This window comes from Oryza sativa, chromosome 10, assembly GCF_034140825.1.
Source record: "Oryza sativa Japonica Group chromosome 10, ASM3414082v1".
NCBI lineage: Eukaryota > Viridiplantae > Streptophyta > Magnoliopsida > Poales > Poaceae > Oryza > Oryza sativa.
Window position 1 is genome coordinate 5038955 of NC_089044.1, and position 72089 is coordinate 5111043.

General features: G+C 42.3%; 4 protein-coding genes and 1 long non-coding RNA gene across 6 annotated transcripts; 2 read left to right on the plus strand and 3 right to left on the minus strand.

Annotated features, from left to right (window-relative positions):
• Positions 1-15329: 15329 nt before the first annotated feature.
• On the minus strand, positions 15330-16994 carry LOC4348188 (carnosic acid synthase). The gene is made up of 2 exons (XM_015758061.3): positions 16548-16994; positions 15330-16231 (listed from the first exon to the last, which is right to left on the minus strand). The coding sequence occupies exons 1-2, from the start codon at positions 16992-16994 to the stop codon at positions 15758-15760; spliced, it is 921 nt and encodes a 306-aa protein (XP_015613547.1). The 3' UTR covers positions 15330-15757.
• Positions 16995-20852: 3858 nt separating this feature from the next.
• LOC136353715 (ferruginol synthase-like) lies at positions 20853-21299 on the minus strand. The gene has a single exon (XM_066304895.1). It carries the CDS (start codon positions 21297-21299, stop codon positions 20853-20855), a length of 447 nt encoding a protein of 148 aa, XP_066160992.1.
• A 9051-nt stretch (positions 21300-30350) lies between these two features.
• LOC9269224 (geraniol 8-hydroxylase) lies at positions 30351-32221 on the minus strand. The gene is made up of 2 exons (XM_015757840.3): positions 31270-32221; positions 30351-30917 (listed from the first exon to the last, which is right to left on the minus strand). Exons 1-2 carry the CDS (start codon positions 32146-32148, stop codon positions 30732-30734), a joined length of 1065 nt encoding a protein of 354 aa, XP_015613326.1. The 5' UTR covers positions 32149-32221; the 3' UTR covers positions 30351-30731.
• Positions 32222-47712: 15491 nt separating this feature from the next.
• Positions 47713-49566, plus strand: LOC107277284 (premnaspirodiene oxygenase). The gene is made up of 2 exons (XM_015758268.3): positions 47713-48706; positions 48797-49566. Exons 1-2 carry the CDS (start codon positions 47813-47815, stop codon positions 49412-49414), a joined length of 1512 nt encoding a protein of 503 aa, XP_015613754.1. The 5' UTR covers positions 47713-47812; the 3' UTR covers positions 49415-49566.
• A 17657-nt stretch (positions 49567-67223) lies between these two features.
• On the plus strand, positions 67224-70565 carry LOC4348191 (uncharacterized). 2 transcript variants are annotated; one of them, XR_001540795.3, is made up of 5 exons: positions 67224-68162; positions 68240-68327; positions 68917-69015; positions 69312-69392; positions 70164-70565. It is a non-coding gene; the product is annotated as an uncharacterized lncRNA (long non-coding RNA). The 2 variants fall into 2 exon arrangements; XR_001540794.3 differs by having other exon boundaries at positions 67224-68155.
• The last annotated feature ends 1524 nt before the right edge of the window (positions 70566-72089 follow it).

Genomic DNA, 72089 nt, shown 5'->3' on the forward strand with positions numbered 1-72089 from the left:
ATAAAAATTTAGGAATCCAGTACTGAGATACACGACCATTAGATCCAATAGGCATATATCCCTGTCACGCCGGGAATTTCTATCCAAAATTCCAAGCGCTTACATGTGTGTTAAACCCTCGTCCAGGAATCAACCGAGGCACATAATGACAATTTGATAATAGAGTACAAATAAATAACTATCGAATAATCGCAAATAATAAATTATTACAGAGGTGGATAGTTCCTCTCAAAGAAAAACATTCTACGCAGCGGAAAAAAAAAACTATAACAAACTACGGAACAGCTATGGCGACTCCACTCCACAGGCATCTTAACCGAGAACAAGCCTAATCCACCAGATCATCACCTTCACTGAGATACTCCTCTTCTGATGAATGAATATTGCAAGAATGAGCATATGACATACTCAACAAGTCACACAGCAAATATGCAAGTGCACAGGATAACAAAGGATGGCATAATATAGCTCATTTGCAGAAACAGCATTTAATAAATATTTAAGAGAATAGTAAAACGGTTGTATAATTAATCAATATTAAATAAACACCACACAACACACCCATGTTGCATAGGCCCAACCACATTTGAACAACCAACCCCAGTTGAACAAATTAAACCTCCTAACCAGGAATTATCCATTCCAAACTAGGAATTAAATTAATTACCACATTATTACCATTAATGAGTAGTGTGAGACTAATCACGAAAAACATTGCTCAACTCACCCATAACCGCGGGTACGGCTATTCGAATAGTTTAAACTCTGACCAGAGGTGTACCACTGTACCCACAAGACACAACCCCACATCATGTCACCATGTGCCTCAATACCACCACGGTACCTCGGAAAGGAGTTGTGACAATACCCCTTGCACAACATAACCCATTACAGCGCACCTTTCCTGGATCATAATCACCCCCTTATAAACAAGGTATGGACTCCCCAGCGACCCCCATGGACTTCTCGCCACTTCTCAGTCTGGCGCACTATAATGAATCACGCTATACAAAAGATAAAGCCGTTGCCCACGCTGGCTTGTGGTTGGCACGATAAATGTATCACAACAGTAGCTCGCGAACCGGTCCTTAATTGTCATGAGCACAACCATCAAAACCATATGCTCACAACCCACCTTAGCCAGGTTTTAATTATCAATTAATTAACATCACACGATTTACCATCGTGAGCTACCATTGAATATAACCCTAATTAATAATAAAATAATTTAGATTTAACCCCTTTAGTTAGCTAATGTTTCTAAGCATGGCTAAGCAAACATACATATATAGCATTTAGCTGAACCAATCCAATATATAAGGTTCATGCTAATCATATTATAACCCATAGGAAAATAAAGTCATCTTCGGCCATTAATTAACTGGGAAAGGTTCACCACCCGATGACATTCGAAAACAATGCATAGTTGAAATAAAATAATAGCTTTAAACGGGTTCAACATGCTCAAAGGGTTGTTTAGGATCTGTGTGACTTGCCTTGGGCTTCCGCAAACGCTTCGGAACCTTCCTCAACGGAAACGCTCTCCTCCGGAACGTCGGAAACTAAAGCAAATAAACAAAATCAACAAAACAGTACAAAAACAAGCATAAACAGTACATGTGGATATTTTTAACATGTAGATCTTGATTTTAGAAGAATTTAGCAACTTGAACCACCTAAAACGGATCTACGGTTATTTAGTTATGATTTTCCGAAGTTTTAATCTATTAGAAAATTGGAAAAAAGAAAAGAAAAAGGAGATGATGACGTCATGCTGACGTCAGCAATGGCGGCCGGTTAGGGTTTGCGAGCTCGCCGGAGCTAGGGCGGTCGACCGGGGGATTGGAGGACACCTACGCGTAGAGGACATCGAGACGAACCCGATGGTACTCACCACGACGACAAACGATGCACGACGACGGCCGGCGACGAGAGGGCAACGGCGGCGGCTCGGCTTGCGCGGCGACGGCGGGCTACGGCGGTCGGCGGCAAAGAAGGATGGGCGGCCGAGCTTCTCCTCACCACGGCGCTCCTATCAGCGGCGGCGGCAAGCGGCGGCGACGGCGGAGGCGGCGCAGCGACGACGCCGAAGACGGCCGGCGGCGGCGGCGAGCTTGGCGCGCGTGGCGGCGGCGCTATGGGGCACGGGAGAGGACGGGAAAGGGGGCAAACGGGAGAGGACGACGAGGGGATGCTTTATAAAGCATTAGATTGAAGAGATTGGACTCCAAACGAGAGGAATCGACTCGGGAAAAAATTCAAACTCGGTTTTAGGGATAAAATCAAAACGAACTCGATTCGGATCAAATCCTCAACGATTCGCTCCGATTCTTGGGGGAAAAGAAAGAGGAGAACGAGAGGAACAAAACCCCTCAAAAACCCGGAGGAATCGGGGTCGGATTGAGGCGGATTTGGAGGTAGAAGGCGGCGGCAAAGCGGCGGCTCGGGCGGCTCGGCCGGAGGTTGAAGACGAGCCCGACATGTGGGCCCCACATGTCGGTGACTCGAGAGAGAGGAGGGCGGGCGGCGGCTGGGCCGGCGTGGGCCGCGCGGAAGAGAGAGGATGTTGGGCCGAATTCGGCCCAACGGCTTAGGGAGGGGTTTCTTTGAACTTTTTCAAATAAAACAATTTGTGAAATGTTGTTTCAATTAATAAAAATACTTCCCTTGCTCAAATAATTCCCAGAAAAATCTAGAAAATAGAGGAGCAAGTATAGTATTTAATAAAATTTTATCTAGCTCATTTTTATATTGAAAATTTTCCTAGAAAATTAGGGTTTAGCTTGTAGGCTTTTAAAATAATTTCTAAAAATGATTTAAAATATGCATTTTTAATTTAGTTGATTTTTAGGGCGTGACAAACCTACCCCCCTTAAACGGAATCTCGTCCTTGAGATTCAGAAGAACTGGCGAACAGATGAGGATGAGCTGACTTCAATTCATCTTCTCGTTCCCAAGTGGCTTCTTCTTCTGAATGATTACTCCACTGAACCTTGCAGAACCGTATAACGCGATTCCTGGTATTCCTCTCGCTTACTTCCAAAATTCTGACTGGCTTCTCAACATAAGTTAAATCTTCTTGAAGCTCTATACGATCTGGATCTGCTTCCTCCGTAGGTACACATAAACATTTCTTCAACTGTGACACGTGGAACACGTCGTGTATTCCCGCCATTGACGGAGACAACTCTAACTGATAAGCTACTTCACCTCTTCGACTCACAATCTTAAAAGGTCCCACAAAACGCGGTGCCAATTTCCCTCACAATCTTAAAAGGTCCCACAAAACGCGGTGCCAATTTCCCTTTGGTTTGGAAACGATGAACACCTCGTAACGGCGTAACCCGAAGGTATACATAATCTCCTTCTTCAAAAGCCAAATCTCTACGACGATTGTCGGCATAGCTCTTCTGTCGTGACTGAGCAACGTGCAACCTTTATTGGATAATCTTCACTTTTTCTTCTGCCTGTCGCAATATGTCTGTCCCGAAGACTTGACGTTCACCGGTTTGATCCCAAAGGAGCGGCGTACGGCACTTTCGACCATATAATGCTTCATACGGAGCCATTTGCAAACTAGCTTGATAACTATTGTTATATGAGAATTCCGCGTACGGCAAATTCTTATCCCAACTTCCACCAAAATCTAGAACACAGGCTCTCAACATATCTTCTAAAATTTGGTTTACTCTTTCCGTCTGACCATCTGTTTGAGGGTGATAAGCAGTACTGAAATTCAAACGGGTACCCAATTCTAATTGTAATTTCTGCCAGAACTTCGAAGTAAACTGGCTACCTCTATCTGACACTATCTTCTTAGGAACACCATGCAAACATACCACTCTGGCCATGTATAACTCTGCAAGCTTATTCCCCGTATAGGTTGTTTTGACCGGTATGAAGTGAGCGACTTTTGTCAACCGATCAACCACTACCCAAATAGAATCATGTCCTGCCGACGTTCTAGGTAGACCGGTTATAAAATCCATTCCTATTTCTTCCCACTTCCACTCTGGAATCTTCAACGGTTGTAACAGACCAGCTGGTTTCTGATGTTCTGCCTTGACCCGCTGACATACATCACATAGTGCCACATATTCTGCTATCTCACGTCGCATACTGGCCCACCAGAATTGTTGCTTTAAGTCTTGGTACATCTTAGTGCTTCTAGGGTGAATGGAATACAAAGTTTCATGAGCTTCTTTCATGATAGTATCCTTCAACTCCTTATTTTCTGGGACGCAAATTCTTTCTCCTAACCACACAGTTCCTTGCTCATCTTCTACAAAACCGATGGCTTTTCCTCTTCTCATGTTCTTTTTAATTTCTTGTATATCAGGATCATTCACTTGAGCTTCTCTCACTTGATCAAACAGAGTAGGTTGAGCTTCCAAAGCGGCCACAAAACCTTTGCTGACTATTCCCAAATTCAACCTTTCAAATTCTTGGCATAACTCCCAAGGTAAATGTCGACCTTCTGACATATTACAGTAGCTTTTCCTGCTAAGGGCATCGGCTACAACATTTGCTTTCCCCGGGTGATAGTGGATTTCCATATCATAATCTTTAATCAACTCTAACCATCTTCGCTGACGCATGTTCAAATCAGGTTGAGTGAAAATGTACTTCAAACTTTTATGATCCGTATACATCTCTGTACGGTTACCGAAAAGATAATGACGCCAAATCTTCAATGCATGCACCACAGCTGCCAATTCTAGGTCATGCGTTGGGTAGTTATTCTCATGAGGACGTAATTGCCTAGATGCATAGGCAACCACCTTTCCTTCTTGCATCAACACACAACCCAAACCGAGTCGGGATGCATCACAATACACTTGGAAACCTTTCCTCGAATCAGGCAAAATTAACACAGGCGCAGTCACTAGCCTTTTCTTCAGTTCTTGGAAACTTCGTTCACAATCCTCTGTCCACTTGTACTTCACTTCCTTCTGAAGCAGACGAGTCATTGGTCTGGCGATCTTTGAAAAGTTCTCAATAAACCTGCAGTAATACCCAGCAAGTCCAAGGAAACTACGAATTTCTGAAACCGTCTTGGGTTGCTTCCAACTTAATACTGACTCCACATTGCTTGGATCTACTGCCACTCCTCCACACGAGATGACATGACCAAGAAACTTCACTTCGGACAACCAAAATTCACATTTACTGAACTTGGCATAAAGCTAATGCTCACGTAGTTTCTCTAAAGCTAGACGAAGATGCTCTTCATGTTCTTCCTTCGTCTTAGAGTAAATAAGAATGTCATCAATAAACACCACGACAAACTTATCCAGATATTCCATGAACACCTTGTTCATCAGATTCATGAAAAAGGCTGGGGCATTAGTGAGTCCAAACGACATAACGGTACATTCGAACAAACCATACCGAGTTGTGAAGGCGGTCTTTGGTATATCTTCCTCACGGATTCGAAGTTGATGATATCCGGAACGGAGATCTATCTTGGAGAAAACTGTAGCACCTTCCAGTTGATCGAACAGGTCATCAATTCTGGGTAGAGGATACTTATTCTTGATAGTGACCTCATTCAACGCTCGATAATCCACGCACATTCTCTGAGTATGATCTTTCTTCTCCACAAAGATGACTGGTGCTCCCCATGGCGAAGTACTGGGTCTGATGTATCCTTTCTGAAGCAAATCATCCACCTGTCTCTTCACCTCAGCTAACTCATTAGCTGCCATTCTGTATGGTCTCTTATGGATAGGGTTGGTTCCAGGTACCAAGTCTATCCGAAACTCTATGTCCCTCTTAGGTGGCATACCTGGCAAATCCTCGGGAAACACGTCGGGGTAGTCTTGTACTATGGGAATCTCTTGTAGAGCAACTTGGTTTAAGATCACACCATGATATTTAGGAGAGGACACAAAGAAAGAAACGGTTTCCCCATTGCTACTGGTTAAGGTCACCTTACGGTTGGCACAATCTATAACTCCTCTGTGACGAGATAACCAGTCCATCCCTAAGATAACATCTAGATCTTTGGATTCTAGCAAGATAAGCGAGGATGGGAAAGGAACTTCTTCTATTTCTATGGTAGCGGAAGGACAATACTGGGTCGAAAATACTTGGTTGCCTGGGGTATTAACTAGTAAAGGTCTCCCAAGACTAATAACTTCCATCCCATGATTGCTCGCAAAACTTTTAGACAAAAATGAATGTGTAGCACCGGAATCAAAAAGCACAGTTGCGGGTATAGAGTTAACAGGAAACGTACCCAAAACCACATCTGGTGCATTCTGAGCTTCTGCTGCTGCAACATGATTAACACGTGCCTTCGGTGCTGGAACATTAGAGTTGTTCGGGGTTGGGGCATTCTTCACACGCCGAGGCTTAGGACACTTATCAGCATAATGTCCTGGATCACCACAATTGAAGCATATCACTGGCTTGCTTCCCTGTTCCTTCCTAACGGGCTGGTTCTGAGCTGGAGTTGCTGCAGGACGAGCAACCGTGTTACGGTTGTCATTGCCACGATTACCAGTATTGTTGTTGTAGAACTGGCGTTGGGGGCAGACAACTGATGAAGATCCTCCTTGAGGGTACGGTGGAGCTTGAGGTCCAGTAACGAGACGCGGCCTCTGGTTACTGCCCTGTTGTGCCTTGAATTGGGCAGCCCTGTGCTTCTTCTGCTCCATCCGGTTATACTTGTCTTCCTGACGAATCGCCTTGTCCACCAACTGCTGGAAATCCCGGAAATCCGTAGACATCAAGGCATACGACAACTCATCATTCAGTCCCTCCAAGAACTTCTCCTGACGTTCCTCATCGGTACGAACATCCTCTGGAGCATAGCGAGCTAAACGGTTGAAATCATGGAGGTACTCGGTGACCGAACGAGATCCCTGGTTGAGTGCTCTAAATTCTCTCTTCTTTAGAGCTACAACACCCGTTGGTATGTGTGTCTTCTTGAAAGCGGCCATGAATTCCTGCCACGTAATAGGCTCTCCTTCAGCCCTGCCTTGGCGAAAATGATCCCACCATTCAGCAGCAGGTCTATGCAGTTGATGCGAAGCAAAAGAAACTTTCTCCTGCTCAGTACACTGGATCAAATCCAAATTCTTCTCCACCGCATGCAGCCAATCTCCTGCTTCTACTGGATTGGTGGTGCTTGAAAAGGTAGGGGGTCTCACACGTAAGAAATCTGCCAGCTTGTTTTGGGGAGGTGGGGTGGATTCTGATTCTGATTGTTTGCCTGCTGATTCTGTGCCTGCTGCACTAACAGATTGATCAGTTGTGTTTGTTGGGCCAGAATCTGAGCTAGCGTGGGATCTCCTCCATTGTTAGTAGCTCCACTTCCACTTCCGGTGCGCGTGTTCACCATCTGACGATAAGCAGAGACAACAGGAAAGAACGACAGAGAGACACCCTTAGAACGGAGTTATTTAATTAATTTAAATTCTATATTGCTATTAACTGTGTATGATTACATTTAAGTTGCATTAACACTATCTCACCAACTATCTTACACTCTGACAAGCAAAAGAACTAGACTCATGCTGTTACATCCCACCCATGATGTAAGCAACAACTAAAACCCACACACTCACAAGCAAACTTAAACAAGCAATCTAACACAGCGAACTACGGCAACGTTCTAACTAAGCGACTAATCCCGCCTTGCGTCGGAACGAAGCGATGAATCTTCTTCCTCTGGAGTAGCTGGCTCTCTTTCTTCAGGATCTTCCTCCTCTTCCTCATCACTTATGATGTCGATGACAGGTTCAGCACGATCGGGCACAGCTTCACCCATCACATGAATCTTCGAAGCTAACTGGAGACGAGGTGGCGGACAGATTCTCTTTCTTGGAGTGAGGCGAAGCTTGGGTGTTGGCGGCGGCGTTTCTCCTTTAAGTTCAGCTAATTCCTTCTGTAGACGGTACACCTTGCTCTCCAACTTGCAAATCTTGCCTCGATTCCAGTTTTCCCTGTCATGAGCTGCTTTGTCTCGTTCCACACTTACTGCATCCATAGCACTAAGCATATGCACCGCATGCATCAGAGTGGCACTCTCTTCACCATCAGGACAGGTATAGATTCCATAGTCTTGACCATGAGGCTTGTGAGGATGATACTGGAAAGCTGATGAATCCAACTCTTCTTCAAAGTGTTCACGCAACTCTCCAATGGCCACCAACGCTGCTTCTTGACAAGCATGGCAGTATGATCTTCCTCCAGCTTCGAACTTAAAAGACGGAAGGTCTTCACTATCACTAGCCAACGTCACACGAACACGACACTTCTCCTCGTCGGGGTCATGGGAAATTTGGCGATACTCGGGAGCAACTTCATAGCCTACCTCAAAAGCCATCAACCTCAGCTCCCTGACGAATCCTAACACCTTGATCAAATTTCTCAGTGAATGGGGCGGCATCTAAAGAAACATAGAAGAGAAGAATTAATGCATATTTTTCTAAGTTAGCTGCACCAACTAGACTTAACTGATTTTTGACCAAAAAGGAAGAAAAGAAAAGACACATACAAAGCTATTTTATAAATATTTTTAGAATTTAACTTTTTTGGACAGAGACAAAAAAATTTTTTTTTTTGACAAATAACAAAAATAAACTAAAATACTTATGATCTATTATAAGCACGGTACAGTGTCACCATAGGAAAGATGAGTAGTACTAGTGCTATCATGATTGTATCGATACCATAATGGATGTACAGTGCCGACAAATCAATAAGACTTGGTAAAGAGAGAAAGAAACATTTTGAGAAGGACGAATTTTTGCTTTTAAAAGAAAAGAAATTGAATTAAATAAATTTTTGTGCATAACCTTGCATGTGCTGCCAACTTAATTAATTTATAAGAGACTAGAGAAGAGCAGTTCTATTTTTTTCAAAATATTTTGAAGGCTACTTAAGGTTTACCATTTGGCTTATCCTAAGGTCAAGGTGGCTCTGATACCAACTTGTCATGCCGGGAATTTCTATCCAAAATTCCAAGCGCTTACATGTGTGTTAAACCCTCGTCCAGGAATCAACCGAGGCACACAATGACAATTTGATAATAGAGTACAAATAAATAACTATCGAATAATCGCAAATAATAAATTATTACAGAGGTGGATAGTTCCTCTCAAAGAAAAACATTCTACGCATCGGAAAAAAAAAACTATAACAAACTACGGAACAGCTATGGCGACTCCACTCCACAGGCATCTTAACCGAGAACAAGCCTAATCCACCAGATCATCACCTTCACTGAGATACTCCTCTTCTGATGAATGAATATTGCAAGAATGAGCATATGACATACTCAACAAGTCACACAGCAAATATGCAAGTGCACAGGATAACAAAGGATGGCATAATATAGCTCATTTGCAGAAACAGCATTTAATAAATATTTAAGAGAATAGTAAAACGGTTGTATAATTAATCAATATTAAATAAACACCACACAACACACCCATGTTGCATAGGCCCAACCACATTTGAACAACCAACCCCAGTTGAACAAATTAAACCTCCTAACCAGGAATTATCCATTCCAAACCAGGAATTAAATTAATTACCACATTATTACCATTAATGAGTAGTGTGAGACTAATCACGAAAAACATTGCTCAACTCACCCATAACCGCGGGTACGGCTATTCGAATAGTTTAAACTCTGACCAGAGGTGTACCACTGTACCCACAAGACACAACCCCACATCATGTCACCATGTGCCTCAATACCACCACGGTACCTCGGAAAGGAGTTGTGACAATACCCCTTGCACAACATAACCCATTACAGCGCACCTTTCCTGGATCATAATCACCCCCTTATAAACAAGGTATGGACTCCCCAGCGACCCCCATGGACTTCTCGCCACTTCTCAGTCTGGCGCACTATAATGAATCACGCTATACAAAAGATAAAGCCGTTGCCCACGCTGGCTTGTGGTTGGCACGATAAATGTATCACAACAGTAGCTCGCGAACCGGTCCTTAATTGTCATGAGCACAACCATCAAAACCATATGCTCACAACCCACCTTAGCCAGGTTTTAATTATCAATTAATTAACATCACACGATTTACCATCGTGAGCTACCATTGAATATAACCCTAATTAATAATAAAATAATTTAGATTTAACCCCTTTAGTTAGCTAATGTTTCTAAGCATGGCTAAGCAAACATACATATATAGCATTTAGCTGAACCAATCCAATATATAAGGTTCATGCTAATCATATTATAACCCATAGGAAAATAAAGTCATCTTCGGCCATTAATTAACTGGGAAAGGTTCACCACCCGATGACATTCGAAAACAATGCATAGTTGAAATAAAATAATAGCTTTAAACGGGTTCAACATGCTCAAAGGGTTGTTTAGGATCTGTGTGACTTGCCTTGGGCTTCCGCAAACGCTTCGGAACCTTCCTCAACGGAAACGCTCTCCTCCGGAACGTCGGAAACTAAAGCAAATAAACAAAATCAACAAAACAGTACAAAAACAAGCATAAACAGTACATGTGGATATTTTTAACATGTAGATCTTGATTTTAGAAGAATTTAGCAACTTGAACCACCTAAAACGGATCTACGGTTATTTAGTTATGATTTTCCGAAGTTTTAATCTATTAGAAAATTGGAAAAAAGAAAAGAAAAAGGAGATGATGACGTCATGCTGACGTCAGCAATGGCGGCCGGTTAGGGTTTGCGAGCTCGCCGGAGCTAGGGCGGTCGACCGGGGGATTGGAGGACACCTACGCGTAGAGGACATCGAGACGAACCCGATGGTACTCACCACGACGACAAACGATGCACGACGACGGCCGGCGACGAGAGGGCAACGGCGGCGGCTCGGCTTGCGCGGCGACGGCGGGCTACGGCGGTCGGCGGCAAAGAAGGATGGGCGGCCGAGCTTCTCCTCACCACGGCGCTCCTATCAGCGGCGGCGGCAAGCGGCGGCGACGGCGGAGGCGGCGCAGCGACGACGCCGAAGACGGCCGGCGGCGGCGGCGAGCTTGGCGCGCGTGGCGGCGGCGCTATGGGGCACGGGAGAGGACGGGAAAGGGGGCAAACGGGAGAGGACGACGAGGGGATGCTTTATAAAGCATTAGATTGAAGAGATTGGACTCCAAACGAGAGGAATCGACTCGGGAAAAAATTCAAACTCGGTTTTAGGGATAAAATCAAAACGAACTCGATTCGGATCAAATCCTCAACGATTCGCTCCGATTCTTGGGGGAAAAGAAAGAGGAGAACGAGAGGAACAAAACCCCTCAAAAACCCGGAGGAATCGGGGTCGGATTGAGGCGGATTTGGAGGTAGAAGGCGGCGGCAAAGCGGCGGCTCGGGCGGCTCGGCCGGAGGTTGAAGACGAGCCCGACATGTGGGCCCCACATGTCGGTGACTCGAGAGAGAGGAGGGCGGGCGGCGGCTGGGCCGGCGTGGGCCGCGCGGAAGAGAGAGGATGTTGGGCCGAATTCGGCCCAACGGCTTAGGGAGGGGTTTCTTTGAACTTTTTCAAATAAAACAATTTGTGAAATGTTGTTTCAATTAATAAAAATACTTCCCTTGCTCAAATAATTCCCAGAAAAATCTAGAAAATAGAGGAGCAAGTATAGTATTTAATAAAATTTTATCTAGCTCATTTTTATATTGAAAATTTTCCTAGAAAATTAGGGTTTAGCTTGTAGGCTTTTAAAATAATTTCTAAAAATGATTTAAAATATGCATTTTTAATTTAGTTGATTTTTAGGGCGTGACAATCCCCTTACAAAAACAGTTTGAAAATTTTCAGAAAAATTTCTCTGAGGCCGATCTGACCGAAGGTGTACAGCCGGTCTGACCAAGGGTCGGTCTGACCACTGCTGTACCGTTGGTCTGACTGGTGCTCAGTCTGACCGAAGCACAGCCGCCGGATTGACTGGTCGCCGGTCTGACCGCGGGACCCATTGCGGTCTGACCGGTTTCCTCGAGAAAACACCAGATTTTTGCCACTTTGATTTTGCAAAAGCAATTTCTCTCTGCTTTTTCTATCTATGAGCTAATCTAAAACAAAAACCAACAAGATGTCCATCTTTACCACAAAAAGAACAAGCATCCTTTTTCTTTAGAAGAAGATGGTTTTGAAATATTTGTTTTTGTTTATTTTAGTGTTGTAGAAAGAGAGGGCATAACTCCAGCAGACTTGAAAACTGTTTTCTTAGCACTAGGTTTGGTCAAAATTTAGCCATGTTCAGTCACACTCAAAACATTGGGTTGATTTTTTATTGAAAAAGTCATGAACATCAAAACGAACACCCCTATTGTAGCTAGTCACTTTAGATTGATCCAAAATAATGTTAAGTTGTTTCTTACCATCAGAAAATCTTTGCAAAGAACTTTTCAAATAAGAAACCTATTTTTCCAAATTAGCACAATTTTCACAATCTACCATGACACTTTTGCTTTTTCGACATTTGGGGCAAGAAAGCACTTCATTGGTTTTCACAACATCTTCCATGTACTCAACACGACCTAAAGCATGTTTTAGTTTCATCTTGTTTAGTGTGCATATTGAGCAATCAAAAACACTTTGTTGTTGTTGTTTTAACTTTTTAGCACAAACCATGTTAAACATCAAACTAGCATGAAAAGATATTTGATATTTTTTTCAACAACTTTTTAGTTAAAAACAACTCATCCAAAGTACGTGTGTGCAAGACAAAACCAAGAGCAAGACAAGATCTATTTTTCAAATGATGTGCAACGTTGACATCTCTAATTTTTGAAATTTCATGCATTAAAACCTCACAATTTTTGCAACCATCATCATTAGGAATAAGAGATTTTAATCTATAAATTTTAGAATTAAGGGATTCAATAATAAATTCCTGTTTTCTATACATCTTCTCACACTTCTTATTTTTTGTACTTAAAATAAGAATAGCTTCCTCAAAAGAACTCACATCATTGTCTTCACACTCTGAATCTGATTCACCATGTGCCATGAAGCAAACACCGGAGATGTTCTTTCCCTTATCTTCATCTTCACTTTCTCCATCTACATCGCTTAGTGGCTCAAAAGCGGCATAGACTTTCTCAAACATCTTCTTGAGATTCTCCTTGGTCTTCTTCCCCTTGAATGTGCTCTTAGACTTTGTTCTCCTTAGTCTTCTCTCCACCATTGTCTTCCTTTTTGCCTCTCCTAAGCTTAGGACAATGCGAACGATTGAGATCAAGAGCACCACATTCAAAGCAACGATCGATTTGGACCACTTCTTTTCCTGTACCTAACATTATTCATAGCTCGAGAAAACTTATTAATGACCAAAACCATGTCCTCCTCCTCGAACTATTCGAGTTGCTCATTCGACATGGCATTAATTAAAGCAAGAATAGTAGTAATTCGATGAAGAAGCACCAACATCCAAAGAAGTCAAGGAAGAAACCAAATCACTAGACTTAGAGTCAACTTTACAAGAAATAATATTCATCTCATGTGTTTTGAGTTTTGTGTAAAGCGAATCCAAAGTCAAAGTAAACATATCAACAGACTCCTGAATTGATGTAACTTTCATCTCCCAAATAGACATGTCAAGACCATTCAAAAAGTGACGAGAAACCTCAGATTGTGTGTAATTTATATCATAAGAAGAATCAACAGATTTAAGATCACTAAAAATTTTTTGAACCTAGAAAGATAGTCATTCAAAGCTTCTCCAGGTTTCATCTCAAATTTTATATACTCCTTTTTGAAAAGTTATCGATGAAGTTCTTTAATATTTGAAGTTCCTTGATGAAAGTTTTTCAAAGCGTTCCAAATCTCATTTGCAGTTTCAAGATGCGAAATACGATCAAAATCCGAACGAGAAATCCCACCCAAAAGAATATTGTGAGCTTTGCAATTATTTTCAAATTCAGTTTTTAAAGCAATAGTATTAATTTGATCAGGAATCACATAAGGATTAGAAACTTTTCTCAAAATATCAATATACTCAATCATAATGTAAGATTGCATCTTACTACACCAATAAAGAAAATCCGTTCCATCGAAAACATGGAGCTTAGTTGCAAACTTATTAGCCATGGCAAAAAAAACTCTAGATCAGTTAAAATCCAAAAAAAAAACAAGGTTCTAATACTACTTGTAGGATCGAATAGAAGAACTAAGCCAACCAGAGGGGGGGTGAATGGTTGGTATACCCAAAAACCCAAACTTTTTGTGGAATTAAAAGTTACACTCAAATTCGACGGATCGTGGTCTGACCGAAGTTGTCCCGTCGGTCTGACCACACTTGTGCCGTCGGTTTGACCGATGTAGATCGCCCGGTCTGACAGCCCCGAAGTCGCCACTGCCTCCTGATGCCACCGCCGGTCTGACCGCTGCGATGCCGTTGGTCTGACCGCCGGTGTTTCGCCGGGTAGACTGCTGAATCCGCGTAAACACAAATTGAAGAACTCAAGATGTAGATGACAACTTTATTACTTTTCTCTGTGTTTACAAAGTGCAACAACAGCACTCCTCATGAAAATCTCGACTAAACTCGAAATCCTAACTAAACTATCAACTCAATGGTCTCAGAAGCAATACCGGGAAGCCTCACGCTCCCTCTCTATTTATACATAAGGTAGGCAGCCTAAAGCCACGAACCAAACTCATACTAGAAGTCCTAATCCACATAGGAAACCTTCCCGTACAAAAAACAAACATTACAAACTCCAATCATACCAAATTTGGCCTTCCAAATTTAACTCCACATCCCATATGCACACAATACATCCATCGTATGCCATATGGAATCTTCACCAACCACGTGCATTGAATTCTAGCCTAAGTATCCGCATGATATCTAACCATCACGGACGTCGCCTTATCCCCAAGTCGACTCCCGATCTATCACCAGCAATACTCTCTAGAGACATCAAGTCACCTATACATGAATCAAACAAAGAAACCATATTCCGAGACTAAGCTATCTCCAACTTGACTCATTGTTAGCAAACAACAGTATTACATACGAATAGTATCCATCTAGAAGCCATAAACATGAAACAATCATGGATATCCAAACAAACAACCCGAAACCGAAACCGACACAGAGTCGGCCGGTCAGACCGCTCGCATAGCGCCAGTATGACCGGCAGCACCTGCCCGGTCTGACCGTACCCGACAAAACAGCAGCACCTGTTAATCACTTGAAAATCCAATCATCTCCAAAACCACTTCGCCAATAATCTCTAAATATCAAAACCAATAATTACAAATGCCAATTGTTCATCACAAAATAGGACTCAAAAACACTTTGATTTTACATCCAATACCTATTTAGATGTAGGTAATTGGGAGGGAGTTCTTTTCTAAGTACGATGTGATAAATATGAGCCATACATTATCACTTAAAATTCAATTCACATCCATACTTCCCATGATTCTCATCTCTACTATCAAACAAAGGAATAGGAATAAAAATGAAACTCCCATGATCAGTCGTCCTCTAAACTTCCAATCCGCTTTCCATCTCTTGCCAAACAGGCAGTATAAGGCCTACACAAGAACTATTTCAATTCAAAAATTCATACAAATCTCTATCATTTGCAGGGAGACCTAAATAAAAGCGCAATGGCGTCTTACATAACATTATCGAACATTTTGCATTAGCATTCATGTTTCCTTGGCCACAGCACGAAGTGGCTTAGCCATGGACAACACAAGACCAAACTCTTCTGCCATGTCCAAGTCATCACCCTTAACTTCATCAGGGATCGTCCACTCAAACCGATGCAGTAGTGATGCAAGCATCAGATGCAGGCATGCAGCATCCCTTCTGCTAATGGCATCCCAAGGCAGATGCGTCGTCCAGCACCAAACGGTATGAACTCAAAATTGGTTCCTAGAAAATTTATATCTCTACCCAAGAACCTGTATGGCATGAACTTGTCCAGATCATCCCAAATCTTAGCTCTCCTACAAATTGCCCATATATTCACATATACAGTTGTTCCCTGAGGTATCTTGTAGCCCTGGATTTCTACTGTGGCCTCAGCCTTGTTGAATGCTATTGGAACAGTTGGGTGAAGCCGGAGGGTCTCTTTGATGACAGCTTGGAGATAAGGAAGCTGGCTGATGTCTGATTCTGCAACGTGAGTTTTTGTGCCCATAAGGCCTTTGAGCTCCTCTGGAAGTTGTATCATGGACTTTGGATTTTGCAGTAACTCTGCCATTGCCCACTCTATTGTACTTGAGGTTGAGCCGCTTCCAGCGACGAGCAAATCCTGATAAATTGCAAAATATGTTTAAAACTAAACGTGCATTCCGTATGTGTGATGTGTCTTCCATATTAACTCAAACAATTCATACACCTATAACAAAATAAAGCTTAGGTGGACTTACGTATTTTCCTAAATACTGCCATTTTTGGCAAAAATATCATGTACTATCTTTTAGGTATCTAATGAAATAAACATAACAAACTTTTACTCACTGTAAAATTTTGCAAAATTGGCTGTCGAGAGAAAAAAAAACTGTATTAATAAAATGAAATTGAAAACCTGTAAAAATTGAATCACAATGGGACAGTATTAATATTACCATGAACATTCCCCTCATGGTGTCTTGGTTCATCACCCATCCTTCGCTTTCCACTTCTCCTTCCATGTCAAACGCCACATCCAGCAAGTCATTCTTGCGAGGCTCGCAGACGATGCGGCGGCGCCGCCGCCGGTCGATCTGCACATCGATGATGCCGTACACCCATCCGACGAGATTATCCATCCTTCGCCGCACGCCCATGACGTCGGCGGCAGCGATCACCGGGAAATAGTCAGACAGGTTCGGCGCTCCGGCGACCACCACCGCCTCCTCGATGACATCCCTCAGCTGCCGCGTCGTCGCGGCGTCCATGTCCTCAGAGAACATGCTCCACCACAGCACGCCAGCCACCGCTGCGAACGCCTCGCGTGCCACCGACACCGGCATGCCCCCGGCGCTCCCGTCGGACACGCGGTGCGCGAGCTCACGCGCCACCTCCTCCCGCATGGCATGTGTCACACCCTGAAGTTCTTCTCGCAAGTCTAAATTAATTTAATAAATTACCTCAAGAAATTATCTGTGTATTGGCAAGAGAGAAACCCTAATTTAATAAATGCAAATAATAATCGGAATTGGCATATGGAATTTTTGTTCACTTCTACAAGTCAAAATATGCTAACAGGATTTTCAGTAGAATTTTCAGAGGTCAAGAAATAATTTTAACCAATTAAAAATGAACACAAGCAATTATTAAATCCCTTGAAATCCCTTTTTTTTTCCCTTTTTCCTTCGAGTGGGCCATCGGCCCATTCTCCCCTCCCCTCCCCGTGCGCAAGCTGGGCTGGCCCGAGGCCGAGGCCTAGCAAGCGGCCCAGCCGCCGCCTCGCACCCCCCTCTCCCTCCCTCTGGGTCACCGACAGGTGGGGCCCACCTATCAGCCCCGTCCCCTACCTCCGGCCGGCGCCGCCCGCGCCCGCAACCGCCGCTCCCGCCTCTCCCGCACACGCCCGCGCATGTCGCCCACTCCCCGCACTCGCCCCGCACGTCCCGCAACTGCTGCCCCTCACCCGCCCATGCGCCCCACCGAGATGGCCGGGATTCAATTTTTGAATCCCGCCTCTATCTCCTCCCCACCTCCCCACGTCGCCGGCCGATTCCCGCGCCTCTCGGCTTCATCTCGCCCCCTTGTGCCTATAAAAAGCAACCCCGTCCCCTCCTCTACCATTTTCCCGTTCTCGTCGAGCTCTCCCGTGCACTCCACCACCCTAGCGTCGCGCACCACCCGCTGCCGCCGCTTCAGCCACCTCCGGCCGCCACTCGCCGCCACTCGTTGCCGCTAGAGCCCCCGCCGAGCCTCGCCGTCGCTGCCGTCGGGTTCACAAGCCCACGGGCCACGCCGCCCACCCCTTCCCCGTCCAATGCCGCCGCCGGAGTCCGGCTTCCACCGTGCGCCGGTCAGCTCGCCATTGCCACCTCCTTTGGCCGGCGATTTTGCCCATCTCGCTCCCTCTCTCCCTCTCTAATCACACTCATTTGCTTCCCTAGGTTACCCCGGAGCCCGTCCCGCCGTAGCCGTCGCTTCCCGCCGCTCACCGTCGTCGATCGCCGTCGGTGAGGCCCCTCCCCTTCTTCCCCTCTCTCTCCCGCGCCGCCTAGCGCTGCTGCTGCTTAACTGCCAAGCCTCCGCGCCGCCGCCTAGCTGCGTTGCCGTTGCTCGCTGCCGTCGGCTGCGCCGCCGCCTAGCCGTGTCGCCGCCGCTCGCCTCCTCGGGCCGCCGCGCGCCAGGGCCACCGGGCCAGCTTAAGCCGCCCGCGCGTGCGCTCGGCCGTACGCCGCCTTCGCCGTCTGATCTACCCTCGGGTAGATCGGGGCCATCCGTTGCCGCCCGCGTGGCAGCCCACGTGGCCGCCATGTGTGCGCCACGTGGCGCTCCCCATCCCCGATCCCGTGGACTCGGTCCACTGTGGACCAGCGGACTTGAGCCGATGACTTGTGGGGCTCGCATGTCGGCGCCCCCCCCCCTTCGCTGACGTCACCAGGGTTAATTATTGTGCAATGAATCAATTAAGTTTTTTCTTTTTATAGTAAAAAAACACAGTGAATCTTCTAAAATTCATAGATAATTCATCCGTGCTCTATAAGCCATTCAAGTCTCAGTAAATCAAGAAAAATTCAAAGAATCCAATTAAAATGGTTTTGTTCTCTATTTCAGTAGTCTTACAGCCTGTTTGCATTGTTTGCTTTGTATGTCGCATAGATTCCGACTCTCCCGACGCTCCAGTGTACTTCGAAATAGTCGCCGAGGTTCCTCCAGCCACAGAGCAAGGCAAGTCATGATTGTCACTTGAACATGTTGATCCCATATTGGAAATGCTCTATTGCTTTCCTTTAAATATTGCATTGTTTTATAATGTTACCATGGGATGATTACCTACTGTCTCAGCCATGCATGTTATTTGATACCTTTATACTTTGCTAGCTTGGGTTGTAACATGATTAGATGTTGGATTAGGGATTGCTTAGCCATGCCTAGTTCAACTAGTACACAATGGGGGAACTACATTAATACATAGACTTCAGATTCTAGTATTGATGTTGGATTAGTGCCACCGCTTTGGTGTTGGTTAACTAAAATATATTAAATGGTGGGCTGTGGGTGCATGGCTTTGATGGTCGCGCCCATGGCAATTAAGGACCGGTTCGCGGGATGCCCTGGAAGAATTTATCGTACTTACCACAAGCCAGCGTGGACAACGGCTGGGCTTGTAGTGTAGCTTTCCTCTAGCTGACGCATCCAGGCAAGGGTAGGCGTGATGGAGCGGGATGGGCCCTGCGACGGCCTTTGGTACTTCCGGATTCACCTAAACACGAGAGGGGACTGCCCGCTGCCTTGCAAGGAGTGGGGGTGAAACCTGAGGTATGGTGTGTTTGGTTAGAGGGGGTTATGCGAAGGGTCCTATCACGGCCTCTTTCCAGTATGCCGTGGTGGCATGTCGGCGCACGGGAACGTGTCGTGGGGCTGTGTCTTGTGGGTACAGTTGTACACCTCTGATCAGAGTAAAACTATTCGAATAGTCGTACCCGCGGTTATGGGCGTTCAACCAGATTCAACGTAATTAGTCTCACCCTAGTTTAGTCTAATGGAACTGATTAGTTCAGGTGGTGGTTTGGGCCTGTCCCAATGTGGTGTAGCGTTGAGCAGTGGCTGGTTTAATATTGGCTAATTATCACAACTGTTTTACTGCTTTCAACTACTGTTTATAAATGCTAGCTTTATGCAAATGAACTCCTTTAGCCTCCTTTGGTTATATCTTGCATCATACCTCCTCTTCCGGTATGACTTGCTGAGTATAGTGGGTAGTACTCAGTCTTGCTCTCTCTTCTCCACACCAGAGCTGAAGTTCTTCCCAGTTGGAGCCATCCCGAAAAAGTTGGTTTTGTCGCTGCCATCAAGGATGCCTGTGGAATGAAGTCACCTGCTGTAGGAGTCAAGTCTTCAGGCTTAGCTCGCTTTTACCTTCTCTGCTGCATTTGTAATCTTTTATATTTTTTTAAGCCGTGGATATGTATGTCAACAATTGTTGTTTGTGTACCCTAGCTGGTACTGGACAGGGGTTTAATGCACATTTAGCTTAGAAATTATAGTTCATTAATTTCTGGGCATGAAAGTGCGTAGCCCCGTGAGCCGTCTCGGCGTGAGCAGTGTCGACGTTTGATGTCGCGATTCCGGTATTTGCATAGTATGGGGATCGTTGGTATTAGGATATATGCGAGACTTAGGTAAAAGAGACAGAGGCGAGGATTTTTCTACAGGTTCGGGCCCTAGAATTGTCAGGTAATAGCCCTACATCCTGTTGGCCGAAGCCGGTCGTTGCTCTTATTCACCATAATCACACCAGTACAATATTTGGGGTAGCCTATCTATCTGTTGTCGACATAGCGGACTGAAGTATCATCACGTAGTCGACAACAGGGTAGTCTTCCTCCTCGAATCTGTGCCCGGCGAGATCAAATACAGCGCTAGATTCCTCTCTTTGGTTCCCGTAGATACCATATGAGGTTTTCCTAGGCTTATCTCTGATATCGATATCTGGCAGCTTGTCTTGGCGTATGTAGGCTTGTATTGGCTTGTGGTTTTGTGGCGTCTATGTTGTCCGTGTCCCCTCTCCTCCTAGAGGGCGTTGTATTTATACCCATAGGTGTCCTCTTGTCCAAGTAGAACTAGGAAGACCAATATGGATACAATCCGAGTACTCCTTGTCGTTTCCATGTAAAACTCTAGTTGTCTTTCTTTATCCGGAACTCCCTCCATATCCGAGGTCAGTTTCCATATAAAACATGGTATGTGATGGGTCCTGCCGAGATTTAGTCAACTACTATTAGGTATATGGTATCCATAATCCTAACAAGCAGCTCCTCCGTGCAGAGCATTCTCATGGCGCACCACTTCCAGCGCGGCCACAGCGCGATGCTGGAGTTGGCGTGGTGGCCGCAGGCGTGCCACGAGTCCATACCGCCGCGGCCGGTGATGTCGGCGTTGTTCCTCTGCAGGATCTCCCTCGCGGCGTCCGCGGACATGGCGACCACGGCGCGGACGCCGCCGAGCCTTATGGACATGAGCGGGCCATAGCGGTCGGCGAGGCGAGCGAACGCGTGGTGCGGGTTCTTGCCGATGTTGTGGAGGTTGCTGATGACCGGCAGCCGGTGAGGTCCTGGCGGAAAACGGCGGCGAGCATCGAGCAGAGGTTGGAAGATGTAGGAGATGATGAAGACAAGGAGAAGAGACGAGATGCATAGGTGGAAGAACGCCATCATTCTAGCTTGCGAGTTGCGACACTATGCAAAGTGCGCATGCATTGGCATTTGGTTCTATTTTGCTAGTTAGTTCTGTCAATTTTTTTCCGAAATTGCCAAAAAATACTGTCGCAAGTTTTTTTTAAAAAAAAACTTTCCAATGTTACTGTAGTTGCAGTGTAAGTATAATGTACATTACGGTGTAACTGCATTTAGATATAAAGTTGCATGTATTATTTTAATACTTATATACAAATTATATTATATTAGTTATAGTAAAATTATATTATAATTATACTATAGTTAGATTTGAAAGTTTTTGTCTTAAAAAACTCGTGGCAGATTTTCTTTTGATAGTCCTTTTTTTCTTATATATTTTTGAATGTTGGATGCCGTTTATTTTTTACACATGTGTTGAATCATTTCTTTTATAAAGCAAATAATATGATTTTTATTTATTTTGATTTGTTTTGTCACTGATGGTACTTTAAATATGACTAATATTTTTCTACATTTACACAAATTTTTTAACGAGAAATTAGTTAAATGTATGTTCATCCATATCAAACATTAAATACCGAAGGGTACACTTGCACGACATAAAAACAAAAGAGTTTCTAGCTAGGACTACTAATTTTAATGTAACGCCTAACCATTACTATTTCAGATGAGATCCGTAGGGACTTGAAGTACTTCTTCTGTCATGACGCGTACTAGTAATAATCATAACAAAGGTAGAATATATCAGTCTTTCGAAGATAATTGAATACTCCCTCTATTTCAAAATGTTTGACACCATTAATTTTTTATACATGTTTGACCGTTCGTCTTATTAAAAAAATTATAAAATATGTAAAACTATATGTTTACATGAAAGTATATTTAAGAATAAATCAAATGATATGAAAAGAATAAATAATTACTTAAATTTTTTGAATAAAACAAATGGTCAAACACGTACTAAAAGTGTCAAACATTTTGAAACGGAGGGAGTACTTTGGTACTACCGTGTGCTACACTTATTTTTCTGTGCATCAAATGGACATTTCAGTATTAGTACGTGATTGTGCTGTCTCGTATTAGTTGTACATGAAATGGGTGGAAAAAAAAGGAAATAACGAACGATGGAAAGGAAGTCAAGGTATTAAAAAATGATTCAAACTTTCCATGATATGATGATACAGTTGCACGGATCAAACTGAGCTTTCAGATCAGATTTAAATGAGGAACTTCGTTAATGCGACGTGGCCATTTCAACCTTCACTTCCAGATTTTAGCCTCGTGGCATGAATGTCTTTAATGTGATAGGACCATATCTCTGAACTCTATTAAAAACACGCACCAAATGGAATTCTTTTCCAAGATCCAACAATGCATAAGTTAGGGCTACCATGCATTCAAAGTATGACGTTTGATAATTTATCTTATTCAAATAATTCAAAGTAGTTACTCCCTGCATTTTGTTAATATCTTAGTACATGGCTCTGTTGGATTTTAGTATGACGTTTGATAATTCATCTTATTTAAATAAGTTATATATGCTTCATTTATTTTGATAATTGTGACTTATTTTATCACTAAAAGTTATATGATGATACCTACAAGCCAGATTGAATCAGCAGGAGTTACTGACAGATATTTTAGCTAATTTTGTTGAATTTATTTTATAGAGATATATTTTTACTATAATTAAAAACTTGATTGATATGTAAGGCATTTTAATCAGGATTTGAACCCATGTTAATATATGCCAACTAACTATATATAAGTAACATAGGGCACACATTTATCAGTAATGATACGATATTAAGATGGTTAATGCATTGAATATAGAAACGATTTACTGAAGAAATATTGAGTTCAAAAATTGGCAATAGTAGCCAGTGATAATATTTTTATCAATATTTCTCACATTGATTTTCTATGGTTGTGTATAATTTCATGCCTCTGGAAAACATTTTATAAATGCATCTTCGTTTATATTGACAGTATGTTGATCATAAGGTATTTCAGAAATGTCTCTATACTAATTTAAAGGCATTTTAAAAGTGCATGTATAGTATAAGAAAAATATCTTTACAAGGTATGTTTGTTGTAGTGTACACGACAAGAGTAAGGACAATCATATTCACTTATTCATTTTGTTTAAATATATATAAGTATAACATAGTATTTCAAACATTGGCATTGTCTTCAATATATAATTAATTAGACATTCTTAACATTTTAATGTTGAATATATAGCATTTTTTCGACTAAAAAATTAAAGTTACACAAGATTGATAGTATACTCTTTCAGATAATTTAGTGTGTTTCGCAAATCACGATCCAGGTGACATGTTCTTTAAGCGAACACATTTTTCGAGATTATGGAGTACTGAACTTCAGATTGATCTGACTACTGCTGGGATGTCTGAAAACACCGTTTCAAATTAATACTCCTAGGCACTGTTTTGATCCCTTCTCAAAAATTTTTATCCTGTCAGATCAAATAGACTAAAAAAATAACTAATTGTACAGATTGTGACTAATTTACAAGACGAATCTTTTAAACCTAATTACTCCATGTTTTGATAATGTGGTGCTAAGTAAATATTTGCTAATGACGGATTAATTAGGCTTAATAAATTCGTCTCGCAATTTACAGGCGGATTCTGTAATTTGTTTTATTATTAGACTACGTTTAATACTTTAAATATGTGTCCGTATATCTAATGTGGCACGCCAAAACTTTACACCCCTCGATCTAAACACCCCCTATTAACAAACAACGTGTCTTTACCTCCAACTATATATAAATGCATTTTCATCAATATTTCTGACCTATTATTTCCGATTGGGCGATATGATAGCTTGATTCGGATGCACATGTGCGTGTATCACCAGTTTTTATATTAGAGTTAGCTTATACAAGTGAATGTGCTGGACATTTTTCTATAGAAGCATTTATTTTCCTTGTAGCATAAGTTAGAGGAAACGTGTTACTGTACAAGCTTGACAAAAAATTGTCAGATTACCGGTGGACGATCATAATCAAATACTTTCTTTGTCCCATTTCAAGTGCATTTGTATGTTTCTGGGTTCAATATTTAACTGTCCATCTTATTTAAAAAATAAAAAAATAAGTTACAAAAATATTATTCATATTTTATCATCTGATAACAATAAAAATACTAATTGCAAAAATAATTCAAATAAGATGGATGATCAAACGTTGGGCATCGAAACCATAGCTGCACTTAAAATATTAAAATAGTACGGAGGAAGTAGCTTCTATTTGAAAATGTAAAACTTGTAGACACATGTGTTGTACAAAGCTCTTAACGACAAACCCAGAAGCACATAAATTTGATTACATAATATATTTTACTACCTCCATTACAAAATAAGTGTAGCCGTAAAAATCCGTATGCAACATTCGATCGTCCGTCTTATTTGAAAAAATTAAGAAAACAATTAAAAAAATTAGTCACACATAAAGTACTATTCATATTTTATCATCCAGTAACAATAAAAATACTAATCATAAAAAAATTTCAAATAAAACGAATGGTCAACGTTGGATATGAACAGTGTAAAACCACACCTTTTTTGGGACAAAGGGAGTATTATACAAGAATTAGGGTTTTTTTTACTAGATTCACCAAAGAAAGCATATATAGTTTGATCTGAGATTCATAAGATCGTTCTCATCCAATGGACTATATAACCCGATGGATTTTTGGTCTATTGTGAGTTTATAATTCTCAAATTCCTCTTATATACAATTAATCTCTAAATTTATAGGTAGCAGCAAGTTTTGCTAGCCAAATTGCATTTCTTCCTTAATTTCTTATATTCAAATTGCTTGTCAAACCTCCAATATAATTGTCGACAGACTCAAACTGTGGTTTAATTTCCTTTTAGTGACGTGGATTCCACGGACACATTAAATAGTATAGTGTCTTACTATATAAAGTTGATGCCCACTAACTACCAAAACTCAACATATAAGTGAGTTACATCATCACCCACTGGCAATTATTATGATTATTTTAAATCACATACAAGTCTGCCACATGATCATCCACTACCAATGATTATCTTGAGTATTTTAAATACCATACAAATATGACATATCATTTATAATTTTATTGTATTTTTAAGAACTCAATATGCAAGCAATGTCGAATCATTATCTTATTATTTTCACATTATTTAAGCATATACATCTATCATTTCTATAACTAGGAAGGTAGCCCGCGCATTCGCACGGACATGTATTGCACGGGCATTCATGTGGATTTGTATTTTTTAAAAAAAACTTATAGTGATAGAATGTATATCAACTGGATGACACCTACCACACTTTAAAAATACTATTTCTCTATAAATTTGGATAATTGTTTGAACCTATGTGTTAGCTTTAAACTATAAAATATTTAATTCATACCGGTATGAAATTAATTATAATATTTTTTATTATCTTGAAAGGAGGTTGACATAATTAGTTTAAAACAAATGCCAAACAAATTAAGTGTATATTAAAAATAAGGTGCTTAAGTTGAATTTTTTAGGTGCTCTATTTTCAAACAACTCCTACAAAATTATTATTACTGATAAATATGTTTTATTTGTACCATCAAGTTACCCCTCCTTCCAATTGGTTCATGCATGCTCATGCAATTTGCATATATATACGAATGAATAAAGAGGAGAGATCTACATATCTTGTTTCCGTATGATATGTGTGATCTATAGTATTTATTTAAATACGTATTCAACATAAGTCCTAAAATTTAAATGTTGTAGTAACAAATATAACTTTTAAACCATCTACTTGCTTTCACTGTGCAGATTATATATGCAATAATATATGAAAAAACTCCTAATGTCACGGTATATTGTACATAATAGATTGAATTATCATATTAGTATGTAAACGCTTTAAGCTGGTTATGGCAATAGAATAGGCATTTTTTTCCAATTTAAGTGAAAAATACAAAGCATTTTAATTAATTATATATATTTTTATCCAATTATTGGTTCAATCTAGTTAATTTTCTTGACGAAACATACAAATTCTCTCATTGGTAGTATGGGCTTTAAACTATTTATCTACTTATAAATAAATTAAACAACAGTCCAAACAACAGAAAAGTAGATATAACGTAAGAATTATGATCAGTTGTTATTGTTTCTATATTAATATAATAGTTAAAATAAGAGGGGAGGAAGGAATTGAATGAGAGAAGAGAGAAGAGGAGGGGAGAGTATGTGTGCATATAACTACGAAAAGAGAGAATATAAGGCACTGGAAGAAGGACGACCAGATGGGATATGAGGGGCGGGGATTTTTTTTTATAGATTCAAGGGTTTGTTGGAACCATGCCACCCTAATTTTGCAAAATTTGAGATATGTCACCCGTATCTCAATGACATGTAGGACCCACATGAGTCAATGACATGTGGGTCAGGGTGGCATATCACAAATTTTGTGGCATGTTTCAAATTTTCCCTAGATTTGGTTTGTTGGAACTTGGATTATTAAGATCTAATGATACAAAATAATAGGTCCACTGCATTAAATGGATTTTGGTAGAAAAACTATTATAAATATATATTTTTGCCAGTTACAAATTTGATTTGTTTCAGTTACTATTACCTTATTAGCTGAAAATAGAATGATAGTTTTATTAATTAATAAGATCTATATTTACTCATTGTTTCCTATAGTATATTAGTAGTAGATACTAAAACCCTGAATTATAGTAGTTTATGACTAACCTAATAATGTTATTTTGACTTACAATAATTTCATAATGAGGGAAGTATTTTTTTTGGAACAATCACTTACAGTTAGGTCCATTTTACTTTCATTATTATCATAGACCTAATTTAATTGTTGTGAACTTGCATAGGACGATAAAAATCTATATCATTGTTTTTTCATTTTTTTTTCACAATTGGTTGAGTGGCACCGCAACTCAACAAACATAACCAAAAGTAACATATTTCTTTCTTTCGAATGTTAACATATATGGAAAATAAGCTTTAAGTATAAATTTAGTAATAAATAATATGACAAATAAGTGGATAAAAATAGTTGTATATTTTTGTTTTAGAGTTTTCTTAATTTTTTATCACAAAATTTGCTTTCGAAAGTATAGCAAAAAAAAATGGGATAGGTACATGATTTAGAGAGAGCGAGTGAATAACTGGGGAATAACAGGGGAGGGGCGGATGATGGGAGTAAGCATGTCCGCATCCACATATAGGCCAGGGTGGTGTTTGGGATATTGGTTGAAACTAATGGGTTTATCATATTAAATAAAAATTAATAGCTAGATGTTTTATTTTTTTCATAGAATTCGTAGAAATCTCTCATAATTTCTTAAAGCGTCACATGGCGGTGCAGGAATTCTCCACGGATATGAAATCATGTGACTAAAAAACCATATTTTTTTACAAGGTTATTAATGTTTATGCGGTGGCTTAGTCTACTAATTTAAAATTATGTAGCAAATTCTTACAGTATAATAATATCTATTTTAAGTTAAAGTACAAGTCAATATGGGTTTTAAATTATCAGTTTAGTTGTAAATATAATGTTGAGTATATAAAAAAATGTGATGTACTTCCTCCATCTCAGAATATACCAACTTTTAGCTACGGACCTATATATATACAAATCCAGATTCATAGCTAAAAGATGTTATATTCTACTATAATTTTCAAGTTATGACTGTTTAAAATTTATTATGATAAAATTTTATCTGATACTGCTGTACGTAAAAATAAAGAGAGAAAATAGGAGATGGAGTATATTTACTAACCAGCAAGCAAATCAACCAGTGTATTCACTAAGAAACCACAGGTACATGTGTGATGTGTGTGTGAATAACAAAATTAAAGAGCCAAAAGTGAATATTAATCATCAGCCATGGTGGGACATACGAGCAGGAGCAGGATGACTACGACGATGGCGCTGAGCCGTGGTTCCGGCGGCGCTAGGTTATTTTAATCTTAATTAAGTTTGACGGCTAAAAATATTTGAACCACTGATTTAAGTAAAAATTGAAGGATGAATTTTATTAGCTTCATATGACAGTTTGAGAGCGTTTTGAGGATTGGCACGTGGCAGCGTGAGAGCGTTTTAAGAAAGTTTAATAGATTTTTAGTGTTCAACAATTAATATAAAACAAAATATTAAATTCTCTAATATTATTAAATTATTAAATTATGGTCCTTAACGCAATAATTCAATAATATATTCCGGGTTATCAAATTTTGTAATATTTATTAAGAGAAGCGGGCTAATCTAGTAGTCTAACATATTGCGTGTTTTTATAGTAGAAAATCTTAATTTAAAAAGACGATATAATTTTTTCTACTGATGTACATACATATTTTAAGGGTGTTATAGTTTTTTTTACTCGTGCATAAAACAATATCTAAAGGTTTTTTAATAGTTTTTCTTGTCGTACTTATGTACGTTTCTTTGTTTCCATCGTTAGTACGTGCGCTAGTTTCTGATACGCACGTTATACTGAGAGGAAGCAAAAATAGATCTAATATAACAGTCTATTTAGTCCACCAATTTAAATGAAAATCGACGGTGAGATTATAAAATGCCATATGGTGATTTAGGAGCGTTTGTAGGGATGCCAAATGACGGCTTAGGAACGTTTATAAGAAGATTAATGGACTTTAGTATATAATAGATAGATAGATGTATACATGCATCACTCATCCATATATTTGCAACAAAGCGCGGGGTATCAACTAGTTTATATATGAGAAGATATGAGACAGTGGATGTTTAATTTATAGACATAATTATTGGTGTGATTATTTCTGATTTTTAAGAAGTGCTATTACTCGATCTTTATACCATATATTGTTGGAACCAAACACTCATTATGCATTGAGCCACATCATCTAGAAAATAATAGTTTTTTTTCCTATTAATACTTTGATCACAACCATTCATATATCATATTCATTGACAATCCACTTAGCATAGTTATTATCGTAAAGCTCAACATTAATTGAGTTATGCCACCTTAGAAAAATAATACCCACTGCATTTCTCTCATGCTTCATCGTATCCGATCATGTGTCATGCCTAAACTGTTATAGAAGTTTAAATATTATCCTTTAAGCATTATGACTACATATTTTCTAAATTGTTTTCTTTGAACTATTTTATAATTATTTCTAAAATTCCCACGGCAATATGTGGGGTATCCACTAGTGAATATTATAAGTGTGCACAATGAACCCAATTAGCAAAAATTTTCCTTCTGTCGAGCAATCATCGTTAGGAAGTACAATAATATATGTTTGCTTGGATGGGAGAATAAGCTGTATATAACGGATAAACATTAAACAGGTGAAATGAGTTCTTGAAGTTACCTTAGGTACTACTTATTGCTTCATTTCTTATTATTCATCTCTCTTTACTTGTCGTTCTGTAGCTTATTGATGTTTTTCTTTTTCTGATATAAATAAGGACACGGCCCTGATTTACAATTTGTAGAAATCAAGCGTACGTAGTTGTTCATTTCAAGAGTCGTCAAGTCTGCACAGCAACGAGGAGAATAAGATCATGAGCCCGTTTGGTATTACTCCATACTATGAAGTGATACAGAGTATTGGTTTGCAAAAGCAACGGAAATCACCATATATATGGCATCCCCTTTTTTTCACGAAACACGGCAAAGTCGCAGGTGCTTATATAAATGCACACACATTCCTCCTTATAAACACACCATACCTCTGTAATTGCCTCTGAAAACTAGGTTGGCATATCTTGAGATTCATAGAGTCATTATAGGTGTCTCGCTGTCAACAGATATGTCGTGTAACATTGAAAGAATAATTAGCCGTAAATACGAGCACTCATCTCAAGTTGAATAACCGGATAGGTAGGTTTCATCACAAGAAACATTGCCAGTTGAATTACACTCACTTCACATCCTATTTTTGTTTTACAATACTTCGTGTATCAGAAAATATCTTGGGTGATTACATATTTAGAGCAGCTATCATCGCATTACATTTGTAATGTTCTTCTATTCTTCATCATAAAAAAGTCACATGTTTCTTATTGTATTTCTTGAGCTATTACATAGAGGGGAGCAACAAATGATAGTGTTAACCCAAACCTCTCCCTCATATCCACTCCATTTTTCCCAGCCTCAGCTGGCAATGTCCATGTGAATCGGTGTAGCAACGAGCCAAGCATCAAATGGACCATTCTGTGAGCTAGTGGCAATCCAAGGCAAATGCGCTTTCCAGCTCCAAAAGGAATTAGTTGAAAATCCCTCCCCATGAAAGTAATGTCACTATCGTAGAACCTCTCTGGCATGAACTTATCTGGCTCGGTCCATGTGTTGGCGCATCGATTGATCGCCCACAAGTTTATAAGCACTTTCGCTCCCTTAGGAATGGTGTAACCTTGTATTTCTATCGTGGCTTCGGCCTCGTATGGTGGTAGGGCAGTTTGGTAATATCATGTTCATCCATTTGTTGTTTGCTGCCTATCACACTCTTGAGTTCGTGCACCCTTCTCATCGAGTTTGGACACTGCAATAGTTCTGCCATTGCACACTCCATTGTGTGAGAAGTCGTCTCTCCACCAGTGAACAAATCCTACAGCAAATGAAACTTGAGTTTAGAATTATCAATGAAATTTACTTGGTTAAATTACAAAATTTAATCAAAACGAAAAATTGTAATCCAAATTTAAATTAGAAAGCTGGTTCAATAATTTTAGCTAAATTAAATAAATTAGTCATGCATGATAACAAGGGTCTTATCTTTTCGCTTATGCTTATATTTATCAGTCAAAATTTGAATTTCAACCTTAAATTTGGATCTGATTTTGAGGTTTTTAATCGAAGTTTATTTTTCAGCTGATGGTTTTAGATCGCTAAGAACACGTATATAAAAGTTTGTTTTATTCACAAATTAATATCCGTCCGCAAGTTGTACAAGTACTCACTGTAAAAAGTCCACGGATGGCATCACGGTTAATTTCGTTGCTATCTTCTTTACTCTCCCCCTCCTCCAGCATCACGTCGAGCAGGTCGTTCTTGCGTGGCTCGCCGGCGGTGCGGCCATGCATCCTCCGCTCGATCTGCTCGTCAATGATGGCGTACATCCTCTTCACCAGCCTCGCCATCCTCCGGCGAACTCCCTGGAGGTCGGCCGGCGCGATCGCCGGGAAGAAGTCGGAGACGTTCGGCCCGGTGCCCAGCACCGACGCCTCGTCCACGATGTCGCTCACCTCGCGCGCCGCCTCGGGGTCGAGGTCGACGGAGAACATGGTGCGCGACAGGACGCCCAGCGCGGCGACGTGCGCGGCGTGGCCCACGTCCACGGCCTCGCCGCGCGCGGCGTGGCCGGACACGCGGCGGACAAGCTCGGCCACCTTCTCCTCCAGGAGAGCCCTCATGGCGTCGAGCCGGCGCGGCGAGAAGAGCCCGACGGTGCTGAGCCGCCGCAGGGCGCGCCACCTGCGGCGCGGGGGCAGGCAAACCACGGAGTTCTCGCAGTGGCCGCCGGCGCGCATGGAGTCGCCGAAGGACCTGGCGGCGATGTCGGCGTTGTGCCGCTGCAGGACCTCCCGCGCCATCTCCGGCGACGACGCGACGACGGCGCGCACGGTGCCGAGGCGGAGCGACATGAGCGGCCCGTGGCGCGCGGCGAGGCGCGCGAGGGAGCGGTGCGGCAGGTGGTCGAGCTGGTGGAGGTTGCCGATCAGCGGCAGCGGCCACGGGCCTGGCGGCAGCCGGCGGCGAGCGTCGGCGAGGAGCTGGAGGACGTAGGCGGAGATGACGGCGAGGAAGAGGGAGAACGCGAGAGGGAGGAAGAACGCCATGGTCGTAGCAAAACGTGCAACTCACCTCACCTGTCCTTGTGTGTATATACTGCTGCATTGCTTGCTGATGAAGACTGTTTATTGTTTGCCATTTCGGTCGTAACATACTCTATGTTCCCAACCTAGGTGTGTTTAGATCCTAAAAATTTTTGGCCAAAAATATCACATCAAATGTTTGGACATATGTATAGGGCATTAAATATGGACGAAAAAAATTAATTGTATAGTTTACATGTAAATTGTGAGACGAATCTTTTGAGCCTAATTGCGCCATGATTTGACAATGTGATGCTACAGTAAACATTTGCTAATGACAGATTAATTAGGCTTTATAAATTCGTCTCGCAATTTACAGGCGGAATCTGTAATTTGTATTATTATTAGTCTACATCTAATACTTCAAAGGTGTGTACGTATAATTAAAAAAATTTTGGCCCAAAGAACTATACACGGCCCTAATTTCTAATGAAAATTTTGGTTGGAAGTGAAGGAACTCAAGTCATGGATGACAACCAGAAAGGACTATGATAATGCTGAGATTGACTATAATAATTTTTATATAACTAGATCGAAGAAACGTATCAGATCGTGCGGCTACGAACGGAGGGATCACTGTTGCACTGTAGCAAGAGGAATGCGGCCACGTAGCGACGGCAAAAACAATAAGTTTATTATGATATGATATGCATGGTTCATACAGTGCCTGTAGTGGCTATGGTAGTAGCAGTGGCAGTAGTAGTATTTGTAGTAGTAGCAGTAACGTTAATATGGTTAGTAGCAATATCTGTAGCAGTACTTGTGAATTTCTAGTGTACTGCATATTTGCTGAGCTTTTAGGGTTTGTGTATTATTACGCTGTTATCGCTCGAGGCTTGTCTTGAGCTGTATCTATGGTATTGTAATAACTGGAACCAATACGATGTTTCTGCTATGCTACTCTGATGTGCATATCTCTGAGTAAACGATGTTTATGAAGATATATGCTATAGACTTATATTCTACTCTTCTTGTGGAATATGTCGGTCGTTTCAGAGCGGTTGCGGTGAGGAGGTGGCGTCGCCGTTGCCGCTCGCCACACAGCCGCCCCCGCCACCGCCCACCTCCCACCCATGCGCGCCCTGTGAGAGAGATAGTGGAGAGAGAGGGGAAGGAGATGTATGACAGATGGGTCCCATAATTTTTTTAAAAAGAAAATACTATACAGAAACAAGGTGTTGCATCACCTACAATGAGCCTATGGGCTTGTTTGGCGCATTCCATCTTGTTTGGCGCAATCACAGAAACAAGGTGTTACATCACCTACAATGGGTCTATGGGCTTGTAACTAGGGGTGGGCAAAATAAGACCGAACCGAAGAACCGAACCGAAAAGACCGACACCAAGACCGAGAAATTCGGTTAGTAGTCCGGTCTTGGCCATTGAAAGACTGAAATTTATTCGGGTAATTCGGTCATTGCTCTCAGTTAACCGAATTAACCGAGAAAACCGAATTGTGTCCCAATAAGCCTAGGATGCCCAATAAGCCCAGTAAACTACTAAACCCTAGAGGCAACCACACAGCCACTCCCTCCTCCCACGGTCCCACGAGCCTCATGCAGCGCCGCCTCTCCCCAATTCCCCATCGCGTCGCGCACTCGCGCTCGGCTCGGTCACGGCGCCTCCACCGCGCCGCCTCCGGTTCCACGGCGCCGGCACCGCCTCCGCCTTCCGCCTCCACAGTGCCGCCTCGGCCTCCACCGTGCCGGCGCCGCCTCCACCTCCGCGGCTCCGCCTTCAGCCTCTAGCCCTCCACCGCACTGGCACCGGCGCCGCCTCCGCTCTCCGCCCTCCGCCCTCCACCCTCCGTGCTCCGCCAGTCCGCCTCCATCGCGCCGCCTCCCCGGCCCGTCATCCTCGACCTCTATCGCCCCGGCGCTGCATCCGCCGGTCCGTCCTCGGCCTCCGTCGCGCCGACGCCGCCTCTGCCCTTCGCTGTCATGCCCTAAAAATCAACTAAATTAAAAATGCATATTTTAAATCATTTTTAGAAATTATTTTAAAAGCCTACAAGCTAAACCCTAATTTTCTAGGAAAATTTTCAACATAAAAATGAGCTAGATAAAATTTTATTAAATACTATGCTTGCTCTTCTATTTTCTAGAATTTTCTGGGAATTATTTGAGCAAGGGAAGTATTTTTAATAATTGAAACAACATTTCACAAATTGTTTTATTTTAAAAAGTTCAAAAACCCCTCCTTTAGGTTATTGGGCCGATTTTGGCCCAATACTCTCTCTCCCGCGCGGCCCAAGCCGGCCCAGCCGCCGCCCGCCCTCCTCTCTCTCGTGTCACCGACATGTGGGGCCCACATGTCGGGCCTTTCTTCAAGCTCCAGCCGGCCGGCCGACCGAGCCCGAGCCGCCCCGCCGCGCCGCCTTCTCCTCTCAAATCCGCTCCAATCCGACCCCGTTTCTTCCGGATTTTTGAGGGGTTTTGATCCTCTCGTTCTCCTCTATCTTTCCCCTCAAGAATCGGAGCAAATCGTTGGGTATTTTGTCCGAGTTTTTTGTTTCCGGCTTCGATTCCTCTCGTTTGGAGTCCGATCTCTTCAATCCAAGGCTATATATAGGACCACCTCGTCGCCCTCTTTCGTTTGCCCTCTCTCTCGTGGTCTCCCGTGCCTCCTAGCCGCCGCGCCGCCGCCTTTTAGCCCGCCGCCGCCGGCCGTCTTCGGTTGCGCCGCCACGCCGCTCCTGCCGTCGCCGCCGCTTGCCGCCGCCGTCTTTAGGTGCGCCGTGGTGAGGGGAACCTCGGCCGCCCCTTCCCCATCGTTGCCGGTCGCCGTAGCTCGCCGTCGCCGCGCAAGCCGAGCCACCGCCGTCGCCTCCTCGTCGCCGGCCGTCGTCGTGCGTCGTTTGTCGTTGTGGTGAGTACCGTTGGGTTCGTCTTGTCGTCCTCTACGTGTACTTGTCCTCCAAAGCCCCGGCCGACCGTTCTAGCTCCGGCGAGGTGGCCAACCCTAGCCGGCCGGCCATTGATGACGTCATGCTGACGTCATCAGTTTTCCTTTTTCCCAATTTTCTAATAGATTAAAACTTCGGAAAATCATAACTAAATAACCGTAGATCCGTTTCAGGTGGTTCAAGTTGCTAAATTTTTCTAAAATCAAGATCTACATGTAAAAATATCCACATGTACTGTTTATGCTTGTTTTTGTACTGTTTTGTTGATTTTTTGTTTAATTGCTTTAGTTTCCGACGTTCCGGAGGAGAGTGTTTCCGTTGAGGAAGGTTCCGAAGCGTTTGCGGAAGCCCAAGGCAAGTCACACAGATCCCAAACAACCCTTTGAGCATGTTGAACCCGTTTAAAGCTATTATTTTATTTCAACTATGCATTGTTTTCGAATGTCATCGGGTGGTGAACCTTTCCCAATTAAATAATGGCCGAAGATGACTTTATTTTCCTATGGGTTATAATTTGATTAGCATGAACCTTATATATTGGATTGGTTCAGCTAAATGCTATATGTAAGTTTGCTTAGCCATGCTTAGAAACATTAGCTAACTAAAGGGGTTAAATATTAATTGATAATTAAAATCTGGTTAAGGTGGGTTGTGAGCATATGGTTTTGATGGTTGTGCTCATGACAATTAAGGACCGGTTCGCGAGCTACTGTTGTGAAACATTTATCGTGCCAACCACAAGCCAGCGTGGGCAACGGCTTTATCTTTTGTATAGCGTGATTCATTAAAGTGCGCCAGACTGAGAAGTGGCGAGAAGTCCATAGGGGTCGCTGGGGAGTCCATGCCTTGTTTATAAGGGGGTGATTATGATCCAGGAAAGGTGCGCCGTAATGGGTTATGTTGTGCGAGGGGTATTGTCACAACTCCTCTCCGAGGTACCGTGGTGGTATTGAGGCACCTGGTGACATGATGTGGGGTTGTGTCTTGTGGGTACAGTGGTACACCTCTCATCAGAGTTTAAACTATTCGAATAGCCGTACCCGCGGTTATGGGTGAGTTGAGCAATGTTTTTCGTGATTAGTCTCACACTACTCATCAATGTTAATAATGTGGTAATTAATTTGACTCCTGGTTTGGAATGGATAATTCCTGGTTTGGAGGTTTAATTTGTTCAACTGGGGTTGGTTGTTCAAATGTGGTTGGGCCTATGCAACATGGGTGTGTTGTATGGTGTTATTTAATATTGATTAATTATTCAACTGTTTTTACTATTCTCTTAAATATTTATTAAATGCTGTTTCTGCAAATGAGCTATATTATGCCATCCTTTGTTATCTTGTGCACTTGCATATTTGCTGTGTGACTTGTTGAGTATGTTATATGCTCATTCTTGCAATATTCATTCATCAGAGGAGGAGTATCTCAGTGAAGGTGATGATCTGGAGGATTAGGCTTGTTCTTGGTTAAGATGCCTGTGGAGTGGAGTCGCCATAGCTGTTCCGTAGTTTGTTATAGTTTTTTTTTTCCGCTGCGTAGAACGTTATTCTTTGAGAGGAACTATCTACCTCTGTAATAATTAGTTATTTGCGAATATTAAATAGTTATTTATTTGTACTCTATTATTAATTTGTCATTGTGTGCCTCGGTTGATTCCTGGACGAGGGTTTAACACACATGTAAGCGTTCGGAATTTTGGATAGAAATTCCGGGCGTGACATTCGCCTACATCACGCCGCCTCCGTCGGTCCGCCCTCTGCGAGCCCGCCTCTGCCTCAATGCTGCCACCGCGTCGCCTCCGTCTCCAGCCAGACTGCGGTGGGGGATTTGATGCGGTCGCGTTCGATCCGGTCTCTTCTCTGTCAAAATTCGGTTAGACCGAGATCGAGACCGAATTTGTCGGTCCTAAGTTTTTTAGGAAGAAATTCGGTCCTCACTTTTCAAAGACCAAAATGACCGAAAGACCGAAGACCGAGACCGAATTTTGGTCAAACCGAATGCCCACCCCTACTTGTAACTTCATTTGGGACCCAGGCCCAAGTAGGGCCCACGTGGGGTGCACCCCAAACAGGTGGAGCATGACCCTAGGGACTCCTAGGTCATCCTCCCACCTCTTTAAATAGCTAGGTGCCTCTTCAGGGTTTCTCGGGTTTTTTCAGACTAAAGTTTAGCTTCGTTACTTGGCCGTATAATCCCGTGATCGGTTAGATCGCCGGTTTGTTCGTTACAGAACCCTAACTTATCATTTGTATTCAATTGCTATTTGCAATTTAGATTGCTTTTATCTTGTTCTTGATTGTTTCTTCGATTTGCTTATAGGAATAAGGTTGATCTGCACCGACAAGATTAACAACCCACGGAGTTAAGGCGCAACACAACAACGTCTCGTACGATTGTAGTTGGGTCGTCAACGTTTCTCCCAAATCGTAATTATCATCAACTCACCGAAAGATTGGGCCAATCCTAGCCATGAGCATCTCAAGTGGAGCTCAGGGTTCATCAGATAGGGTTGGAAAAGATCCGACTCATTGTGAACCTGTCAGCAGAGAGAAGAATCCCCTCAAGGGACACATCGTCTCACTCATCTAACTTTTCTTTTTGGTATTGCTAGTAGTTATATGCTGTTTGTGCAATCCTTTCCCTAATTTGTTTGTGGTGTGCCAAGGGAGTTTGTGAAGGTCGGATCTCACCTTCGAAGGGAAGAGATACCCTCAGTGGAAGGAGGAGTGCATTTGAGGAACCTTATGGGGATAGGGTTGGAAAAAACCGAGCTCATTGTGAGCTTGTTAACATATAGTAGAATCCCCTCAAGGAGTTGAATTTCGGGAACGCATCATCTTACAAGAACTCCGGTGATATCTCTCTCACTCATCTAGCTCTGCTGCTTGGTACCACTAGTAGTTTAGTTGTTGTTTGTGTAATCCTTTCCCTAATTGTGTTACTGTCACTTTTTTGCTCGACTTGTTAATTTACTTGTAAATCTGAGATTTTTGTAAATATCTGAAAATATTAGGAAATATTCGACAAATTCAGCTTATGCTTTTCCGTAAAGTTTGAAACGCCTATTAACCCCTCTCTAGACAATATCAAGGTCCTTTCAGCACCAAATTGTGCTTACCGCGTTAAGTGTAGCGCGTAGTCATACTAAATTTATCGATTAGTTTACATATTGATTTTCAATCTGTCATCTTCTTGGCAACCAGCTGCTTGAAGTTGAATGGAGTGGTGAAGTGGGACATGCCATCGTAGAAGGTGGCGGCGGTGAGCTGTGCGGACCTCTGGGAGGGATGCACACGGTCCCAGAAGAGAAAACCTTCATGGTCCGTGCAGAGTGTGGAGTTTGGCAAACAATCATCCTCGGCGCCCATTATTCCGCTCCCACAGCATGCGCTATCGGTGTTCGTGAACCCTGTAGCAAAACAGACACAAGGTAAACTCTACGTATATAGATCTTGGATGACATAGTGGAGCCATAAAATATTGTCTGACAAAACAGGGTATGTACTAATATACAACTCAAACAACTCAATAACCATAGGATATAACACAGGATAACACAATGTTTGGTAGAACAACTTAAGTAATATTATGATGAAAAAAGAACACATTGACTAGCCAACAGAGCAAAGCTTATTACATTGTATAGTGGCTACATATTGGTTCTTAACGAAATCAGCATAGCTTATGGTGTATTGGCCCCTGCCTTTGTGTGATTATATAACTCAACAAATTGTTTGTCATTTTACTTGCTTAGAAGGTAGAGGGTTGGAGATATATCACTTCTTGTTTCCAATAAATTATAAGCGAATGTTATTTGACGGAATCCCATCCCCACAATATTAACAAATATTAACAGGTGGCATATAGCTCCCAAGTCCCCACCACCGGTGCCACTATCTGCCGCAACTCCCAAAGTCCCCATCACCATGCTGTTTAGGGTGGAAAATAACATCTGAGATCTCGTTTGTTTAGAGATACATATATGTGCGGGCGTGCCAGTGTACCTAAATACACAATGTAAACAAAACATAGGGAACATGCTCTTTATTAATCTTAAATGATCATAAATACAAATTCCCAATGTAATATATATGTATGCGCGCTCCATAATCTGTCATTGGACAGATCTGACTTGTGCGATATGGTCTCCTGATTCCTGGGGCCTCGAGAAGCTCCCAGTTAATTACCTCCGTAGGTCTAGGCCTGCAAGAGAACCTCCGATTAAGCTGCTTGTGGTCGTCTCGTCGTCTCCGCTTCACGTTCTCCATGCATGGTTGTGATGATGATGTAGATGTGTGTGTGTGTGTGTAAGCGCCGGCAGCGATCCATGGCCTCGTCGGTCCGTGCGCTGGTGTTGGTCGCCCACCCTCCGTCGTCTAGCCTCGTCGGTCTTGAACAACGTGTCGACGTAGATTGTTGGTGAAGACATGCATGGAGTTGCATAGCTTGAACGACTTGACGTCACAGCAGTTGCGTCGAGATTAGATTAGAGAAGAATCAGGGAGGAATTATTGAAGATGGTTGATATAGACGGCGGCCGGATTTAATCAAAGCTCGGCATCTCATTTGGGACAAATAAGAAAAACCAACAGGACTTCTTCAGCCCACGCATTGGTTTGTGCATGGCACTGTAGCAGCGATGACATGTCATCCTCCAATTGGTTGGCCACGTTGCCACAATAATTTACTTAATCAACATGCATTAGCTAGCTTGTTGCCATCCAACAGCACTGGCTCACCGTCCTCCCGTCGTCCTTCCTCTGTACTGCAGCCATACTTGCCTCCATCGTCATCCGCTGGTTTCGACGCTATGCGTGATGCTTGACCTCCGGCATGAGAACTGATAGAAGTCTTGGCAGTCGGCGGCAGCTCCGGCGATCCTCGGCGCGCTCCGGCAGGGCGGCTTCCCGACGACCTCCTCCATGGTTAGCCCGCTCCAGTGCGGTGAAGCTTGCAAATCAAGGATGTCTGGTATCTCGGCGAGGTCGCAGCTTCGGGTAGATGCATCACCAGCGGCTTGAATTAGCAGCGTCGAGTCTAGGGACAAGTAGCACTACGTCGGCTTGAACAGACGCCGGCATCGATGAGGCTTCTGTGACGCGTAGATGAATCGGCCACCGCAAGTTCCCCGGCGACGACGATACGCGCAGATGGATCCCTATGCATGGATTTGTGCGTGCTGTAGATGAAAGAAAACGAAACAATCTTGCTAGCTTTTACCTGGACTAGCCATCAAGCTCCTCTCCTGCGCTTGCTGATGATCGGATCACCGCGCGTGCCCTCTCCTGCCGGACGCCGGGACTCCGGCCGAAGTCGCTCGCCGCCGCCGGTGCGTGTCGTCGATGGATGGATCGCCGATGAGAGTTGATGGATGGATGTGTTGATGCTGGATGGGTAGATGCGTTGATGATGGGTGGCTTGTGGATGCTAGATGCGTTGGTGAATGAATGTGTGGATGAGTTCGTGAATGCCCCTAGCTGCCGAGGGGTCGACGCCTTATATAGGGGTCTGAGGTCTGTGCTCGCCACGTCCGCACGCCGTTTCCTCCGCGTCAAGTTCGTTGTAGATAAGGCTTGATCGATCAATTTGTTATTTGTTCATATCCTTCTTTGATTTTATCTCTTAGCTTCTCCTAGCGTCAAATATCTGATTTGTAATTCGCTTTGTTTCTCTACTGCTGGGCCACAGTCCGGTGATAAGCGCCTCGCCAGCGCTCGCGCGAAGTAACTAACTAGATCAAGTTTGTTATAGAGATAAAATCAATTGGTTTGTTGGTTATCTCTTAATTCATCTGGTTTTATCTCTTCCGCATATTAACTTCTGAAATCTTGGCGCGTAGGCAGCTACCGTCTTCGGCCATGGGCCGAGCCCATGATTAATCACTCGGATATGCATAGGTTGCTTAATCACCCAGGCATGCACACACATACGACCGTCTACTGTAGTACATGCATGCATGCACGTGATTGCCTCACCAGCCAATCTTCACACGGCTAGTTATTGGTTAATTATACATGCACATATACTAATCCAAGTATATATATTCCCAGCTGCCTGTGCATGCATTTATTTGCGTGTATATACATGGCCGAGCATTGTGTAGAAATGATAAGCTAGCCAACTTACAAACTGCTTGTTTGCTTTGTCCATCATGAGTAAGTCTTGTGTACACATATAATCGCCAAAATACCATCAAACACATGCCCCCCACCAAGTAAATTTTGATCGTGGAGCGAGCGAAATTAACTTGGTGTCGTGTCGGCTCATGCGATACATGTCCGGTAGAGTTTAGTCATGCGACGAAAGGACTCCCATGTTGAAGCTTATCTCCGGCCGTGCGTTGAAAGAAAAACAAAGCTAGACCGTCATCGGCCAGGACTCCAAATCCTTGGCAGTTACGAGTAATTTGGATGAAGCCTATATATTGCTGGTCATGCCTGTGCATCGATTATGCAATATGGCGCCTCAGGTGTTTAACTCCATCGCAGGTATATATCCATTGTCGATTCTTTAGCCACCGGAATTAGGATGCTTCTTGATCATCCTGTACTTTTTCATCAGGCAACCATCTTGAGAGGGCCAGGGAAGACGGAGTATCCAGGGTTGCAGGCGAGCGTGGCGCCAGCGACCGGGGCGGCGGAGAGCGTGTCCCACGAGACGGGCGGAGAACGGGGGACAGGCGAGTAACATGAGACAGGCGCTCGGCAGGAGATAGACACACTGTCGAAGATAAGCGCCCGGGAGGATCCGGCGGCAAGCAACAGAAGGAGACCAAGGGTGACGACCCTTCCCAGCATATCACGAAGATCCCGGTCCATAGAGATGATCGAGGAGGATACAAACGCCACGGCGAGTCAATCGAATTCCTGCGTGACTGGCGTCATAAGAAGGAGAGAACTGCTCGTCCTAACAGACTTCCATTGCCGAAATCTTCTAAAAAGGGTCTGCGTATTGAAGATTCTCCACACCCCGAGCTGGACCGCACCATGCGTGAGAAGCGAGGAAAAAACCCCGTAGTTTATGAGAGGGTATCATCCACGGAGTCTTCAAGCGATGATCGTCGCCGCCGCCGCCGCTCTGTGGTTCCCGACACGGAGCTTGATGCTGTCCAGTTGAGTGACTCCTCCTCCTCTTCTTCTTCTTCTGATGGCACTAGCAAGGTATCCGTGTTTCCCCAATTCTTTTTTTTTCTCTTAAAATTCTTTGTCATAGTGGTTTGATAACCTGTCTCTTAGAACATACTTGCAACTCAGGATACTATAGAGCAGGCAACTGCATTGGGTGGACTTAAAGCTACTGCCTCTTCCGATGTTGCTCCGGTACCTATTGACGATGTACCTTCAGTTGTGCCGGCTGCTAATGCTCCTGTCCGCTCTTCTCCGGTGATGCCGGCGGCTGATGCCGCTTCAGCTCCGGGATCCTCGACTCAAAAGCATCAAGAAGGTAAGGATGATTAGACTCCTAATAGAGGTCATATTCTCCTTTGCTTTCTCTTGATGTATTTTCTTCTTTCTTTGCTTTTTCTGAGAAAAGTGTACTATACCCATTGTAGAAACTTCAGGCAATCCATCCGACACAGCTTGCCAGATGAACGAGTTGATGGAGAAGACGTCCCGTTACCTTGCTGAGTTCCGGACGGGCGGTCGCTATCTCCAACTTAACTCTGTGAGTTCGGCGAAACGTGTGCTTTCTCATGAGAAAATGATTTCAAATGCTATTCCAAATTAACCTACCAAAACCAAAGTGTGAAAAATGATTCAGGTGTTTCTTCGGAATATCCCTCCAAAAAAGGGTTTATATCTTTTTGCTGCTTGTAAAAAGAGAACTATTTTCAAAAGTGAGCTTTAGAGACTATAACAAAACCCACCTCAAATAGTTTTACTGGAATTTCGTTATACAGATTACAAACTAAAAGATTTCTTTCAAGTTTTGTTTTCAAAGTTCTTCAAAAACAAATCCCTTCCAAAGTAAGCTGTGATGAGATTCAATTTTAGTTACAGTCTAAAGTTTTTCTTGAGGACTGGATTGCAGAAACTGTGCTTAAAGCGTACCATCCAAAAATAAATTATTTCAAAAGCTTACGAAATCGTTAAACCAATTTTCTATGAAACATTGCTATTTGAATAAAACAGATCTCATTCTACATATTAGCAGGGGTGGGCCCACTAGTGATTCAAGGATATTCAGATGTATACCCAAGATTTTTGGACAAAAAATACGTATATGTACTCTATACTTCATATATGTATTCAAAAAATTAAAGAAGCTTTAAACTACTCATCTTGGGCCTTGTTTCACCATTTATTCTCGGAATAAGTTCACCAGAGATCCCCAACTTAACAACGAGATTTTTTGAGGTCCCTTAACCACAAAACCAGAAATGTGTACCCCTAAACTCTCTCAAACCGTTTACCGGAGGTCCCTCGGCAGTATTTTTGCCCAGTTTTGCTGACGTGGCATCCTAGTCAACAAAAAAAATTTAAAAAGTACGTGGGACCCACAAGTCAGCTCTCTTCTTCAGTGAGGCGGCCGGGCAGATGAGGGCGTGGCGACAGGCGGCGGTGCGGGCACAGCGGCGTGCGGGGAAGAAGCGGGAGAGGGGAGAGGAGGCGGGCGCGGCGTCGGGCGGCATGGAGCGAGCGCGCCAGCGGTGGCGGGAGAGGGGGAGAGAGGCGGCTGGGACGGCGGGAGTGGCGGGCAGGGCAGCGGGCGAGAGTGGCAGCGGAGCGGCGGCGCTCGTCATGCTCCAGCTCTTCACCACCGGCGTTGTCGTCGTGTTGGTTGACCTCCACGAGCGTGGTAGGCGGAGTAGTGGTGGGCGGAGGGCGGCGAGCGATTACGATGGAGCGGGGGGCTTGGTCGGCGAGCGGGGGGGAGGGGGGGCGCAAGTGTGGCGGCGGAGCAGCGGCAAGCGGTCGACGGCGACCTCTTCGCTGATGCGGAGCGCCACCCCTTCTCCCGCCGGCCTCATCTCCGCCCTTGAAGACAAGGTTGATAGGCTCCTCGTCGTCGTCGCCGTCCCCGGGTGGGAGCGGCGGCGTGGGGGGCTCGTAATCGTCGTCGTCGGGCAGGGCGGCATTGGCGCCCTTCTTGGCTTCTTGCCGGAGAGGAGAGAGAGCTGGCCGAGCTTCACTCGCGAGCTTGTCGGCGGCAATGGCGTCCCTCCGCGCACGAGAGAAGAAAGGCCAAAAGCCCGTGAACGCATGCATGCATGCAGTAGAGAGAAAAAGACCAAAGCAAAAGCAGCTTGTGATTGATTTGCAGGCTACACGGGTTGAAAGTGACAAGATCGATCGATCGAATATATATGTATATATTCATGAATGAATGCATACTCTAGGCCTCGCCCACGGCGACGACGATGGGGGAGAGCCGATGACGACGGCGGCCACGGCAAGCGGCTGCTCCGCCCGCAGCCTCCGCTCCGCCGCCGCGCTCCGCTGCCTCCGCTCCGCCGCCGGACGGCCGCGCCGCGTAGCCTCGCCCACAGCGACGACGACGGTGGAGAGCCGACGACGAGGGCGGCCACGGCGCGCGGCTGCTCCGCCCGCAGCCTCCGCTCCGCCGCCGCGCTCCGCTGCCTCCGCTCCGCCGCCGGACGGCCGCGCCGCGTCGCCTCGCCCACGGCGACGACGACGGTGGAGAGCCGACGACGAGGGCGGCCACGGTGCGCGGCTGCTCCGCCCGCAGCCTCCGCTCCGCCGCCGCGCTCCGCTGCCTCCGCTCCGCCGCCGAACGGCCGCGCCGTGTAGCCTCGCTCACGGCAACGACGACGGTGGAGAGCCGAAGACGACGGCGGCTACGGCGCGCGGCTGCTCCGCCCGCAGCCTGAAGGAGGAGAGGAGAGAGAAAAGAAAAGAAAAGAGAAGAGGAGAGAAGGAGATGAAAAGAGAAGAAAAAAAAAAGATGTGCAGCTGACATGTGAGTCCCACGTATTTTTTTAATTTATTTTTGCTGACTAGGATGCCACATCAGCAAAACCGGGCAAAAATACTGCTGAGAGACGTCTGGTGAACGGTTTGAGTGAGTTTAGGGGTAAACATTTCTGGTTTTGTGGTTAAGTAACCTTAAAAAATCTCGCTGTTAAGTTGAGGGACCTCTGGTGAACTTATTCATTTATTCTCTATTAGGCCCAAATTTCCCACTCCCCTCCCCCTTTCATCTCAGCCCGTACTCAGTTTGGGCCGCAACTCAGCCCATTTTTCCTCCCCGGCTAACCCAAATCCCCAAACCGGCCAACCCTAGACCTAGAGGAATGAGGGGGAGAGGGGTTGGAGCGGGGAGGCGGGCGGCGGTGGCCGGCGATTCGCGGCTTTCACACGGCGTGTGGCGGTGGCGACTGCGGCGCGGCTCGTCGGCGCGGGCGTGGCTTGGCGCCAGTGCGGCAGGAGGCGGCACGTCGGCGGCAGCTGCGGCGTGCGCGTCGGCGGCTGGAGGCGGCGCGTCGGCGGCTGCGGCGTGCAGTTGCCGACCTGCCGCCGAGATCAGACACCGACCCCGATCACGACCAGAGGTAGGAGCAGGACCGGTGGGCGCGCTAGTCCACCGACCACTCCTTCAGCATCAATGACCGCGAGGAGCTCCGTTTCGTCCTCCTTCCCCAGCTTTCCCACCTCCTCTCTTCCTTTCTCTCTTGCCAATTGCCAATTGGACATAAGGATCTCTCGGTAGAGCTAAACAGAGGAAACCTGTTGTGTGGTGAAATGGATCTATGACTGGGAAGGAAAACAAATTGTCAGGGGGAAATTAGTGGCCGATTGACACTGGCTAAAATAATAAATCTTCGGTTTAGACCTCTTGGCATCACTGTCACGGTCACCTGTGAATTGCATTCTTATCTTCATACTTGCAATGAAGATTTTAGGAGTGGGAACTACTTTCTCCGTTCCACAATGTAAGTTATTCTAGCATTTTCCACATTTATATTGATGTTAATGAATCTAGTCTGCTAGAATGACTTACATTGTGAAACGGAGGGAGTACAATTCATTGATTTAGTATACTTGCTTGCTTGCTTAGTTTGTAGAATTGTAGTTGCCTAGTTAAGTATCTGAGTAGTGGTCTAGTGGACACTGCACAATAGTTCATAGTTTATACCATATTATCATATTTGTTTAATTTTCATAACTTATGATTAATTTTATGTTATATACGCTATATATTATAATTATTAGTGTGTTATACTACACAAGCTATTTTTTAGGCTTTTAGGCGTATGAACATTTTTTTTACCTCTTCCCAGTTTGAATACACAAGTTCAAAAAGCTGGGCCCGCCACTACATATTAGCTGGTCTACGTTAGAAAAGGACGCACTCACACGAGACAAAGATATTGGAGAAGGAATCTCAAATGTTCCTAGCTATGGACTGCTAACATATCCCCAACAGATACATTGCACACGAAATAATATTATGAAGGGATAACATATCTGACTTTTTTCTTGTATTGTTTAGTCAAATGCATTTATCCTCTCATGAACAATAAGCTCAGATATCTTGCTACCTCGTCATCACCTATTTGTTTCGACATTTATTTTTTTTTTTTTTTGATATAGAGGTACAATGATGAGCATCTAATCTACTGACGTGGAAGATTTTATTTTGTAAGAAATAGGGGTATTTTTTGCTTAATATATCTTCCATACATCAGCCCAATCTGTACAATATAGATTTCACCAAAGGTCAGCACTAGATATATCAAACAAAAGACTCGTATCTCTACAAAATTCTCGTGTCAGAACCAATAGCAATAACCAGACATAAAATAGGAATAACTCAGAGATAAGCAGCCATTTCAGCTGACTTAACACAGTTTTTCCGATACCCTCTGCTAGTGGAAGCTCATGCACAACTTTTGCAAAACCTGTTAGGAGATTTGAACATCTATACTAATATAAAAAAAAGGAGTTGTACCCCTCCAATCCTACTAGCCAAATCACTCGGATTAATCCCTACCGTCCATCCGCGTGCACGAATTCACCACCGCATATACTAATATAAAAAGGAGGGGTTGTACCCCTCCAATCCTACTAGCCAAATCACTCGGATTAATCCCTACCGTCCATCCGCGCGCACGAATTTACCACCGCACGATTCCACACGCAAACTTCGCTCCTCCTCCACACGCGAAGACTTCGCTCCTCCTCCTCCACGCGTGGACTTCGCTTCTCCTCCTGCATGTAGCGCCGCCGCATCCTCGCCGTCGCCGGAGCTCCTCCCCGCGCGTACTGCCACCGCATCCTCGCCGGAGCCGCTGCCCACGCCGACATCTTCTGCTGCCGCCGCCAGATCCGGCTTCTTCCCTACCGTTGCGGCCGGATCCGACCTCGGCCCCATCCGCCGCCGCCGCCGAGGTCGGCCCCTCCCGTCCCTGCCGCCGGAGTACATCCATGTTTCCCTCCTCGCTGTCGTCCACAGGCTCCGCCAATGCAATGGCCTCTACCTTCCCTCGACCACCGTCTTCTGGACAAAAAACATTCTTTAAGACCTGTCAATATGAAAAGTACTTGCCATTGATGTTCTCATTTTTTACAACCACCAAACTATAACAGACAATGAGAACCCAGAAACGACTTAACATAATTTTCTGTTCTCTGCACTACGTCACTAATGTGCACACATAATTAAATAAACAACTTGAAGCAACTTGTTGGAGTCCCAATTAATAAGTGCGGAACTCACTACCGATTTCATATATATGCAGCATTTCCGATCCCTTCCTTGCTCATGGCAAATCTCATATACTACTCATTGCTCATCATTCTTCCTTTCCTACTCCTGATTAATTTCTACAAAGCTATGTTCAGCTCCCGCAAGCAAGCCGGACGGCTTCCACCGTGCCCATGGCAGCTCCCTATCATGGGTAGTATACACCATTTGATCGGTGATCTCCCACACCGCTCCTTACATGATCTATCACGACGGTATGGGCCTGTCATGTTACTCAAGTTTGGACAGGTACCATTCATTATTGTTTCTTCCCCGGAGGCTGCCAAGGATATCATGAAGACTCATGACAGCATATTTGCGATGAGACCGCAAAGCGAGATAATGAAGATCATTACAAAGAGAGGACAGGGGCTTGTGTTCGCGCCCTATGATGATCAATGGAGGCAGCTCCGTAAGATCTGCATCCGTGAGCTCTTGTGTGCCAAGCGTGTCCAGTCCTTCTGCGCCATCCGGGAAGAGGAGGCTGCACGCCTTGTGAAGTCCATATCAAGTGATCAAGCACATCTAGTGAACCTCAGTAAGAAGCTTGCCGACTATGCTACCGACGCAGCTATTCGCATCATCACTGGTACTAGGTTTGAGAATCAAGAGGTTCGCGACAAATTCCAGTACTACCAAGATGAGGGTGTTCATCTTGCGGCAAGCTTCTGCACAGCCAACCTATGCCCATCTCTCCAGCTTGGAAACACTCTGAGCCGAACTGCTCGCAAAGCAGAGATATATCGGGAGGGGATGTTTGCATTCATAGGTGGGATTATTGATGAACACCAGGAGAGGAGAGCACAAGATATGTATCATAAGGAAGACTTGATAGATGTACTCCTAAGGATCCAGCAGGAAGGCTCTCTTGAGTCCCCAGTTAGCATGGAAACAATCAAGTTCTTAATTTTTGTAAGATTTTTGCCATTAGCTACAGCAAAACTACATGAGTTTTCTCCTCATTTTTCTAACCTAATGTTTTTTTTCCAAATTCAATTTTAGGATATTTTGGCTGGGGGAAGTGAGACAGTGACAACAGTATTACAGTGGGCTATGACAGAACTAATGAGGAATCCAACAGTGATGTCCAAGGCGCAAGACGAAGTTAGGGAGGTTTTCAAGTGGAAAAAGATGGTAAGTAATGATGATATAAATAAACTCACTTACCTGCAGTTTGTTATTAAGGAGACTGTACGGTTACATACCCCGGGGCCACTTTTCATGAGGGAGTGCCAGGAGCAATGTCAAGTGATGGGCTATGACGTGCCAAAGGGTACAAAATTTCTACTAAATCTGTGGTCGATCTCAAGAGATCCGAAATATTGGGATGATCCAGAAACATTCAAACCTGAGAGATTCGAGAATGATGCAAGAGATTTCAAAGGAAATGACTTTGAATTCATTCCATTTGGTGCTGGGAGAAGGATGTGCCCTGGTATGTTGTTTGGGCTCGCCAATATTGAGCTGGCTCTTGCAAACCTTTTATTTTATTTTGACTGGAGTCTTCCCGACGGAGTTCTACCCAGTGAATTGGACATGACAGAAAACTTTGGAGTTACTGTCCGGAAGAAGGAAGATCTCTTGTTGCATGCTTCTCTATATGCACAACTTTCTTGCTGATTATTTCCATGGTGAATAATTCAATGGTTGTAATTTTAATGATTTATTATTTTGTCAGTATCCTCATTGTTTGAGGCTTTGATGTTGTGGTTTTCTTTAGCAGAATATACATCTGCTGCATATAGTATGTTTAAAAACTAATATCTGCAACAGTTCCCATCCGTCCAAAATATAAGCATCTTTAGTTTAGTTTTTTTATGGAGATTAAAGTGAAGTGAAAAAATTACAATACATTTAATTAAAATACACACATATCATTATTATAAAGCCCATCTATAACAGGTCAAAAGATAAGGACAAGATTTCCTTATAGCCTCCACAAGGAGTATATTCGACTCGGAGAAACATTCTTAATTAAAATGGTCAGTGTGTTAGGATAAGGACAAGATCTCTTTGTTTGAAGATTGCACTTTGCAACAGCCGACACACCTTGTGGAGTATTTTTCAGATCTTTCTCCCAGTCATTTGTGATGTTCATATGATGACTTTAGACTGAAATTAGAGTGCCCAGATGGTATTATTGAAGCCCCTCAATGAGAAGTGATAAAGGAATGGAAATGCGTTTTTGTTTATAATACTTGACTTGCAGCAACCATGGACGACTGCAGCTCCCATAATGTGTTTTTATTAAAATATTTGATTTGACTTGCAGCAAACATTCACAAAACTGCAGTTTAATTGACTGCAAAAGAGGCAAACCTAAACCAAGTGGGAGTCCATCTAGTTAATTTGGACTACTTAGGTGAAGTCCTTCATGTTTGCCGCAAATTTTATGGGTAGCCTGTTAATGTGTACATGGACAGGATAAACTTCCTGTTTTTCTACCATGTGACCCATTTGTACAAAACAAGCATTATGATGGTTTTCATAGGACTCATTCATTACTAAAGTACATGCATGCGCCATGTCCTCAGGGTATCGCAAGTAGAGTGGAAAATTCACCACAAAAAATGATTTTCGATCACAGTTGATTGGGAGTAGATTTATCTCGTTTTTAGCGCGCAAGCTTCCCGAACTACTAAACGGTACGTTGTTTGTAAAAATTTTCTATATGGAAGTTGTTTTAAAAATCATATATATTATCCACCTTTTACATTTGAAATAATTAATACTCAACTAATCATGAGCTAATGTCTCAGCTCATTTTGCGTAGCTTCTGATCAATCTTCTTGTTTTCCCTTCTCTCAAACAATCTATTAAAACTATACAGGTGGTTTATGAGGAACCCATGCAGTACGCCAGGTGCCGTGTCACCGTTTGCATGTGAAAATAGCCCTACTTTCATCATCTCGGGTGACTGCATCCAAAAATATTTTGGAAGCTGAGAAGCATAAGTCAACTGCCTAGAAAATATTTTGAAAGGTTCTTGTGTTAAGTCAAGTCTGTCGCATGTGCCAACGATTTCCACGAGCAATCGAATTATGTTTCGACCGGCGGCACATTCCCATCCATAGAAATACATCTTCCTTTTGTTAGATCCAGTCGCCCAAAGTGCCCATGCAAATACATTTTAGAAGTCTCTAGAAACTGTTGGACAAAAGTCTATTTTACACACCCAAACTATTTTATTGGATCGCTTAATCCTTCAAACTATTCTCTTGCTCATTTTAACCTGTAAAGTATTAAAATAGTTCACTTTAGTCATTTATTCTTTGTTTCTGTTTGTATGCTTGTATTTAACTTGATTTTTTTTAAGAATATTACTGAAACCATTATCAAATTTATAAGATATTTTAAATTTTTTTATGACTATTTGCTCGAAATTATAAACCTCAGTATTTAAATCAGTCATAGTGCTTTTCGACTTATGTAAATAGTGATTGAAAAATTCTAATAAACATTAATAGGTATGTTGTAATGCATCTATCTATCCTACCAAATTTTGGTGCAAAATACTATTTAGAGAGAATAAATTAAGAGAAATATGCTGGCGGTAAGGTGAACCCTTTTTAATAATTGGAGGTGTACAATGTTTAAGCAATCATGTGTGTTCCAGCAAAATAGTTCGGGGAGTACAATGAAATTTTTTTCTAACCTTTCGATGTGTTGATTTGGTTGTATGCAAACTCATACATTGAAACTTACAAACAAAACTCAATTATTGCTTGCGTAGTGTGTTTCTCCATATTTTTTTCTATACCTGCTCTGCTTCTACAGGTAGCTTACAAGATGGAAACAGGGGGTCCTAGCTAATTAGATTGGATGGAGTACACGCATGCTCACATGCTATTTTATACAGATGTTGTTTTCCCAGACTGCACACTGGAGTTATTTATACATGTGATGAAGTCTTTATTTATCATGATTCATAACTACGATTGTTAATTAGGCATTAGAATACAAAATTTCTACGTCGTCGTAATGGAATATGCTGTTTGTCAAGTTGTTGAGACGTCTTATTTCGTACAAATAGCTCGATAGTAAGCAGGTTGTTACTGGCTTTAATATCCTAATGTTGCAAAACAAAAAAAACAGAGTACACACAAACATCACGAGTGTTTCACTAACCTCATCAATTGTACATGTACGCTAAATAAATTGGCCGTCTATTTCACATGTTAATTTAATAACAATTTCATATTTCACGGACTTCTGTTGTTATTCAGTCACGTAAATAAATTGGCCGTCTATTTCACATCTGATTAAGACTTTGGGTTGAAATTGTTACGCAAGCAATTCGATCAATATCATATACTGGAACCATATGTCACCGGTTCAAACTATGACGGGCGCGCAAATAAATGCTAGTAGCATCTTGCGAGCACACATTGATCCTTATTTTATTTTTATCACAAGTTTAATTAATTAGTAGCGGGCATTAGTTAGAAGAGTGATTGATGCCCAGGTTGAATATATTGGCTCTCAGTACTCTACTCTAAACAACTATTTTAACTCAACATAAAAAAAAAAAACTACATCCACGGATAGAATGATACCTTCCACACGCTAGCTAGGTATTCGCGTTAGTCAATTGGCCGGTAGAAAATTCATTATTCCATAACGATAAGCTGACACTAGTGAGAAAATTATTATCTTAAATATCACTAATAGTAGCCTAATTAAGGCTATTAATACATAGGCTAACGACTACTTTCTCGAGTATATGCACGAGTATCAATTATCAAACTTTACAAAAGAGTAAAATGAATGGTATACACATTCTCAAACTTGGACCTATGTGTCATCTACGTCAACTTGTAAAATACCACTACTACAGAAACCCAGATTGGTGCCGGTTGGAAACAAGCCATAGGTACCGAATTTCCCAACAGGCACCCCGCAGACGGTACGATGACCAAAGTCATCGGTGCCGGTTTAGAACCGACACCTATAACAAATATAGGTGCCGATTGTGGGGTTTCAAACCGGCACCTAAGATGTTTTCACGAGCCAAAAAAACCGGCTCAATGCATCGGCTTGATTCGAGCCAATGCATCGAGCAACTTCCAATCACCCAAATCCGAGAAAACATCCATCAACATTCCTGTACCAAGATTCCATAACACATTTCTCACGATCTCACCGTCCATCCAACAACAACAAAGACGGGCAGTGGTGTATAATTTAATAAAAACAACACCACATTTCTTGCCGCATCCAACAACACATTAAACAACAACAACAAAATCAAAAACCAACAAGGAACACTGTTGTGGAGGCAGCCACTGCATCTTTGTGGAAGCCTCCGGCCACGCCCGGCCTCCACCACAGCCAACGTCCCCTGTGCCCAGCCTCCTCGACCACCACCCCCGGATCTGGCCTCCCCCAAGCGCCAGTGGGGAGGGGCGATGCCGGATTTGGCCGTCCCTGAGCGCCGGTGGCGATGGGGCATGCCGGATCTGGTTGCCCGAGCATCGATAGGAAGGTGGTGGGACGAAGAGGAGGAGGGACGGTGCCGGTGGCCTTCCCACGCCTCTGCCGCCTCCGCCGGGCCGTTGCCCGGCAGCCGCCGAGGTCCGCCGCCTCCCCTCTGGCTACATCAGGCAGACGGGAGGGCGCTATCACCGCTGCTGCCGCCTCCACCGGGCCACTGCCACCGCCACTCTGCCGGCCGCCGCCTAGACCGGTGAGAGAGAACGAGCGAGATAGAGAGGCGAGAGAGAGACGGAAAGAACGAGAGAGAGAGACGGAGAGGATAAGGACGGATCTGATGCGCGCGTTGTATTGTAAGGCCGGCGCTCGATCGGCTCGGCTTGGTAGAGATGCAGGTTCTAGGGTGGGCCCCGTGCCAACTAGTCCGATGGGATGGGTTCTAAAAGATGCCAGTTTTTTTTTTACAACCGGCCTCTATATCTGACAGGAGTAAAAGGTGCTGGTACCTTTTAGGTGACAAAGGTGCCAGTTCTTGCTCGTTTTGGCGTGTGGGCGGGCTGGTGGGCGGGAATGGCACTGTAGGGGCTGGTTTTTACCACTTTCAGTACCTATAGTTCCGACTTATATTAGTGTTTCTGTAGTAGTGTACATATATGGGACTAATCTTGATTTAATGTATCACGTAAGGTCCAAAATGCAATTGACAGCTCAATGCTAATTTGGCCATCCACAATGGAATAAAATCGCATTCAGCGGCGCCCTCTGCTATAGCATGACCAAGATCAGCTCAGTCCGCTAGTGTGCTTGTTCAAGAGGAGACAAAGAAACCGCGTTTACAGCGGTGGATCTCGTCGGTGATATGATGTCCTCGGAGCAAGGATGGATGACCTGATAGCACGAGGGTGATACCACACGTTGTATCGCCCATCTCAGCTCCAAGTAGCTCACAGGTTGCAGTGATTTGAGTAGCACTCTAAGGTCCTGTGTTCAAATCTCCATAGAAGCAAATTTTAGATTGGGTTATTTATGGGCTAAATTCCCTATTTGCTAGTTCCTAGTTTAATAAGGCTGCATATATCCGGTTGGATATAGAGCCGGTAAAAGAAATACCCATCTAAAAAAAGAGATTTTCTAAGGTGCTTGGGATATAGGAGAGCCGTTGATTTCTTATAATCTAAAAAAAATATCGGCTCCAAGTACCTTCTTTTGTTGTCCTCCGGGTACCCCCTTTGCCCCCTCTTTCACGAGCGTGATGGGAGTCGATCTGGAGGCATAATGTAGTGGAGGGGCTTAAATACAAAATTCTCATCAACGTAGATGGCCACATCACCGTCAGAGCTACATCATCTACATTTGAAATCTTGGGTGATAAACCAAGATTAATTATCTATATGTGTAGTTCACAAATTCAAAAACCTAGATGACACCCTAATCTAAATTTATGTCCTGCTCATGTATTTTACTCATAATAGAAAAAGTCCCAGGGTTTTGCAACCCGATTGCATAAAAATTTTGAGCTCCACCGAGATGAACGAATTTCGAAAAATTTGGACAAAGTTGATCAAATAGTAACCATATGAACCAAATCCAGACGAAATGGGAGTTAAATGTTGTCTCGGAGCTCACCGTAGTTGATGAAATTCTCTGAATTTCCACTATTAGGAATACTATTTTTAGTGACATAAATGGTCTTCGCAGGCGAACGGCCGGTCTGCCTTTACACAAAGACCTGTGAAATCTTCCATTTTTGCAGGCGGCCGGCCGGTCCATCTAGGAAGATGAATCTTCGCAGGCGGACAACCTAAGCTGTCCGCCTACGAAAATATTTCTTGCCATGCTGACAGAGTCAGAACATATCACCTACGAAAATATGATTACGCTGCTTGCAAAAATACGTAGTTCGGGTTTCATTTGAGTAGGATGGCCGCCGGAGAAAATATTCGAGCCAAAATATAAATTTTCATGTCAAATTTATTAATATTAATTTTTAATCAATAATGATGCAATTAATTAATTCATCAATACATAAATACATCCAACAGCTAACAAGGATATAATACACATATGTTTGATGCACTAATTACAGTACTATTGGCCATCATGTGTTGGCCATACAATAATATTTACAATACTATCATTTCTAACTATATTGTTAATTACACAAGCACGTAGTTCCACTTCCAAATGGATTTGTATTCTCCGTTCATCGCTAAGCTACCTTCGGGGTCGAAGAAAAATCCATCTTTATGACAACACTCACGGTAGATGAAGTGGTAGAGGTCCCACTGTATGTTTCTAATGCCTTCGTAGTGAAAGCTAGTTCGACGTTCGATTGTAGACAACTGCATACATGAAAGCACGAGAATATAATACAATATCAATTTGATATGCGCATTCCACTATTAGAGTTATACGTTCAGTCAAGAGACTTACATCCTCTTTATTGGTCCTATACCTCCCATTAACCCTATGAAATTCGCATATGTACTATCCGTAAAGGACACTGCCTTTAGGTTGCTTGTAATACTTCATTATAACACACATATAGAAGGAATTAGTTATACATTGCAGGAAAAAGAATTTAAATAGAGAAGTGTGCAGAGTAGTACCGGCCAATATATATGTATGCACTTGCAACTTCTCACTCGTTTGCGGTTGTTCCCTGCACTTTACTTTGTAGTAGTTGTACGCACTGTACGTATAGGATTTATGATTCATATTAATGAACAGAATGTAATAATTATGAACATTGCATTAGTACACATGCATAGATCAGAATCACTTACATTCTTAGGAATTGTTCTGTACGTCATATGATCATAATCGAGGGGGTGAATAACTGTAATGGTCACATACCGTTAGGTGTCACCTAGAAAGAATTATCTTCGGAGGCAGAACTCTTAAGTGGTTCACCTGGAAATATCCTCAATCTTTCCCCTGCTGGACCTCTTAAAGCTCCGTCTATAAAGATGTATCTTTCCAGGTGGCACCTTATATCGTCTGTCTAGGAAGATTAATCTTCGCAGACGGACGGCCATCTCACCCCACATTTTCTTCACCTGGGAAAACTGTAACACCTCGTCGGCAATAGTTTTGCCAGTAGTATCCAGAGTTCAGACATTTCAAAGCGAATCCCAAATCCCTATTCTGTACCATACTTTGGAGTAGGTGTGTTGGCGTTTTGCAGATATCGATGGTACCATTGATTAATTTAACTAACGACCTGTTTGTAGCATAATTTGGCTAATAGTTTGTTTTATTTGGGTAAGCCAGATTATTTAGTTTAGCTGTCATGATTTGGAGTGGTTGGTTTGAGAGCCAATTAATTGTGTGCGCGGCTGGCTAGGGAGGGTTAGCATTTATCATGGAATGGAAATATTATGGATTAGCTGAGCTTAACCATAGTCAAGGAAGGTTTTTGCGTTAATAAGTACTATTTGCATTAGCATGCAGATAGAGATCAGAGAGGTGAAGACTCGTGCAGCTGGTTGCAAGTGGAGATTAATTTGCTATAGTCGACAAGCTTCTGGCCGGGCTGATGATCACATACATGCAGGCGAGCAGAAATTTGCCGTGCTCTCGCTTGGCTGTTTTGTGCGGCTGCGTATTTGCACGAAGGTTGGAGCAGTGGCGTTGGTTTGGAGATGATGAGGCGTGATTAGCGCGTACGGCTGTTAGGAAGATAAGAGATAGATAGATTTTCTATTTTATCAGTTAGTTTCCTTTTCGGTTGGACCATGGTATCTGTATATATACAGGTCTACGGTCGATTGAAGAAACCCCGATCACAATTTATCAATCTACTATTTTTCTCGTTCTTTACTTTTCCTGTTTTTTCTATTTTGCTTTTATGGCTGAGTTCTAGCAACCCTAGAATTTGGTTTATCTTTGCCGTTTTGCGTTGAAAAACGGTCGTGCTTCTCCACGAAAGCGAGGAGGTTATCCTTTGCTAGTTTGCTCGGAAACTAGTCGTTCGTCGTCACGTAAGTACGATATTTATCTTCTTTACTAATTTGCTTGTAAATTAGTCGTGTGATTCCGCGAAAGTGAATTAATCTCGAAATCGGTTTCACTAGCCGATTTTGATATATCGATTTTGGCGACTCTATTGTTTACACCGCAAATCGTTAGGTGATCTTGTGTTGGCCACGAAAAAGCGTCGACATATTTTGGCGACTCCACTGGGGACGAGAATTTCGGGCATATTAATTTGACGGAAATCAATCCTGTACCATCGATCTATTTGGCTGTAGTTCGGCCGAATATTTTGATCTACTATTTGGTTTTTGTCGTAGAATCTTTCGGCCATAATCTATCTGCTATTCTTCTCATGCGCGCGCTGACGGTTATCTGATCAATCTGACGCGGTTGGTCATTGCCGTGCTGGAGCGGTGGAGCCACGCCGATCTGGAATTCTGCTAGCCGCCCAGTCACCGCTTGAGATAAAGTGTACGCTAATCTAGAAACACAACAGCAGCACACTTGCATTAACAGAAGGGAAGAAAGAAGCCATCAGGTCAGTGCTTGTCTGCGTTTTATTTTGATAAAATTTGGTTGATGTACAGATCAATTGCACAAAAAAAAAAGACTTGCTGGAAAATACATGGAGTCATACAGGAGTGCTACACCGCTGCCTCATTACGTCAATTGCGAGGTACAATCTGCAAATACTTTGCCTGTTCCTTCAAATTATTTTGCTAGTACAGTGAATTCTCATATAAATATTGCTAGACCTATTTTTAATGGACATATTGCATTTGGTAGTGATTATTCAAATAATTATTCGAGCTCTTTGAATTACGAAAATAATATGTCACTGCCTATGCAAAGTACTTCACATACTTTAAATTTTAGTAATGCTAGCAATATACAATATGTACACACACCTTTTAATTCATCGGCAATTATTTCACCACCTGTCACTACACCACTAACTATGCCGATGAATGACATGTATAGTTATGGCAATTATCCTACTAATTCTATTAATACATTACATGCCATGTCAAATACTGCTAAATCAGAGATTACTTCTCATGCTCATGTTCATGCTTATGGTTCACCTTATACAGTGTCTAGTAGTTATAATTCGGCTTCATGTGATGTTAATGATTATGGCCGAATTAGTGAAAATTCAGCAAGCAAGCATTTACCTCCATATAATTCCACAACATATAGTTTGTCCCCTGCACAGCCACAGAGTTTCGGCATCGAGCATATTCCATTGCCGAAACCAAGTGTTAATAATTTTCAACAAAATGGGTCATTTGTGCAGTCGACAACGCATAAAGCCGAAGACACGCATAGAACAAATGATACCAAATTAGCAAGTTCGGTTGGGGGGCAATTTGTGGATGATTTTAGTTCCAAGATAGATAACCTTATTGAAGAAATATATAGAGATGTGGAGGAGAAAATGAATGCATATATCTTAAGCAAGGGATCAAAACCAATTTTTAATCAACAATGGAAGCTGATAAATTTAGATTTATCGGCTAATGAAAAGGAGGTAGCTATGCTTGATTTCTCTGGAAACATAGGACCTTTTGTTTTGCCAGCTGAATTTCGTGCTAAGGAAGATGATGAACATCTTGACGATGGAGCACGAAATCATGACGACAAGGTGAAAATATTGGAGAGCCATCAAAGAACGAACCTAGACATCGCTCAGGTGAAAAAATTAGAATGCTTCTCCAACAAATCAGATCAGGTAAAGTCTGCAGGTAATGTAGTTATTTCCCAATTTGATCATTTATCTGAAAATCATACCTGCATCAGTAATATCATCATGAATAACTCCAAGGGATCGATTGGGGAGGTTAATGTTCTTATTGGCAATAGTAAAGTGCTTAGATTTTCCATATCATCTTTGCCAAAGTTTATGTCTACATGGTTTGCTTATAATAAATCTAGAGCTAGAAGCACAAAACTAAAATTGGAAAATATTAATGAGGTTGATGCTAATATAGTGGATAGTTCTAAATCAATGGATAAGGGAAATATAAGCAATTATGTAGCCGAATGGGTTGATGGAAAATCTGAACCATTTGTTTGCTTAGCTTTAAAACCATCTCCGCAGATGTGTCGGTTAAAGGAAAAGAAGTATACTTTTGATTGGACTATGTGCGATCATATTTTTGATGATTTGCTAAAAAATGGTTATATTAAATTGCTTGATCACTATGTCATGCAACCGCTTCCAGATTTAAAAGAATGAATTTATTGTAAGTGGCACAATTCATCCGATCATTGTACTAGTGATTGTAATATTTTTCGTCAGAAAATACAATCGGCTATTAATGAAGGCTGATTGCGTTTTGCAACTCCAAGAAAGTCATATGCCAAGGATGACCGTTTTGATAAAAGAAATCGGTCTAGGTGGTCTAGTAGGAAGTCTTCGGCACAGGCGGAAGGTAGTTCAACAAGGAAGCAAATCTGGGTGCCGAAGTCTAGAGGTCAAGAAAAGAGCTTAGCTGCTGGTGCACATGTGAGTGTACAAAATGCTTCAGTTCAGAAAAAGGCTATTGAACCTGGGGGGCATGCGCGTATACAACAGTTAGGAAATGTACACCATATGAATATGAAGCGAGAGGCATCTTCGGCAGAGTTAGTAACAAGTCAGAATCCGCCGAAGAGCTCGGGGGGCAATGGCAGCCAACTGAGACACTCACATGGCTTGTCAAATTGGCGAAAGAAGCAGCTCCACAAGCTAAGTGCAGAAAAGCTGAGGGAGAGAGGTATGGCATGGGTTCTTAAAGCAAGTGTTCAGGTACAGAATGAAACAGATGTTAAAGTTGGAGTGGGGGCAAAAAATGAGAAGGGAGTTAAGAGGTGTGCGCCAAATCAACGGTTTGCATCTAATCATCAGGTTCTTTCGCCACCATATTATACATATTCTTCACCTATGCCACCGATACCTATGTCATGGAATCAATTCTCAGGTATGCATGTTTATCCCTCATGGTTTTATTCTTATCCTTGGATATCATATGGGTCTTTATATTATGGAGGGATTTTACCGTATAGTTTTACACATTGACTATTAGTTGTAGGTGTTGTTATCACTTTTAGAGACCGAAATATTTAGGTGCTAGAAATAACCGTGATTTTTTATAACTCTTTAGAAATTATTTCGGTCGTATATAGTTTGTGTGAGTTGGCAAGGAGCTGGTGCTGTTTTAATTTTACTAAGTAATATTGCTTATGACACATCGGTCCCTATCAGTCCATTTAGAGCATGCTTGCACTTTAGACCGAGTAGATGCTCTATTATTCGGTTTGGAAAGTTTAGTCGATGTTGGTGTGAGGGATGTAGCTTTTGATGATTTACTTTTAATAGTCCGATAGAGTAATAGGAAGTTTTAGTGTTTCGGTGGACTGTTAAATAGTTATTTCGACCAATGTTTAGATTTAATTAAATTGCTAGATGTCTTAATTGTCCATCATATGGCTGACTTGAGGTGTGTTTTATAGTGGATAAACCGGCTATAATTAGCAGTGTTTGTTCGGATAATAAATCTATGCAAGCCGGTTTGTTTAATGGTGAAGGTACTGTGGTGCATCATGTGTGTGGTGGTAGCAATGTGTTAATGTTATGTTTCACGGCGGCGTTCCTGATGGTCTATATTTTTATTTGGCTGGGGTCACGCATGCTGCAGTTGATGGTAGTAGTGTTCATATACAAACTGCTGGCTGGTCGGTTGAGCACAGAAAAGGCCGAGCAGGGTTTAGAAGATTCGGTACGGAGGTCATCAGGGACAACCGAGTCAATAGGAAAGTTTAAGCCAAGTGATTGGAGGGATCCATTCGTTGATTATGTAAAAACCCGAGTTAAATGAGAGATAGAAAAGTTCGGCGACAAGTTTTAAGATATGCTTTATTGGATGATGAATTATATTGCCGAGCTATAAGATGAGTTATTTTTAACAGTATCGAAGTTTAGATGTGTTATTTTTAAGATATTTTGAATCTAAGAAATGTTAAGAATCAAGCTAATTCGGTTAGGTGGACATTAGGGACAACCGAATTAGTGGTGAAATTTGTACTACATGAGAAATATTTGAAAGGTTATTATCATTATGTACTACAGGAAACTTGATTGTCTCAAAACGAGTACTTATTTGAGTATCGTTTTAAGAGGACGACTGTGGATGGGCTTAGAACTGATACCATGTGTGGAGTATCGTTTTGAGAGGACAACTGTGGATGGGCTCAGGACCGATACCGTGTGTGGAGTATCGTTCTGAGATGACGGTTGTGGTTTAGGTTGGTTAGTTTTATGGTGTTTTCGGTAAAGCAAAAGTTACACGTTCTACTTATACCGAAAACAGGGGGGCATGTGTTTGTAGCATAATTTGGCTAATAGTTTGTTTTATTTGGGTAAGCCAGATTATTTAGTTTAGCTGTCATGATTTGGAGTGGTTGGTTTGAGAGCCGATTAAATGTGTGCGCGCGGCTGGCTAGGGAGGGTTAGCATTTATCATGGAATGGAAATATTATGGATTAGCTGATCTTAACCATAGTCAAGGAAGGTTTTTGCGTTAATAAGTACTATTTGCATTAGCATGCAGATAGAGATCAGAGAGGTGAAGACTCATGCAGCTGGTTGCAAGTGGAGATTAATTTGCTATAGTCGACAAGCTTCTGGCCGGGCTGATGATCACATACATGCAGGCGAGCAGAAATTTGCCGTGCTCTCGCTTGGCTGTTTTGTGCGGCTGCGTATTTGCACGAAGGTTGGAGCAGTGGCGTTGGTTTGGAGATGATGAGGCGTGATTAGCGCGTACGGCTGTTAGGAAGATAAGAGATAGATAGATTTTCTATTTTATCAGTTAGTTTCCTTTTCGGTTGGACCATGGTATCTGTATATATACAGGTCTACGGTCGATTGAAGAAACCCCGATCACAATTTATCAATCTACTATTTTTCTTATTCTTTACTTTTCCTGTTCTTTTCTATTTTGCTTTCATGGCTGAGTTCTAGCAACCCTAGAATTTGGTTTATCTTTGCCGTTTTGCGTTGAAAAACGGTCGTGCTTCTCCACGAATGCGAGGAGGTTATCATTTGCTAGTTTTCTCGGAAACTAGTCGTTCGTCGTCACATAAGTACGATATTTATCCTCTTTGCTAATTTGCTTGTAAATTAGTCGTGTGATTCCACGAAAGTGAATTAATCTCGAAATCGGTTTCACTAGCCGATTTTGATATATCGATTTTGGCGACTCTATTGTTTACACCGTAAATAGTTAGGTGATCTTGTGTTGGCCACGAAAAAGCGTCGACACGACCATCGAGCGTTAATCTATATCCATAATAATGCCGAGGTTGAAAAAAAAAAGTCATGTAGTCCAAAACAGACGTGCCACAGCTAGTTTTGTAGTTGCGATGCTCTCACGCCTTCTCCCTCCGCTCCGGCGAGGCGTTGGCGTCTGCGGGGGATGCTTCCTCGCCGGCGCCTCCTTATCACAGCTGTATGCCGCCACAACGACGGAATGCACGCAGTGCTCCTGCATCCACCGCCTCTGGTGGTGGAGCCTCCAACTACTCCGGCGATGGGGTTCTACCCGGCCGCGACGACGACACTGTCCACGGCTGCGCAGTGCGTTCTTGTCGTCGGAGGCATTCTTCTCGCTCGAGCCACAGTCCGCCAGGAGCACGGTCAGAGGCCGCTGCGGTTGCCATCGGGAAGCGGTCGTCGCCAGCTCCGGTTGTCGTCTAACGTGCCCGCCGGGAATCAGCTCCGGCGACGGCAGTTACGTCGTGAAGATCGTGCCCGCCATTACGTCTGGGGTCACGGCGATTCTGCCCACTTGCTCGGCGGCGGCGCCATTGCAATTCCAGACGTCTTCCTCGTCGGCGGCCTTGATGAAAGATGCATCAAACCGGCACAGTGCCATCCATCGGCTAGCTAAGCCATCCTAAACAAGTTTGTTTAATGCTAGTTTTGTTCTTAATTTGGCTCTGGTGGTACTACTTTGGAATACAGTAGCTGTCTGTGTCATTCAATAAAGGCTGTGTTTAGTTCACGTCAAAATTGAAAGTTTGGTTGAAATTAAAACGATGTGACGGAAAAGTTGGAAGTTTACGTGTGTAGAAAAGTTTTGATGTGATGGAAAAGTTCGAAGTTTGAAGAAATATTTTGGAACTAAACAAGGCGAAAGGCTAGATTTCACAAAACTACAACAGTTGTATCAAAACTATCATTTTGCTGAAATTTGTAGGTAGGAGTTTCAGTAAATTGCTACAACAAAAATTCATTTTATCATAGAATTATAGACTCTATTTACCTTAAAGGTCATATCCCACTTATCAGGCACACATGTAATACATTCATCCTTCGGACCCATCATTTCACTTATTCATGGAATAAGTCAAACGGCATATTTGCAAACGAAAATAATTTATAAATAAAACTTATATATATATATATATATATATATATATATATATATATATGTTCTTAGCGATCTAAAAGCAAAGGCTGAAAAATAAACTTCTATGAAAAAACCTTAAAATCAGCTCCAAATTTAATGTTGAAAATTCAAAGTTTAGCCGATAAGCATAAGCATAAGCAAAAATATGAGATCTTTTATCAGTTAGACTCACATGTCAACCACCGCTGTGGGTGAAAAGTTACGATTTTCTGACTCAATTGTTTGCTATTGTTCTAGTTTTGTGAAAATAGTAGCACTTAACAGTGAAATTTGGTAAGCCTCGAAGTCATCATTAGTCTATAGTCAGTATCAGCTTCAGAGTCCTGGAATTAGCCGATGGGAATTATCAAGGTGCAAATAGTCGGATTCTTACCATATCTAGAATAGACCGAGTTCAAGGGAGATGCAGCATGACAGTTTATCTATTAATTAGGAATAGTACATTAGTTTCCTGTTATCTTTAGGAAAGTGTGTTTAGTGTCTGATATGCACTTTATGTTTTCCATTTATCCTTAGGAAAGTTTCTTTCTTGTATAAGGACAAGTATCTATCCATAGGTATAAATATGTACATCCGAGGTCATTGAAAATTATCTCTCGATCAATACAACTACTCTCGGCGCATCACCACCCTCTTTTTCGAGGTTTTTAGTTATCATCGGCGGAACATCGCACCTGACGCAGGGCTGCATTGGCTTTCGATCACTACAACAAATCTGGGCTTCTATGACGATTACCTGATGACAGAACACATATCTGTCATAAACAGAGGCTGTTTATGACGACTGTTCACAGGATGACAACTGTTTATGATCAAACCGTGTATCTGTCATAATCATCGTCACAATATACTCTGCATGGGCTCTGTGACGATAGCACGATGACAATAGTGGATCGTCATAAAATATAGAACAATTATATTTTTTAAAAACAAAAAAAATCTTGTTATACTACATTGCTCCTAGACCATAAATCATTTGTCCTAGGTGTACTCTTCTTGTCTACTTCAATTCTAGTCTCTCATTTTAGGATTTTAGGATTGAAGTCATCTCTAGTCTCATTTTATGAATGAAAAAAAATCAAAATTATGGCGTTTCATTTTATGATTGAATGAAAAAACTAAAAAAAAACAAACTAAAATGGCTATAAGTTGGTTTGAACCTGCATTACTACAAGAAATATGACCTTCTGTGAAGAATTCCTCGTAACATCGGAGTTATTTGTTATTAGCACATTCCATTTTATGACAATTAATTAGTATGAGATGGGGAGGCTTAGTGACAAAAACATTTGCTTTAAAAATCATGGCCAAAAATATTTTTTTAATATTCTACGTGGTCTAAATTATTCTTTGAAATTTTTCGTGAATTTTCGGAGGTCAATAACTAATTTTAATACCACAAAGTTCATTTAACCTATTAAAATAAATGGAAAAAAATTAAAATTCCTCTCTCTATCCTTGGGCCTTTTTCGGCCCAAGTATTACTCTCCCTCTCTCAGCCCGCAGACTCCCTCTCCCTCCTCCTCCCTCTATGGGCCGCCGGCCCAGCCCTTTTAATCCTCCCTCGCCGAGAAGTCCATTTTAGCTCCCTCCTCTGAATTCAAATAACTTTTTGCGTAATAAATGATTTCAGATAAAAAAGTTATCAACAACAAAATTGTATAAATTATCAAGATTTACAACTTTTATTTTGTTCATTTTACTATATAACTTTGTTTCAATAATTTGAATTTGAATTTCAAATTATGACAAATTCAAACAACATTTTCAAATACTAAATGATTTCAATTGAAAAGTTTATCAACAACAAAGTTTTATAACTCATCAATACCTACAACTTTTGTTTTGGTAATTTTTCTATATGACTTTATTTTAATAATTTGAATTTAAATTTCAAATTATGACAACTTCAACCAATATTTTCAAATAATAAATGATTTCAACTGAAAAAGTCATCAACAAAAAAGTTGTATAACTCATCAATATCTATAACTTTTATTTTGGTCATTTCTTCATCCGAAAAAGTGATAGTAATATTGTTTATAAAATTTACATATCTCTTGTATGATATAATAAACTATAAGAGAGATATGTAAATTTTGTGAACAATGTTACTATCACTTTGTCGAATGAAGAAATGATCAAAATAAAAGTTATAGATATTGATGAGTTATACAACTTTCTTGTTGATGACTTTTTCAGTTGAAATCATTTGATATTTAAAAATATTGTTTGAAGTTGTCATAATTTGAAATTCAAATTCAAATTATTGAAACAAAGTCATATTGTAAAATGACCTAAATAAAAGTTATAGATATTGATGAGTTATACAACTTTGTTATTGGTGACTTTTTCATTTGAAATTATTTAGTATTTGAAAATGTTGTTTGAAGTTGTTATAATTTGAAATTCAAATTTTATATAGGTCAATAAAACTCAAATGGAGAAATAACCAAAATAACATTGGTAGATCTCAATAAGTTATACAACTTTGTTTTTGACAACCTTTTCAAATAAGTTCATTTATATGATTTTTTGTGTGTTACTTCACAATGCTACAATAAAATAAAAATAAAAAAAAGGTTAAACAGAGGTGGACTGAAACTAGGCCTATTATGGGCCAGCCCTTTTGCTAATTCCTCACCGAAAAGTTCATATTACATCCCTCCTTTCAATTAATTTCAAAATATTAAACTTCGAATCGAATTTTATCATACTAAACGAACTTACGTGAAAAAGTTGTCAAAAACAAAATTGTATAACTTATTGAGATGTACCAAATTTATTTTGGTTATTTCTCCATCTGAGTTTGACTGACCTATATAAAATTTGAATTTCAAATTATGACAACTTCAACCAACATTTTCAAATAATAAATGATTTCAACTGAAAATGTCATCAACAACAAAGTTGTATAACTCATCAATATCTAAAACATTTATTTTGGTTATAAACTATAAGAGATATGTAAATTTTATGAACAATGTTACTATCACTTTGTCGGATGAACAAATGACCAAAATAAAAATTATAGATCTAGATGGATTATACAAATTTGTTGTTGATGACTTTTTAAGTTGAAGTCGTTCACTAATAAAAAATTCTATTTGAAGTTCTCAAACTTTGAATTTTAAATTTCAAACTATTCAAATAGAGTCAGACGGAGAAATGACCAAAATAAAAATTTTGCATCTCGATGAGTTCTACAACTTTGGTTCTGACAACTTTTCCATTTGAAATCATTTATTAACCCAATTTTTGTTTGAAGTTGTCAAATTTTGAAAATTCAAAATTTGAATTGTTCAAATGAACTTATTTGTAAAAAGGAGCAATACAATAGTTGTAGATCTCGATGAGTCCTACAATTTTATTGTTTATGATTTTTGCATTTGAAACATAAAAATCAGCCTAAAATTAAATTTAAAGTTCTCATTAATTTAAGGTGAAATGCCCATTTTGACCATACAATTTTGTAACTACTGAGAACACACCAGGGACAGTTTGGTAAATTCGCGTCGGAATGCTTCTTATCCATATATACCTTGTTCTCCAAACCCTAGCCTAAACTCCATCCACAGTATCCACTCCGCCGCCACCACCGTCCCCTTCCTCCTCCTCCTCCTCCTCCTCCCACCCGCCGCCGCGGCCGCCGCTGCTCATCACCATCTCCTTCACCTTCTCTTTCCCCACACTCACGCCGCCGCCTACCACGCCGTCGTCGTCCTTCTCCGGGAACGGCCGGGAACTGCACCTCCATTCCCACCACCTCAGCCGAGCCCCTCCCCTCTCGACCTCTCGCGGCTCTCTCCCAACGCTCTCTCTCTCTCTCTCTCTCGCTGTCTCTCTCCCTCCCTTTTCTCAAGCCGTCTCATGGCGCCTGCCCACGGTCGGCGGCTGGCCAGCAAAGGCGGCAGCGGCAACCACGCCCTCCCCTCCGCCAGATCCGGCGGGAGGGCAGGCGCAGTGAGAGGGCCTCCTCCGACGTCGACCGCAAGACGGCCTCCGCGCCGCTATCTCATCTTCCCGTTCTCTCCCCACCCCGAGCGATCCATCCATTCCCCCTCCCCTCAAGCGATTCCCCGGTTCCCCTTCGCAATCCGCACTCAACTCCCTTCCAAGATCCGATTCCCCAACCACTGCTCAGTCGCCTAAACCCTAGCGCCGCCATGGATTCGGCTACGCTCTCGCCCACCACCACCAGCACGCAGCAGCTCGCCGCCGCGCTAGATCTGGGACTGGGAGGATGAGGGGTGGGTGGGTGTGGCTGCTTCTGCGGTCATCGACGCCGCCCCCGCCTCCTCCTGCTCCTTGTTATTCTCCTCCCTAGCATCCACGATCACGCTGCCTCCAGCCCTCTACTGGTACATCCACGCTACCTCCAGCCCTCCAGCCATCTAACCCGGGTCCTGCACATAGCTCCCCTGAGGAACGCCGCCATCATCCCTTCTGACCACATCAACCTCCACCTGGGATTCTAGATTTCAAGGAAGCAGAAGTACGAGGTTGTCTTGCCCCTCTCTCCTTCCTCTTCCCCTCCCCTCCCCTAACGCTTCTTCTTCTTGTGTGCATTTTTTTGCAGATGGGGGCAAAGGGGATGGGCACCTGGTTGTTCTTGTTCTTTTCTGATGGGGCAGATGGGATGGAGACTTGTGGGTGGAGCCGTGGAGGTAGAGACTGAATCTTATTTTTGTTTAGATCTGATGCTAATGAATGGATGTGATGTGAGATTTGGTGGCTGATTAGTTTGTGATGCAGTGCATATTCTGAAAATAGAGAATAACATTTTAGATGCAGATTATTTTTGCTTAGTGATGTTTGTAGTGGGATTTAGTGTAGTAAAAATTGCTTCTTCAATAGTGATTCTATTGACTGATTTTGTCTGCATTGGTTCCACAAGAAAATTTTTTTTTGGTCTGCAGATGCATATGTTGTGCACACTTGTGATTGCAATGTGAGGGTGGTTTGCTCCTGTATGCTGTAGCGTATTACTATATGAAAACCTAAGTAAGCATTGACTAAGATAAAAACAATATCGTGTTCTCTCTACATTGGTTCCACAAGAATTTTTTTTGGGTCTGCAGATGCATATGTTGTGCACACTTGTTCTTGCAATGTGTGGGTGGTTTGCTCCTGTATGCTGTAGCGTATTACTATATGAAAACCTAAGTAAGCATTGACTAAGATAAAATAGTATCGTGTTCTCTATTAGTACTTAAAAACTCTGCAGAAAATACTGATACATTCAAATTGATTTAGGCTGAAGCTGTCTCATCAGGAGAATCCTTGAAACTAAGTCCAGAGGAGCGGCTGCAGGACCAGAGAAAGTAACCATATATCAGCCACTCTAAAATCATGGTAGGTAATCAGGAGATTAAAATGAAATTGAAATCATATCCTGGCATGATTCTTGTGTGATGCATATACTAGTATGTGTAGGAGTTGGGAGTTGCATTCTCATCCATTAGAATATGAACAAGAGCATCTCTGAATTAGTAAAAGGACCATATAATAATTTCAGCTGTAGAACATGTGTAACTAATAGGATATAAATATTTTGATTTATCTAACAAGTAGAAAGATTAGTTATAGTTCAAAATTATGAGTGTGCCAGCTGAATTTCATGCTTATGGCTGTATTTGTTTGCTTTGCAGGCGACAAGGGTTTATTGCTTCGTGCACAAGGTTCCTGTCTGCGGCGAATGCATCCGCTTCCCGGAGCATCAGTTATGCGTGGTGAGCCTCTCGGCCTGTTGCATATCCTTGGATTCCAGAGTACAGTAGAGTGATTGCATTCTGAATAAGTTAAGCTATCATGAGACTATCACAATGTTTCTATATTGTTTTTTATGGTTGTATTTCACAGTTTCAGCTGCCTTGTTGGGTAATTGGGAATTGTTGGTTAATGATATATTGGGCTTGATTACCTTTAAACCTACAGTGATGTAATCAAAATGTTCACAAAACCTTGTGCCACTAACTTGATCCATTATCTTAAAAAAGTTTAGTAGGTGAGGCAGGTGATGTTTAGCAGATTTCATTTTGTGTGAGCTTATTACTTTGATTCGAGCACAAATTCATGTTTGGCTAGGTATATACATATTGGATATGAGGTACATTTGAGATCTTTTGATTCTGTCAGGAGGAATTGGAACATGCCAGCTACATCTGATAATTCTAGATTTATTATAGCAGTTTTCAGATTGACTATAAGATAATTCATGTAATCTTCCTGAGTTATTTAACCACATAGCTTCCTAAGATACATCAACATAAATTTGATATTCTCAGGTGGTAAAATAATTATTCCATAATCCAGTTTATAGCTCTGTTTGGATCAGCTCTATTTGCATTTTTAATGTAATAGTGACCACTGAAAACAAATGAAAATGGCGTTGCAAGGAAATGACAGATGCATAGTGGTTCTATTACTTATGCTATGTAACTGCGTCATGTGCAGGACAAATGTGCCAAAAACCAAATGTGATATCTGTTGGTTGCTTGCAGGTTGGCACTTTTAGTGGCCAGAGTATTTTTTTTTGCGTTGGTTGCTGGAACGCAGGATTTTTTGGCACTAGTTGCTGACTGCTGGCAGGATGCAGGCCGGAAGTGCAGCGGCTGCTTGGTGGAATTTTTTTGCTGGCTACTGGCAAGATGCACGCCGCCGAAACTTAGTGGCTGCTAGGTGGAATTTTTTGGTGCAGGAACTTGGCACTACCTGTAGGAACTTTGTAGTCAGCTGGGACTTGTGTAGTTGGATGGTGGATGGATCATTTTGTATTCATGTTTTGTGCTTTTGTATGGAAATATGTTGGAAACTGTATTTTGGAACTTGCTTTTGTATGGGCTAGAAAATTAATTATGGCTGGAATGTGATTATAATATAATTATGCAAATGGTTGTGGTTTATATTTTGTGATTGCTTTTTAATTGGGCTGGCCCATAATATGGGCTAGAATTGTATTGTTGGGCTATAGTGAAAAAAACGTAAAAGCAAATTTGTAGCTGGGTCAAAAACATATTTGGGCCAATTGGGCTGATTGTAATTGAAAATAAAAAAGCCCACGCTATATGGGCTGAATGTGAATTGCCATGTCATTTGCCACATCATCCGCCTTGTCATCAGTAACATTAGATGTCATCATACACGTGGCGTTATTCGGTTCAATTTGTTATGACGAATTTGTCTCGTCATTCATCAATGACAGGAGAACTATCGTCACAGTATCAATGACGATGTCCTCTGGTGGTCACAGAAGCTGGATAGTGACCCACCTTCTGTGATGACAGCCATTTCGTTATTGCAGCCAGGCAGTGACGAGAAACAGGCTGTTATCGTCATAATGTAATCGTCACAGAAGCCCAGAATTCCTGTAGTGGATCTCCGGCGAAGGGGTAAGTCCTACATTCCACCGGGCCTGGCAATTATGTCAACTATATTGGTGCTGTTTAAGGCTGCATCGCTTCGACCTCTTGGATCGCTCTGGTTTGATTGATATATTTGCCGACCTGCCTATCATGTATCTTAGTTAATCTAGTTTGATTGCTCGATTTACTTGTATTGGCTGGGATCTACTTTAGGGTTTTTGTCGGTATCGACTAAATCACTTTACTAGATTAGATTAGCTAAGGTATCTACCACTCTTAAAAATCAGTCAAAGGCTTGATTGTTTAGACTTTATGTTTGTTTGCAAACTCCTAGTTGCATTGACCTTAGTCGTGCTTATAACCATAAAAACTAACATGCCATTGATTGCCAATAAGGGTTTCATCGGGGTTTTAGCCGATGAGTTATATGGACGTTGTATCGGCTTATAGAGATTATATACAAGTTGGGTTTAGCCGATTGCAACAAAGGTTTCATTACTTATCTAATCGTTTGGATTTAATGACATCGGACCTTCAGCCGATGTATGCTTTAACATTCGGATCGTTGCTTATTCTATCATATCGTTATTAGCCGATTGATTTCTACTAGATTATATTGTTGCTTAATTACATTATTATCAGCCGATTGTCTATATATCATTATTTACTCAAGTATCATAATATACATTGGAAATATAGTTGATTGCTTATAACCCTATCGGCATCAGCTGGAATTGCTCCATAAGCTTGTCAGCCAATTGGTTATTTGATCTGTTGTTTACATATCTTGTCAGTTGCAGGATCAAACTGACAGGCACGCCCCCATCTCATCAATTCTAGGACCTACATTGGAGCTAAGCAGATATCCCAGGCTATTGCTATTGTCAACTTAGTTTGTACCAACACAGTTCCGGCACTATCGGCCGAGCGCCGATTTTTCATCACCACGTTGACTACAACAAAACCCCAAATATGTGAAACCTCATATGTGTTGTTCATCTATGAGCCATTTCTTGCCTTCTTAGGCCCACGCTGGTCAAATTTCAATGCTACTTTTTCTTAAAA

Excerpts from the sequence above, each read along its gene's own strand:
- LOC4348188 (XM_015758061.3), bottom strand. The coding sequence starts at position 16,994 with ATGCGGGAGGAGGTGGCGCGTGAGCTCGCGCACCGCGTGTCCGACGGG. Across the intron at positions 16,232-16,547 it reads CCATGAGGGGAATGTTCATG|GATTTGCTCGTCGCTGGAAG; the intron begins GTAATATTAATA and ends GCAATTTATCAG.
- LOC136353715 (XM_066304895.1), bottom strand. The coding sequence starts at position 21,299 with ATGGCGTTCTTCCACCTATGCATCTCGTCTCTTCTCCTTGTCTTCATC.
- LOC9269224 (XM_015757840.3), bottom strand. The coding sequence starts at position 32,148 with ATGGCGTTCTTCCTCCCTCTCGCGTTCTCCCTCTTCCTCGCCGTCATC. Across the intron at positions 30,918-31,269 it reads CCATCCGTGGACTTTTTACA|GATTTGTTCACTGGTGGAGA; the intron begins GTGAGTACTTGT and ends CATTTGCTGTAG.
- LOC107277284 (XM_015758268.3), top strand. The coding sequence starts at position 47,813 with ATGGCAAATCTCATATACTACTCATTGCTCATCATTCTTCCTTTCCTA. Across the intron at positions 48,707-48,796 it reads CAATCAAGTTCTTAATTTTT|GATATTTTGGCTGGGGGAAG; the intron begins GTAAGATTTTTG and ends ATTCAATTTTAG.